A 72,089-nucleotide genomic window follows, 5' to 3' on the forward strand; every position below is an offset into this window, starting at 1 on the left:
GTAGAGATGAGCTGAAATTTGACTCTAGGCTTCCTGTTGGCCATAGCAAAGAAGGAAACATGAGATTCATCCACTCAATAAAGATACCCCCATTGCTCAAGGGAAACACAGCTTTCTCTGATGCTGAGACATGATAGGCACTGGGAGTGAAATAGGCAACCTCAGCAGCATCAACACCCCAGGAGTCTTTCATGACTATTTTTTACAACTTCCTCTGAGTTCTCCTTTCCTCCCTGACCTCATTCTCTTTGCCATGTAACTGGGTAGTTTCTCCCCACTCCTTGAGTTTGGGCTTGGCCATGTGACTTTCTTTGGTCAAAGGGATGAAGACAGACATGATGCAAGCAAGAGCTTAGATGGTCTTGTGAGGCTGGATGTGCCTTCTTGCATCTCTGCCATCATCATAAGAAGGACATGCCCTAGCCAGCCCCCTGGTCCAAAGAGTCAACGTGACTCAGGTTAACCCACAGTCCTGCAACATGCAGCAGAATCACCCAGCTGAGACCAGCCTAGCTCAGCAAATCCCGATGGCCTACAGTTGCATGAGCAAGCCCAGCTGAGTCCAGCAGAGCCTCCCCAGCCATCCCTCCAGATGCAAAAGCTAAGTACATGTTTACTGTTACATGTCATAGCATAGGGAAGGTTTGTTATGTGGCATTATCCTGACACTAGCTAACTAAAACATCTCCCAAATGCAAAGTGAAGGCATAACTCCAAAGCGTGGCAAACATAAATTAGTAAATATAAGCAATCTTTTGCAGGGCTAAGACAGAGCAAATTGTCCCATGTTAAGTTTTCCCCCAAGTAGGTAGTAATTCCTTGATGACAGACCACATGTCCCCCTAAGTGACCACTACAGAGCTGGGCACTTAAGGACACTTGATGCAAATGTGTCAGTCGGTATTTGATTGGGAACATAAGCAACTGGGAGCATTTCAGCCAAATGCTGGAATGAACCAAAGTCAAAATGCATACAAAACTAGACAATAATTGATTAAATTGGACAGTCTATAGATTCAGATGATCCAAATGCCCTCCAGCATATCAGATCTGCCAGAGGACCTAAAACAGAAAATGCATGGCAGGTTTCCTAGTCTTAGCTCCCATGTGGCATCCACCCTTCCATAGGTTGAGTTCTTTCCAACCACCTCAGACCCCTCAGCAATGGGTCCAAGAGCTCTCTCTTTTTCTTTTTTTTTTTTTTTTTTTTTGTCTTTTTGCGGTATGTGGGCCTCTCACTGTTGTGGCCTCTCCCGTTGCGGAGCACAGGCTCCGGATGCGCAGGCCCAGCGGCCATGGCTCACGGGCCCAGCCGCTCCGCGGCATATGGGATCCTCCCAGACCGGGGCACGAACCCGTATCCCCTGCATCGGCAGGCGGACTCTTAACCACTTGCGCCACCAGGGAGGCCCCCAAGAGCTCTCTTGATCTCTCATTCTTGCACAAGGCTCCACTTTCAACTCAGAGAGACAATTCCTGTCCCCCTCTCCATTGGGTAACAGGCCTGAGATCTCTGGTCTGACTGCTCAGAAATTAAATGGTCTGGCTGCCACCTCTACTTATGTTCTCTTAATTCCTCATGCAACAGAATGGTTAAAGGTATGGACTGTGGAGTCAGGCAGTCCCAGGTTTCTACTGCAGCTCTGTCACTTATGTGCTGTGTGACCTTGGGGAGGCACTTAACCTCTCTGGGCCTCAGTTGTCTTAACTGTACAATAGACATCATAATACTTAGCTACCTTAGAGTTGTTGTTAGGATGGAAAAAGATAAGGCATATAAGGTACTTAGCACAGCCCCTGGCACATAGTGTTTAATGAATGTGAGCTATTATCATTTGGCTTTGAATTCAGAGTGGACTGGTCAGATGGATCTTCCATGGGGTGGAATGGGGAGCAGAGGCAAGAGGACCTACAATGAGTACCTACCTACTGTGTGCTGGCAACTGTGCTAAGCTCTCTCACTTAATCCTCACCACCACCACCTACTTTGTTACCATGGCATGGCGGTGGGAATTCCCACATCCAGTGGGGATTTTCCTATTGTTTTGGAATTGACAACTATGGCAGACAGCTGGCTCCTAGCTCAGGGTAGGAGATCTCAAAGAGAAACTGCTCCCAGGGAGGACAATCACACAACCCAGGTTTGCCTGGGATGGTCCCAACTTATACCTGATGTCTTAGCACAACTATTTATAACTCCCCACTCCCTTTCATTCTCAGAAGTGTCCAAGTTTGAACAATAAATTATATGGTCACCTACCCTGGAGCCAGGGATGAGGTGACTTATAAGAAGGGGAGCTAATGTCCCCATCCTTGAGGTGCAGAACCACAAGACCCCTCCAGTGCTCTCATCAGACCAAAGTCAAGTGAGGATTCTTGGGAAAGTTTACTCTAAGCAAAGTAAGCACCTCTCATTCCCTGCACCCTCAGAACCCTTCAGGGATGCCCGTGATTCTCTGTACAGAAGAAGCCAGAGGGAGCTGAGAGGCCTCCAGCCTCTGAGTTTGGGGACTTGAGGCCACGGGTGATTGAAAGGAAACAAAGGGAGGCAGGGCTGGCCCTCTATTAGGGGGCTCAGTGACAGACAGGACACAGGTGAAGTTGGGACCAAGCCCACCACCAATGACAGGGCCACCGCATTTGCACAAGTTTTGAGCCACAGACAGACCTGGTGTCACTCTGGCTGATGCCAGGTCAGAAGTGCCGCCCCACAGCTACAGCCTTGCCAAGTTAAGTAACGCCCTTTCCCTCTCCCTCACCCCACCTCTTTAGGTCCCTGCCATTGGGAAGGGAGAGAAATTTCCACTGGATCTGAAATTGGAGGTTTAACCTGGACCTGACTGAGATTTTTAATAGCTGAAAGTAATCAGAAAGTTAAGGGAGCTGCCAAGCAGTGGGGTAGAGATTTAACACACAGTTGATAATACGATTGAAAAAATGGTTACATGTTTCTATCCCATGGAGTTGAAACTTCTTCCCAGACTAATTACCTGTCATTTACTGTGTACAATGTGCTAAATGCTTTACATATTTTAGCTCACTTAAACCTCACAACCCTTACCCCATCTAACAGATGGGAAAACTGAGGCTCAAAGAGGTAAAGGACCTTGCCCAAAGGACTCCAGCTAAACAATGAACAAAGATTCGAACTCAGGTCTATCCACCTGCACGGCACTTTCCCCTGCATCAAGCTGTTTCCTCCATCCCATCTTCACCCACTTCCATTCACAGATGTCCCCTGGGTCTCGTCAATTCCACGTTGCAGGCTATAGCCCCAGCCTGTTAAATGGCAATGTGGCCACTGTGGGAGAAGGTTCTAATTGCGTCTGACCACAAGGTCTGCAGGGAGTTAATAAATTATTCCAAGAGAATATTTGCACTGAAGGCATTATTGACTAGAGTCCATTTCCTGAGCTGGCATAATTTTTTTGCTGGCAACTGTTACAAAGCAAGTGCAAGTGCAAATCTTGATGCCTCATCTATGGGATCCCTTGCTTATCACCAAGGCTACATCTTCAAAGCCTGCCTCCACAGTCAAGGCCATTACAGAGGGACAACCCCTTAGGAAAGAGGAAAGATAAGTTTTAGGGGTCCCCAGGTTTCCACAGAAGAGGCACTTCAGTTCTATTCTTTATGGGTTTTCAAATGAATATCATTTTCTCCATCCCAGTCTCACTGCTTTCCCTCCTTGCAGTATTGTAATACCCAATAAACAGAAACAACCCAAATGTCCATCATTAGGGAAATGGTTGACTAAATCATGGTACATCCACACAATAGAGTGCCATGAAATCATACTAAAAGAATGAGGAAGATCTCTATGTCCAATATGGAGTGGTCTATAATTTATAACTTTTAAATGAAATCAGCAAGGTTCAGAAAAGGATAGTATATAGTTTTGTATAGGAAAGATATGAGCATATATTTTTGTTTATATTAGCAAAATAAAACATGGAAGAATAGATCATCAGAAAGTGGTTCCCGTCAGTGGGGAGATAAGGATAGAGGTAATCAGAATGGAAGTGGGACTGCACTGAGGCTGAGAGTGGGAGGAGGTACCAAGAAAGGAGGAGTGTGGGAGTGGTCTGCCCCACCAGATGCAGTCAATCAGATGCACTATCTGCAGAGAATTTAAAAAACAATAATAAACCTAATTATGTGCTAAAAGCAATGTGGTGTCCTGGACTGGATCCTGGGTCCAAAATAAAGGACATTGGTGGAAAAATTGGTGAAACCTGAATAAAGTCTGTCATTTAGTTAACAGTATTATATTGATGTTAATTTCTTAGTTTTGACAAATGTATCATGGTTGTATAAGATGCTACAATTAGGGGAAACTGGATGAAGGATAAATATGGGAATTCTCTGTGCTATCTTTACAACTTTTCTGTACATCTAAAATTATTCCAAAATACAAGGTTTATTTTTTAAAGTATATGAGACATGTTGAAGGGCATATGAATGAAAAAGCAATATGAAATGAGGAGAGGGAAGCAACTAAAAGTCATCTGCTTTTTATTATCACTGTGTACTGGCACCACTGAACAATATCAGTGATAGAACACCTACCTTGTCCCCCCAGGGCAACCACTCAGCAGCAATCCCTCTTTGTACCCCCAATGTTCTGAGGATACCTTTTTAATACCATTCTTAGCTTAGAATGATGTAAATGTTTTATGTATACAAAAAATAAAACAAAATTTGGAAACAAAAAAGCAAGAGTCATAATACTGGGCATAAATAATCCAAATCTGAGAACCATCACCACAGACCCCTGTCTAGTTCATGTTTTGGCAACTCCTCACCAAAATCCCACAGCCATAAAAATCATGGTGGAATTCAAATCCAAGTCCAAATGAGCCCAGATGGACCTTCTTGGTTGGGGGGTGACGAAACACAAAAAAATATCAGAATGGGAGCTTGCAGTTCTTCTTCTGTCCCCTTAGAAGTGTCAACAGGGACGTGAAGATGTCATCGTTATCAGGACTGCACTTTGTCCTCATGACAGCACTCTGCTCTTCCAGGGAAATCACACTGGCAGAGCCTCGAGTGCTAAATCTAATGCCGAGAGGCCATGGGCAGAGCAGAAGGAAAGCTGAGGACAGGCCCTGTCCATTCAGCCAACAAACAGTCCCTTTAAACAATGTATCTCAGAGTTCTTCCCTAAAAGGAAGCCCCCTCCCTCATGGAAACCCCACAAAGAGCTTATCACAGCCTCAGCTGCATGACTTTCATATATAACAAGAGCTTCTACTGAAGCATGTCTTATGGTTACAGTCACAATTTCCAAGCCCTACAGCTCTCTGCCCACCTTGGAGCCTTTGAATCGGCTCTTTCCTCTGCCCTGCTTGCCCCCAGATATCTGCATGACTCATTATTCAGGTCTTTGCTCAAAGCTACCTCCTCAGAGAGGGCTTCCCTCACCGTCCCCATCACTCTCCATCCCTTTACCCCACTTTATTTACCCTCAGAATGCTCACTCACTGTCTCCTGACATTTATCCATGTGTTGACTTGTCTGCTGTCTTCCATCTCTGAAAGCTCCATAAGAGCAAGGTCTATCCATGATGCATCCCCAGAGTCTGACACTTTTCAGAGTAAACTGTAGGTGCAAAGGCCAGGAGATGCAAATGGCCACAGTGTGCTAAAAGAGCAGGAAGAAGGTTAGCATGGCAAGAGGGAGAGCGCTGGGGAATGAGCTAAGAGAGACAGGCAAGGGGTGGATCACAAAGGCCACTGTAGACCAGGGTGAGTGGTTTGGGTTTTGTTCTGGGTACAGTGGGTAGCCTCTGGGGAGTTGTAAGCTGAGGAGTGACATCATCTGATTATGTTTAGTCTAAAGATCACTCTCACTGCTATATGGAGAACAGACAGAACAGGGCAAGAGGTACAGCAGGAGGACCAGTTATAAAGGCTACTGGAACAGGCCAAGGGAGATGGGATGGTGGCTTGGCTTAGGGGTAGCATTGAAGATGGACAGAAGTAGATAGAAGGCTTGTGGATGTATCTCGGCCATTTGCTATGAACTGGATGTGGAATGTAGGAGAAAGAAAAAGGCAAAGATGGCTACAGGCTTAAGGAGCTGAGCAAATGAATGGATGGTGGTGGTATATTTACTGAGATGAGAGTCTATACCTTCGGCGGGGGTAGGGGTAGAGAATGAAAAATTGTCACGTTTTGTGAACTTCATGAACATCAAGGAGCAAGGAGCCAGAGAAGCTTAATATGAGCATTTGGGAACCACTAACCACTCCTTTCTTCAGAGCACAAGCCCTTTCCCTTCTGGCAAAGACGTCTTCCTTGCTTAGCCAAGCCCAGATTCCTTGCAAAGAGAAGAAAGGAAAGGCGTTGTTTTCATTCACAAAAGGACCACAACAAAGATGGGTCTACATTAGACTTTGCACCAGAGTCCGGTGGGTTACTAATTTCCACAGATGGCCCCCAACATGCACACCATTCTTCACACGAAGGAGGGTGCTATTTCCCCTCTCCTTTAGGCTGGGCTGGCTGGACCAGCTATGAGCAATGGAATGTGATGGAAGTGACATGCCAAGTCTTCTGAGCCTTAAGAGGACTGGTAACTTTTACTTCCTGCCCATTAAAACCAGCTGCCATGCTGAGAGAAGCCCAATCCACCCAAAGAGGACACACAGAGGATAAGTGAGGCTCCCTGGTCGAGCTCCCAGCCAACAGCTGTGTGAGTGAGCCACGTGGGCGCTCCAGCTGAGTCGCAGTCCCACGTGACTGCAGTTCTAGCTAACGTCACGTGGACCAGAAGTTTTGCCGGTTGAGCCAAGCCAACCTCTGGAATCATAGCAATAGTATGTTAATAAGTTTATTAACCCACTAAGTAGTTAATATGCAACAATTGGTAATTGAAGTACTCAATCTAATAACTACCTTGATTCTAGGATTCCTTTGATGAAGTAATAATCCTACATTCAACGCACATATCAAATGAAAAGTGCATCATGATTTTAGAATCCTTAAAAATCTGCTCAGTGTATGTCTTAGGATCAAGAATATGGCCACTAGATGACATACACAGGTACTTCAATCTCCGTATCCTCCAGATTCCCACATTTACTTCAATTACATGCAGGTAACAGAACGAATCTTTAGACAACTCAGATTGCATCTGGCTTATCACCTGGTTTGTCCCTAAATTTACTGCTTCTTCAGAGTGAGCAGACATGTTCCTCTCTCTCCCCCTCTCAGGGCATATTTCAATAACACTCCTTTTTGAAGAAGTAATACAAGACACAGACGCAGTCTTAAAACTCAATTTATGGAAGTCAGTGGAAACCAGAGTTTGGATTGAAACTCCCAATCTTGCCTAATTAATGACACACATTATTGCCCCTGTTCCCCTAACTGAAAGCAGCCTCCAAACCTTGACGTGTTTTCCCAACGATAAAATGCAGTAAATGAATTAGTGTCCTGAGGGACCGCGGCACGAATAAAGGGAAAGCCACAAAAGATAGATGATGTCTCAACTAATCTTATGATTTATCGATCTCCACTTTGCTCATTTTGCAATGTGGGAGAGCTCATTTTTCTGCCAGGCCCACAGTGGTGTCACCCTTACTAATAGATATGATTACCATCCCCAAAACCATGTTTGTGAAAATAAGTGTAGCTACTCTCTGCTGCTGACCTCAGCAGTTTTCTTTTATTATGTGTGCTGGACCTGCCAAGAACCGAAATTGATGCCCTTATCCGGGGACTCTGTTGGATGGTCACAAGCCTTTTTCTCATTTTTCTTCCAAACAAGTTCATCTTTAAGCAAGTACAGATCCACGGTTTAAATTATTGAGTTGACACATCATCTGTTTTCAGGGTGTGTAACCTCACAAGGAGGATCTTTCGTGCGGTGGGAGAGCAGGAAAGGAGAGAGAAGCGTCACCACTAACCATTTTTGGCCCATGTGCCAACTTGAGTTTAAAGATATATTTGTTGGGACACAACACAAACTAATTTGGATGGTTCGATGATTCCATTTGGCAAACACTGATGGGTACAGGTATTACGCTAAGCATCCTGGGGTCGCCAGTTATTCAGTAAGTATTTATTTGGCATCTACTGTATGCTAAGTGCTGGTGTTGCAGAGTGAGCAAAATGGACATTGTCTCTTTTCCCATGGAAACTGTGCCCCAATGAGAAAAGACAGAATTTCAAAAGCAATAGAATAGCATGCATTGATGTACTACACCACAGCTGTGCCGTGTAGCACACACCAGTGGTTTCCAATGTCAAGCATTAAATCTTGCTCTTGCATCTATGGTTCAGCCTGGGTCTGGCTGATACAGGCAAGGCTTGGCTCCAGGCCATCGGTTCAGTTCAGGTCCGTTCCAGGCATTTCTCATTCTTCCGGGACCAACAGGTTACCCAGGGCATTTTACTCTCATGGCCATGGCAGAAGTGAAGAGTGCAAGCCCAACAACTCTGTGATATTCCAACCTCTGCTCATGTCATGCCCACTAATATCTGGTTGGCCAAAATGAGTCATACGGCCAAGTCCAAAATCATGGGATAAGAAAATAAACTCCACCCACAATTGGAGAAGGAAGGAAGTAAACATTTGCTGGGCAATAATCCAAACTATCACACAGAATGATGTGATTTTTAAAAAGTGATTTGGGAGGGATGAGAGAGAACAGAACCCAGTACGTAAGGGGGGAACAGAGAATAGAATGGTGGTTGCCAGTGGCTGGGGCTTGGGGGGAAATGGGGAGATGTTGGTCAAAGGGTACAAATTTCCAGCTGTAAGATGAGTGAGTTCTGGGGATCTAATATTCAGCATGGCGACTATAGTTGACAGTACTGTCTTACAAGTTGCTAAGATGGTCTCACCACCACCAAAACAACAATAAAAAAGGTAGCTATGCAAGGTGATGGAGGTGTTTACTAAACTTATAGCTGTAATCACTTCACAATATATACATGTATCAAATCATCACATTGTACACCTCAAACTTACACAATGTTATATGTCAATTGTAATAAAGTTCCAGGGGGCAGAGGCAGGAGGAGATCTGTGACTGAGTACACCCAAAGTAACTCTCCTGATTTGCCACCATTCTGAAAAAAGAAGACCAGATGTTTGGGGGAGGTGGTCTGGTAAAGATAAAGCCTCAGAATTGAAAGACCTGGATGCACAGACCCACCTCTACCCTCAACTAGCTCAGTGATTTCTTTGCTCTTCAGTTTCCTCATATGTAAAATGATGGGCATTAAGTAACATGAGCAGATATGTGCACCACAATATATGGTGTATCACAGACTCTTGAATATGTGTTGAACAAATAAATGAATATTTAATGCAGCATTATTCATAATTATAAAAATGTAGGAATTACCCGAAGGTCCTCAATAGGGCAGTAACAAAATAAATAATGCTAAGTCCATACCTTGGAATATTATGTAGCTATGCAAAATGTTCTCATCATAAAAATTCATTATTGAAAATGTGGAAAATACAGAAAGATGCTAAGAAGAAAATAAAACTCCTCCCCCAAAGACAGCCTCTATTAACATTTTGAAGGATGTCCTTCCATTCTGTATGGTATTTTTTTATGTATGGGCCTTCATGCGAGAGTGTGTATCTAACACAATTAAAGCATATCAAATGTATGAATTTGGATACTGCTTTTCCCCCCTTAATATTATTTTGAGGTGTTTTCCCATATCTATACATTTTTACAAAGAGATTTAATGAAAGCATATCAAACTTATGAATTTGGATGCTGCTTTTCCCCCTTAACCTTATTTCAAGGTATTTTCCTATATCTATACATGTTTACAAAGAGGTTTAATGATGTTGAGAAATTGGTACTAATTTTATGAGGGTAGAAAACTGGAATGCAACATTATATATTCAAAGAGATTTCAATTACATAAACACTTCATAAAGACAGACGTGTGTGTTGTGTATGTCTGTATGAATGACTGTGAAGAAATACACCCAATGTTAGTAATGGTTGTCTTTGGGTAGTGAGATTATGGTTGCCTGTCTCCAGCAATTGGCTTCATTTCCCCAATCTTCACTTTCACACACACACACACACACACACACACACGCATGCACACACACACATACACCCTATTGTCCACACCGGCCAGGCCTTTGCTTATGCTGTTCCCTATGCCTGGAATGCCTTTCCCTTGTTTCTACTTATTTAATTCTTCACATCTCCAAAATCCTCTTCCAAGAAACCTTTTGAAAAACTTGAGTTAATAAGGCAAGAGCTTTGTTCAGACAGGTTCTGTCTCAATCCAGGCCCCTCTCCTTACTGGTTGTGCAAACTTGGGCAAGTCAAATCATCCTTCTCATCCCAATTTTCTCATCAGTAACACTGGATTATAATAATAATAGCTGCCTCAAAGGGTTGCTATAAGGATTAAAGGAGAGAATGTCTTTCAAATACCTGTCAAAAAATAGTCAAGTTTATTTTAGTGAATGTCAACAAATGTCAGGTCCATATCCTCTTTCCTACCACAGTTCTCCATCCCATGTTCTGGTTAGTATTTTGCCTATATATTCACCATCTTCTGTCAAAGTTTACTTTTAAGTCTCCTGCAGTCAAAATTAGTGCAACTGCTAAGAACATCAGCCCCCAATTTAGAGAGAGTTGGGTGGTGTCTCAGCTCTGACATCTACTAGCCGTGGGATCTTGAACAAATCATTTTATCTCTCAGAGCCTCTGTTTTCCCAAGTGAGAAATGGTTTTAAGGCTTCCTGTTGGGGTGTTTAAGTGGATTAAGATACATAAAGCTCTTAGAACAGTGCCTGGCACACAGGAAGTGCTAGAAGGGTCTGTTATTACTGCCTCAAGGGGTTATGGTGAAGATGGAACAGCATTGCTCCTGCAAAATTCATATGCAGAGTCCTGGCTGGCACTCAGCGAGCACTCCATAAACATGAGTAGTATAATCTGGTGTTTGGTAAACAAGTTCAATGCTCCCCTCTGTGCCCCCTGAGCAATGGTACAGATGTCAATCAATCCCTGTTCAGACCAAAAAGGCCTGTTTTCTCCAGTTCGCTAAAGTGCCCCTGGACTAATTTAGCCATTCCCCTGTCCCTCCCATCCTAAACAGGAGGATTTCTGGAGCCAAGTGGGATTACCCTCCTGCACCATTAGGGCCCAGGGTCCAGGTATCATACCGTCTGGCTAACTGGGGACCAAGCAGAAACTGGTGCTGGAGGACATCCACCAGGTTTATTGCATTTCCTTCCCCCATAAAGGAACCCTACAGTCCTGCCCAGTCAGCTCCTCTCATCGACCAGCTAATCGGGTTACAAGGTTCCACTCCCCAGGAAGCTGACTTCAATAATGGGATGCCAAGGAAAGAATGGTGCTAGCAGGGAAATGGAGAGAGGGCAGGTGAGGGTATGAATCTGTAGCTGAGTGACACATCCTATATGAAGTTGATTCATGTCAGAGCAAATCTGGGCAGGGACCAGCTGATTCTGGCAGTGAAGTTATTGTTCTGCCAGTTTAATATTTCGCCATCTGCTAACTGAAGGCTCCACTGCCTGCTGGGTCCTATAAAGACTTTATTATATTACACATGGCAACATCTGCCACCGGATGAGGCTGTACTCGGTGCCCTAATTAAACAAACACATGATCCTGCGGCGGCAGAGGGCCCCGGGTCTCACTGTCAATGAGCAGAAGTGTTGCAGATACTAGTCAAAACTTGGAGTGTCCCAGGGGCTTCCCTGGTGGCGCAGTGGTTGGGAATCCGCCTGCCAATGCAGGGGATGAGGGTTCGTGCCCCGGTCTGGGAGGATCCCACATGCCGCGAAGCGGCTGGGCCCATGAGCCATGGCCGCCGAGTCTGCACGTCCGGAGCCTGTGCTCCGCGGCGGGAGAGGCCGCGATGGTGAGAGGCCCGTGCAAAAAAGAAAAACAAAACAAAACAAAACAAAAAACTTGGAGTGTCCCAGACTGAGTTTTCCTGAGAAAAGGCAGCACGTGGGACATTCAGATCCCCTCCTGATGGTCACTAAAGATTTACAGCTGATTAAAAGTAGGCTGGAAAAGTGCTTTAAATATAGTCTGGGTTTAATCTCCTCCATCCTGTCTCACCCTTAAAACAGAACTGGAATATCAGGACTTGATTTGGCCAGCAGTCAGACTTCCGGGTCTGCTTTTCCTGCCACTCTGTCACATGGTCCCCCTCCACAGTCACCTTCAATCTCCTTGTTCACTTTCAGAAATGCTAACTATCCTTCCTGAAAGAAGAAGCCCTACAGATGAGGAAAATGCATTTTTTGTTCATGCATTCATTCAACAAATATTGAATCTACTGTGTGATCTGGTGAATGAGATCGACTACATTTCTATCTTCATAAAACACACGTTTGACTGGAGTCTTCCAATGGACAACTAAACAAGATGATTACAGATTGTGATGAGTGCTAGGCCGGAAATAAAATGGGTGATGTGTTAGAGGGCTACGGCTGGGCTAGGATATGGCAGTTTTAGTTTTCTATACTGCTGTAACAAGTTACCATAAATTTAGGGGCTTAAAACAATACAAATTTATTATCTTATAGTTCTGTATTTCAGAAGTCTAACATGGGCCACACAGGGTTAAAACTAAGGTGTTGGCAGGACTGTGCTCCTTCTGGAGACTCTAGGAGAGAATTCATTTCCCTGCCTTTTTCAGCTGCTGGAGGCCCCCGTCATTCCTTGGCTCATGGCCCCTTCCTCTGTCTTCAAAGGCAGCAACAACATATCTCTGCTTCCACTGTCATGCTTTTTTCTCTCTCTTCCTCTGTCTTCCTCTTCTGCTCTTAAGGTCTCTTGTGACCACATTCAGCCCACCCAGACATCACAAAACAATCTCCCTAGTTTAGGGAGATTAATAACCTTGATTCTATCTGCAACATTAATTCCCCTTTGCCATGTAGCCTAACATAGTCCCTGCAGGGACTCGGATGGGGCATCTTTGCAGGGGTGTGTTGTCATCCTGCCTGCCACAATGGGCAATGGGCTATTGTAGATACAATGGCCTTAAGAGGAGGATTCTCTGATATGTGACAGTGAGAAGAGGTCGCAAGTGGAAGGAAAAAGGAAGTACAAAGACTCAGGGGCAGGAAAGAACTGGAGTCATCACAGTACTGAAGGGAAGGTAGTCATGGGCTTGGGAGAGTCATACAGAGTCGTGGGTAAGGGAAAAGTGGCCCAAGATGAAGCTCAAGAGGTAAAAATGGGTCATTTCATGAAGAGTCTTACAGATGCAGCCTGGTGCAATGATTAAAAGGACAGAAGGGAACTTACTTTCATTTAGCACCTAATTTTTAACAGACCTTGTGCCAAGATCTTTAAACATATTATCTTGTTTAATTCCTACAAGTATGTAATATATGCTCTCCAAGTCCCATCTTACATATTATGAAGTAGTGACTTGTACAAGTGGTAGAGACAGGATGTGAACCCTGAAATCTCTGGCTACAAAGCACATACTCTCCCCACCACACAAGGCTGCTCTCCAAATGGCTTTGCCTTCTGTGCATTTGGAATTATGATGCCAGGACACTCGATCTCCCTCTTCCTCCTTTCATTTGATAGACAGGCTTCAGAGCCCAAAATAACATGCAGTCAAGTGTCCCACTTGTGTTTTGCTTATTGCTGCTTTACCAAGAGAGGTATGTGAAATTCCTCTTGTTTGCCCTAAAGAGGTTGACTCATTGGAGAGTTAGAGATGATATGTTCTCCAATCCCACCGACTAGGGAAGATGTATATTAGTTGGGACACTGGCTGAGGTGATGGAACAACAGACCCCCAAACAAAGTGCCTCGAATAGAGTAGGGATCTCTTTCTCTTTCACATATGGAGCCAGAGGTAAATAGTCTGGGCTGTCACGGTTCTTCTGCCCTTTGCAATTATCCACAGACCCAGGTTTCTTAAATCTGATTGTTCTTCTTTCTTCTGGAGAATTGTTCTCAACCACATGGTTGAATGAAGCAGGCTTACCAGAAACCCATCAAATTCTAGCCTGTAGAAAGACAGGCGAGAGGATGGACTGCAACCATTTTCCTTTCAAATGATGTAACTGGAAGTTGTACACATCACTTCTGCTCACATTCCACTGGCCATAACTTAGTCACATGCCTACATGTAATTTCAAGAAAAGTTGGGAAACGTAGCCTCCACCTGGATGGTCATGTACTCAGCTACGGCTTGGGAGGTTCTATCACTGACAGGAATAAGGAGAAAGTAAAATGCCAGGGTGTAATTAGTACTCACTGCCACAAAGCATGACCGCCCTTCTTGTTGATCTAAGGTCTTGTCTTTCCTTTCCCATTGCATGTTGTTAAAACCTTTTAGAGGCAGTAAATCTCTATTGTCCAGGAAAGGGAACCAAATTAAGTTCTTTTTCTCTTTCAAAGACTTAAATAAAAATGGTCTGGCCCTGAGTTGATTTTTCCTAACCTCCTGTCCCTGTGAAAGGCACAGGAGTTATGGGACCCATGGTGAATGTATATACAAACCTGCTCTGGAACAGGACCTCTTGAGGGGAGAGTCCTTGGAAATGAAGGCTCAGTGTATGAAAGAAATAATTTTGTTCCAAGGGCTGTAGCTGGGGGAGCCCAGTGAGTCAAATGAAGACCTAAGGAGAGGGGTTGCTCTAAGAGTTATCAGGCTGCAGGGCAATGCAGCCCAGTGGTGCCAGATCAGTGTTCAACAGTGCCGTCTGTGGCAGTGAGGAACAATAACAGGCTGACAAATTCCAGAGCTGCTCCCTACTTGGGAGTACAAGTTGTGAGGACCTCTTTTCTTAACTATAGAAAACCCTGACCTTAGAGGAAAGGCTTTCAGTTTTTCACCATTGAGTAAGATGTTAGGGTTGTAAAAAACCCTGTGATTCTTACATGATCCATGGTAAAGGAAAGCCCCAATAATGTAATATAGGACTTCCGGCCAACTCAGATGGTGGCAACTCAAGCAATTTTTATTTCATTTGGAAAACAATAAATAAGTAAATAGGTGACAGTACTTGTTCTTGAGGTATTGTGGGAAACCTTATTTCTATAAACATGTAAAAGAGGTAAAAATAAACAAATTCCCTGGAGACCTCTTTAAACATGATGCAGAAAGAACATAGGTCAATAAAATACCAAAGATGTGGCTTATAAAGGTGCAAAGAAACTCATGAAGAGCCATGGTGGCCCACTAAAAACACTCCAAGTGCAATCTCTGAACAAAATCTCACTTAAAAGATTGTTTACCTGAGGTAACTGGAGGACAGGGCAACCCAATGAGGAAGAGACTTTCAGTCGGTCTTTGGGGCACATATTGACAATAGGAATTCCCTGACACTCACATAAGCTTCTGGCTTGTTCTCCACAAATACCCATAAATGACCTCAAATGTTTCATCTGTAAAATGGGTTGAGTGCCCTAACAGCAGGTCCAAATTGTTATGAGAACACATGGGAGTAAGAAGCTAAGCTCAGCTCTGTGTCTAAAGGATGTATCCCTGAGGAGGTAGCACTTGAGGTACATGTGGAAGGAGGGGAGGGATTTTGATGAGCAGAGATGACAAGCAAGTGCAGAACAAAGGGAGTATTCCCAAACTTGCTGAGCCTCCATCTCCTCCATCAGTAACATGGGTGACAGCCTTACTGGGAAGGTTAGAAATAATGTTTGTAGAACACCCAGGACAGTGTGTGGCTTTAAAAAATAAGAAATGATTATTATTAAAATGACAACCAATCAGTGACTGTGGCAAGGCATACGAATCTGAGAATGACACATTAGGCCAGTTTCTTAAAGGGAGACAAGGTACTCTCCAGGCTCCAGCAGAGGCAAATACAAATCTTCTCCACTGGAAAGACTTTCTTACTTAGGCCCTTGGTATTTCAATAAAGATCAAACCTCTATGAGTTCACAATCAAAAGCTACCAAACTCACTAGGAAATAAGCCACCATGAGTGAGGATCAGCAGAAAGAAAACACAACGTACTTTTATCACCACTGACTTTGGATACAGATACAGGAAACAGAGAAACAACCAGATATGCAATATACAATAATCATGTATAAAAGAAATAAAATATAGAATTAGAAAAAATGAGAAAGTAATCAAAGACTATCAAAAGTGACAAGGTATAGTTGAAAAGGAACCAAACAAAAACTTTATAAATAGATAATTGTTGAAAGCAAAGAGAATTAAAACTTGAAGATGTACCTGAAGAAATTATCCAGAGTGCAACACAAATAAACAAGGAGATAAAAACTCTTAAAGAGAGTAAGAGGAGGAGGGCCTTCAAGATGGCGGAGGAGTAGGATGTGGAGATCACCTTCCTCCCCACAAATACATCAAAAATACATCTCCATGTGGAACAACTCCTACAGAACACCTACTGAACGCTGGCAGAAGACCTCAGAATTCCCAAAAGGCAAGAAACTCCCCACGTACCTGGGTAGGGCAAAAGGAAAAGGAAAAAATACAGACAAAAAAATAGGGAAGGGACCTGCACCAGTGGGAGGGAGCTGTGAAGGAGGAAAAGTTTCCACACACTAGGAAGGCCCTTCACTGGCAGCAACGGCGAGGCGGGGTGGGGAGCAGGGGTGAAGCTTCGGAGCCACGGAGGAGAGCACAGCAACAGGGGTGCAGAGGGCAAAGCAGAGAGATTCCCGCACAGAGGATCAGTGCCGACCAGCACTCACTAGCCCCCAGAGGCTTGCCTGCTCACCCGCCAGGGTGGGTTGGGGCTGGGAGCTGAGGCTCGGGCTTCGGAGATCAGATCCCACGGAGAGGTCTGGGGTTGGCTGCGTGAACACAGCCTGAAGGGGCTAGTGCACCACAGCTAGCTGGGAGGGAGTCCAGGAAAAAGTCTGGAACTGCCTAAGAGGCACAAGAAGATTGCTTCAGGGTGCATGAGGAGAGGGGATTCAGAGCACCACCGAAACAAGCACCAGAGATGGGCACGAGCTGTGGCTATCAGTGCAGACACCAGACACAGGCATGAAATGCTAATGCTGCTGCTGCAGCCACCAAGAATCCTGTATGCAAGCAAAGGTCACTAACCACATATCCCTTTCCGGAAGCCTGTGCAACCCACCACTGCCACGGTCCCGTGATCCAGGGACAACTTCCCCAGGAGAACACACGGTGCACCTCAGGCTACTGCAAAGTCATGCTGGCCTCTGCCACCACAGGCTCACCCCTGTACCCCACCTCCACCTGGCCTGAGTGAGCCAGAGCCCCCAAATTAGCCACTCCTTTAACCCCCTCCTGTCTGGGCAAAGAACAGATATCCTCAGGCGACCTACACGCAGAGGTGGGGCCAAATACAAAGCTGAATGCCAGGAGCTGTGCGAACAAAGAAGAGAAAGGGAAACCTCTCCATGCAGCCTAAGGAGCAGCTGATTAAATTTCCACAATCAACATGATGTACCCTGCATCTGTGGAATACCTGAATAGAAAACGAATCATCCCAAAATTCAGGTGGTGGACTTTGGGAGCAACTGTAGACTTGGGGTTTGCTGTATGCGACTGATATGTTTCCGATTTATATGTTTATCTTAGTTTAGTTTTTAGCGCTTTTTATCATTGATTGCTGGATTTGTTTATCAGTTTGGTTGCTCTCTTTTTTATTTATTTTATTATTTTAATTTCATTATTTTAATAATATTTGTTTAATTTTTCATTTTAATAACTTTATTTTCTTTTCTTTCTTTCTTTCTTTTTTTCCTCCCTTTTCTTCTGAGCAATGTGGCTGAAAGGGTCTTGGTGCTCCAGCTGGGTGTCAGGCCTGAGCCTCTGTGGTAAGAGAGCCAAATTCAGGTCATTGGACCACCAGAGACCTCCCGGCCCCACGTAACATCAATCAGCAAGAGCTCACCCAGAGATCTCTGTCTGAATGCTAAGGCCCAGCTCCACTCTACGATCAGCAAGCTACAGTGCTGGACACCCCATGCCAAACAACTAGCAAGACAGGAACACAACTCCACCCATTAGCAGAGAGGCTGCCTAAAACCATACTAAATTTACAGACACCACAAAACACAGCACCGGAAGTGGCCTTGCCCACCAGAAAGACAAGATCCAGCCTCAACCAACAGAACACAGTCACCAGTCCCCTCCACCAGGAAGCCTACAACACCTACTGACCAACCTTACCCACTGGGGGCAGACACCGAAAACAACTGGAACTATGAACCTGCAGCCTGGAAAAAGGAGACCCCAAACACAGTAAGTTAAGCAAAATGGGAAGACAGAGAAATACACAGCAGATGTAGGAGCAAAGTAAAAACCCACCAGACCAAACAAATGAAGAGAAAATACGCAGTCTACCTGAAAAAGAATTCAGGGTAATGACAGTAAAAATTATCCAAAATCTTGGAAGTAGATTGGAGAAAATACAAGAAACATTTAACAAGGATCTAGAAGAACTAAAGAACAAAGAAACAATCATGAACAACACAATAAATGAAATAAAAAATTCTCCAGAAGGAATCAATAGCAGAATAACTGAGGCAGAAGCACGGATAAGTGACCTGGAAGAGAAAAAACTGAAAATAACTACCATAGAACAGAATAAAGAAAAAAGAATGAAAAGAATTGAGGACAGTCTCAGAGACCTCTGGGACAACATTAAATACACCAACATTCGAATTATAGGGGTCTCAGAAAAAGAAGAGAAAAAGAAATTGTCTGAGAAAATATTTGAAGAGATTAAAGATGAAAACTTCCCTAATATAGGAAAGGAAATAGTCAATCAAATCCAGAAAGTGCAGAGAGTCCGATACAGGATACATCCAAGGAGAAACACGCCAAGACACATATTAATCAAACTATCAAAAATTAAATACAGAGAAAAAATATTAAAAGCAGCAACTGAAAAACAACAAATAATACACAAGGGAATCCCCATAAGGGTAACAGCTGATCTTTCAACAGAAACTCTGCAAGCCAGAAGGGAGTGGCAGAACATATTTAAAGGGATGAAAGGGAAAAACCTACAGCCTAGATTACTCTACCCAGCAAAGATCTCATTCAGATTTGATGGAGAAATTAAAACCTTTGCAGACAAGCAAAAGTGAAGAGAATTCAGCACCACCAAACCAGCTTTACAACAAATGTTAAAGGAACTTCCCTAGGCAGGAAACACAAGAGAAGGAAAAGACGTACAACAATGAAACAAATAAGAAAATGCTAATAGGAACATACATATTGATAATTACCTTAAATGTAAATGGATTAAATGCTACAAACAAAAGACAAAGACTGGCTGAATGGATACAAAAACAAGACCGGCATATATGCTGTCTATAAGAGACCCACTTCAGACCTAGGGACACAAACAGACTGAAAGTGAGGGGATGGAAAAAGATAGTCCATGCAAATGGAAATCAAAAGAAAGCTGGAGGGCCTCCCTGGTGGCGCAGTGGTTGAGAGTCCGCCTGCCGATGCAGGGGATACGGGTTCGTGCCCCGGTCTGGGAGGATCCCATATGCCGCGGAGCGGCTGGGCCCGTGAGCCATGGCCGCTGAGCCTGCGCATCCGGAGCCTGTGCTCTGCAACGGGAGAGGCCACAACAGTGAGAGGCCCGCGTACAGTAAAAAAAAAAAAAAAAAAAAAAAGAAAGCTGGAGTAGGAATTCTCATATCAAACAAAATAGACTTTAAAATAAACTCTATTACAAGAGACAAAGAAGGACACTACATAATGATCAAGGGATCAATCCAAGAAGAAGTTATAACAATTGTAAATATTTATGCACTCAACATAGGAGCACCTCAATGCATAAGGCAAATGCTAACAGCCATAAAAGGGGAAATCAACAGTAACACAATCATAGTAGGGAACTTTAACACCGCATTTTCACCAATGGACAGGTCATCCAAAATGAAAATAAATAAGGAGACACAAGCTTTAAATGATACATTAAACAAGATGGACTTCATTGATATTTATAGGATATTCCATCCAAAAACAACAGAACACACTTTCTTCTCAAGTGCTCATGGAACATTCTCCAGGATAGATCATATCTTGGGTCACAAATCAAGCCTTGGTAAATTTAAGACAATTGAAATCGTATCAAGTATCTTTTCCAACCACAACGCTATGAGACTAGATATCAATTAGAGGAAAAAATCTGGAAAAAATACAAACACATGGAGGCTAAACAATACACTACTAAATAACCAAGAGATCACTGAAGAAATCAAAGAGGAAATCAAAAAATACTTAGAAACAGGGACAATGAAAACACGATGGCCCAAAACCTATGGGATGCAGCAAAAGCAGTTCTAAGAGGGAAGTTTATAGCAATACAATCCTACCTCAAGAAACAAGAAACACCTCAAGTAAACAACCTAACCTTACACCTAAAGCAATTAGAGAAAGAAGAACGAAAATACCCCAAAGTTAGCAGAAGGAAAGAAATCATAAAGGTCAGATCAGAAATAAATGAAAAAGAAATGATGGAAACAACAGCAAAGACCAACAAAACTAAAAGCTGAATCCTTCAGAAGATTAATAATTGATAAACCATTAGCCAGACTCATCAAGGAAAAAAGGGAAAAGACACAAATCAACAGATTTAGAAATGAAAAAGGAGAAGTGACAACTGACACTGCAAAAATACAAAGGATAATGAGAGATTACTACAAGCAACTATATGTCAATAAAATGGACAACTTGGAAGTAATGGACAAATTCTTAGAAAAGCACAACCTCCCAAGACTGAACCAGGAAGAAATAGAAAATATAAACAGACCAATCACAAGCACTGAAATTGAAACTGTGATTAATAATCTTCCAGCAAACAAAAGCCCAGGACCAGACGGATTCACAGGCGAATTCTATCAAACAATTAGAGAAGAGCTACCACCTATCCTTCTCAAATTCTTCCAAAATATAGCAGAGGGAGGAACATTCCCAAACTCATTCTATGGGGCCACCATCACGCTGATACTGAAACCAGACAGAGACTCATAAAAGAAGAAAACTATAAGCCAATATCACTGATGAACACAGATGCAAAAATCCTCAACAAAATACTAGCAAACAGAATCCAACAGCACATTAAAAGGATCATACACCATTATCAAGTGAGGTTTACCCCAGGAATGCAAGGATTCCTCAGTATATGCAAATCAATCAATGTGATACACCATATTAACAAACTGAAAGATAAAAACTATATGATACTCTCAATAGATGCAGAAAAAGATTCCAGCACAGTTCAACACCCATTTACGATAAAAACTCTCCAGAAAGTAGGCATAGAGGGAACTTCCCTCAACATAATAAAGGTCATGTATGACAAATCCACAGCCAACATCGTTCTCAATGGTGAAAAACTGAAACCATTTCCTCTAAGATCAGGAACAAGACAAGGTTGTCCACTCTCACCACTACTATTCAACATAGTTTTGGAAGTTTTAGCCACAGCAATCAGAGAAGAAAAAGAAATAAAACGAATCCAAATTGGAAAAGAATAAGTAAAGCTGTCACTGTTTGCAGATGACATGATACTATACATAGAGAATCCTAAAGATGCTACCAGAAAACTACTAGAGCTAATCAATGAATTTGGTAAAGTTGCAGGATACAAAATTAATGCACAGAAATCTCTTGCATTCCTATACACTAATGATGAAAAATCTGAAAGTGAAATTAAGAAAACACTCCCATTTACCATTGCAACAAAAGAATAAAATACCTAGGAACAAACCTACCTAAGGAAACAAAAGACCTGTGTGCAGAAAACTATAAGACACTGAAGAAAGAAATTAAAGATGATACAAACAGATGGAGAGATATGCCATGTTCTTGGATTGGAAGAATCAACATTGTGGAAATGACTGTACTACCCAAAGCAATCTACAGATTCAATGCAATCCCTATCAAACTACCACTGGCATTTTTCACAGAACCAGAACAAAAAATTTCACAATTTGTATGGAAACACAAAAGACCCCAAATAGCCAAAGCAATCTTGAGAAAGAAAAACGGAGCTGGAGCAATCAGGCTCCAGGACTTCTGACTATACTACAAAGCTATAGTACTCAAGACACTATGGTACTGGCACAAAAACAGAAATATAGATCAATGGAACAGGATAGAAAGCCCAGAGATAAACCCACACACATAAGGTCACCTTATTTTTGATAAAGGAGGCAAGAATGTACAATGGAGAAAAGACAGCCTATTCAGTAAGTGCTGCTGGGAAAACTGGACAGCTACATGTAAAAGAATGAAATTAGAATGCTCCCTAACACCATACACAAAAATAAACTCAAAATGGATTAAAGACCTAAATGTAAGGCCAGACACTATAAAACGCTTAGAGGAAAACATAGGCAGAACATTCTATGACATAAATCACAGCAAGATTCTGTGTGACCCACCTTCTAGACAAATTGAAATAAAAACAAAAATAAACAAATGAGACCTAATGAAACTTAAAAGCTTTTGCACAGCAGAGGTAACGATAAACAGATGAAAAGACAACCCTCAGAATCGTAGAAAATATTTGCAAATGAACCAACTGACAAAGGATTAATCTCTAAAATTTACAAGCAGCTCATGCAGTTCAATATCAAAAAAACAAACAACCCAATCCAAAAATGGGCAGAAGACCTAAACAGACATTTCTCCAAAGAAGATATACAGATTGCCAACAAACACATGAAAGGATGCTCAACATCACTAATCATTAGAGAAATGCAAATCAAAACTACAATGAGGTATCACCTCACACCAGTCAGAATGGTCATCATCAAAAAATCTACAAACAATAAATGCTGGAGAGGGTGTGGAGAAAAGGGAACCCTCTTGCACTGTTGGTGGGAATGTAAATTGATACATCCACTATGGAGAATGGTATGGAAGTTCCTTAAAAAACTAAAAATAGAACTACCATACGACCCAGCAATCCCACTTCTGGGCGTATACCCTGAGAAAACCATCATTCAAAAAGAGTCATGTACCACAATGTTCATTGTACCTCTATTTACAATAGCCAGGACATGGAAGCAACCTAAGTGTCCATCAACAGACGAATGGATAAAGAAGTTGTGGCACATATATACAACAGACTATTACTCAGCCATAAAAATAAACAAAATTGAGTTATTTGTAGTGAGGTGGATGGATCTAGAGACTGTCATACAGAGTGATGTAAGTCAGAAAGAGAAAAACAAATACCGTATACTAACACATATATATGGAATCCAAAAAAAAAAAAAAAGGTTCTGAAGAACCTAGGGGCAGGACAGGAGCAAAGATGCAGACGTAGAGAATGGACTTGAAGACACAGGGAGGGGGAAGGGTAAGCTGGGATGAAGTGAGAGAGTGGCATGGACATATATACACTACCAAATGTAAAATAGATAGCTAGTGGGAAGCAGCCACGTAGCACAGGGAGATCAGCTTGGTGCTTTGTGTCCACCTACAGGGGTGGGATAGGGAGGGTGGGAGGGGGACGCAAGAGGGAGGAGATATGGGGATATATGTGTAGATACAGCTGATTCACTTTGTTATACAGCAGCAACTAACACAACATTGTAAAGCAATTATACTCCAATAAAGATGTTAAAAAAAAAAAAAAGAATGAGTGTGACATAAATCGTAGCAGTACTTTCTTAGATCTGCCTCCCGAGGCAAAAGAAATGAAACCAAAAATAAACAAATGGGACCTAATCAAACTTTTGTACAGCAAAGGAAACCATATACAAAACGAAAAGACAACGTACAGCATGTGAGAAAATATTTGCAAATGATGTGACCAAAAGGGCTTAATTTCCAAAATACACAAACAGCTCACACAGCCCAATATCAGAAACAAACAAAAAAAAACCCAACCAAAAAATGGACAGAAGCAGTACCTGATATACAATATACATACATATTGCAATATACATAGGTACTGTTATTACTGTTATTATTATCATCGTTTTTGTTTCATTACTAGTAATAGTGTCCATGGTTCTAGTACTAGGTCTCAATTCCCTCTTCTAGTAAAAAGGGGGAAAAAATGGGCAGAAGACCTAAATAGACATTTTTCCAAAGGAGACATACAGATGGCCAACAGGCACATGAAAAGATGCTCAACATTGTTAATTATTAGAGAAATGCAGATCAAAACCACAATGAGGTACTACGTCACACCAGTCAGAATGGCCATCATCAAAAAGTCTACAAATAACAAATGCTGGAGAGGGTGTGCAAAAAGAGAACTCTCCTATACTGTTGGTGGGAATGTAAATTGGTGCAGCTACTATGAAGACCAGTATGGAGATTCCTTTAAAAACTAAAATTAGAATTACCATATGATCCAGCAATCCCATTCCTGGGCATATACTCTAATTCAAAAAGAGAAAAGACAAAACTCTAATTCAAAAAGGTACATGCACCCCAATGTTCATAGCAGCACTACTCATGATAGCCAAGACATGGAAGCAACATAAGTGTCCATCAACAGAAGAATGGATAAAGAAGATGTGGTATACATATGCAATGGAATACTACTCAGCCATAAAAAAGAATAAAATAATGCCATTTGCAGCAACATGGATGGACCTAGAGATTATTACACTAAGTGAAATAAGTCAGACAGAGAGAGATAAATAACACATGATATCACTTATATCTGGAATCTTAAAAAATGATACAAATGAACTTATTTACAAAACAAAAAAAGACTCACAGATATAGAAAACAAACTTACGGTTACCAAAGGGGAAAGTGGGAGAGGGATAAATTAGGAATTTGGGATTAAGAGATACACACTACTATATACAAAATAGATAAACAAGGACCTACTATATAGCACAGGGAACTATATTCAATATCCTTTGATAAACCATAATAGAAAAGAATCTGAAAAAGAATATATATATTCTTTACATATATATGTATATATATACAACTGAATCACTTTACTGTACACATGAAACTAACACAACACTGTAAATCAACTTCAATTTTAAAAATTTTAATAAATAAATAAAAATAAATATTAGGATTTCAGAGCCTCCCCACCCCCCCAAAAAAGAAAGAAAGAATGATTATGAGATGATGACATTTCCATATAAACAAAAAGCTGAAAGATTTTACTGCCACTAGATCTTCACTTAAAGAATTCCAAATGAAATGGAAAAAGGAAAATGGCCCAAAAGAAAGGTCTCAGGTTTCAAGAAGAAATGAATAGTTAGCAAATAAACTCTTAAACTGGTAAGCAAATCTGTATTTATCTACATCAGTATGAAATATTAATATCTCAATTTGTGAGGTTTTAAAAGCAGACGAAATTGAAACAATTGATAATATTGACACTTAGGTCAGGAGGAAGACAATGGCATTAAAGTATTGTAGAGTCCTTCTATTATTTGGAAGGAGAAGTTAAGACATTTATTGATCTTCAATTTTGTTTGGCCTACACAGTAAAATTTCAAGGGAAAAGTAAGAGAAAAGGGACTTAAATTTTTTGGAATTTTAGAATTTGGGGAATTCTAATTTTGGAATTTTTAAGTTTTAAATTTTGGAATTTTTTAATTCTGAACCAGTAGAAGGGGAAAACATAATAAGAAAACCAAACAAAAACGGGGTAAATCTTAGAAACCACATTGAGTGAAAAAAGGGAAATCTCAAGTATTACTTATAGTATGATACTATTTTTTTTTTTTTTTTTTTTTTTGCAGTATGCGGGCCTCTCACTGTTGTGGCCTCTCCCGTTGCGGAGCACAGGCTCCGGACGCGCAGGCTCAGCGGCCATGGCTCACGGGCCCAGCCGCTCCGCGGCATGTGGGATCCTCCCGGACCGGGGCACGAACCCGTGTCCCCTGCATCAGCAGGCGGACTCTCAACCACTGCGCCACCAGGGAAGCCCTGATACTATTTTTATAAAGTTCAAAAGCAAGCAGGGGGCTTCCCTGGTGGCGCAGTGGTTGAGAGTCCGCCTGCTGATGCAGGGGACACGGGTTCGTGCCCCGGTCCGGGAGGATCCCACATGCCGCGGAGCGGCTGGGCCCGTGAGCCATGGCCGCTGAGCCTGCGCGTCCGGAGCCTGTGCTCCGCAACGGGAGAGGCCCGTGTACCGCATAAAAAAAATAAAAAAAAAAAGAAGCAAGCAAAATCAAATAAATATAGTAAATAACACATTTGTGATAAATGTGTTATCACAAAGGAAGGGAATGATAAACACAAAAGTAGGATAGTGGACTTCTGTATATGACTGGAATGGGGGTGAGAGGAAATTAATATCCAAAAGACCCAGGAGTATTGATAATTTTACTTAGTAAGTTAGGCAGTGATTTCATGGGTTCTCATTTTATTAATATGCTTTATAGTTTTCATACCTTATGTTTTGTTTGTTTCAAATATTGCATTAAAAATATCTAAAAATAAAATGAGTGAAACAATAGGAGGATAAGTTTCCTGAGGACAAGAACAAAGCTTTTCTGTATCCTGTTTGTTGTGCACCCAGCAGGCCCTCAACAAATACCTGCTTACATTACATCCAGAGAATATTTTCTCCTTAGTGAATTATGAAAGAATGAGGAAAGCCAAGACTTCTTAGAAGCAAATGGCAGTGGAGCAGAAGGGAGTCTAAATTGTGTGATACATATTATATATATTATAGTATATAATATAGTATAATAGGCACGATACAGGAAATATTAACAGAAAAATACATCAGTTTTTCAGCCCTGAATTACACTGTGGCTTTGGGCAGGAAGCATGCCTGTAGCTACCTTGGGCTTCAGGTTGTTCAATCATGGTGGATGATCCCATAAGGAACTAAACAAGATCAGTGGAATTCATTCATTCCCCTGGAGCCCTGGGAACTCTTTCATTTCCCCCAGCCCTGACTGCTTCCTCCCATTACAAGAGGCAGCAGTGGATCCATACTACACAAACTAACAATGAGGTGGAAGAGAGACCCAAGACCACAAAGTTAGCATCCCAGGTCTAGACGCAATAGTTAGAAGGCAAGCATCTCTCACGCAGTCCAAAAAGAACAGCAGGGTGGCTGGGGGGCCTGGGGGTGGGGAGCACACTTAAGAATGAAATCCTGCATCTGCAGCAGCATGTGTCTGGGGACAAGTTAATTTCCCTGTGCATCTCATTAGAAAAATGGGAATGGTCATGTGTAATTCAAGGATTATTGAAAAAATATCTGCTTGTACCACGTCTAACACCTTGTAGGTGGCCCCTAAAAACCAGTTTACTTTCCTTAGTAAGTTCCCTACACATCTTCATCTCTGACTCCAACTTTAAATAAAGAAGAGAGCTCAATCATGAGTGACAGAGAAAAAAATGCCATTTAAAACTACTACTGACTGCACTGCTTCTGCCCCTAAGGGAGAGACACTATTTCTCTCCAGATGAAATATATTTTCTTTAGCAAAATACTTGGTAGGCAGCTTTGGTTATGAAATGTGAGGCTCCCCCAACAGGGCACAGTTTAGAAGAAGACAGTGAAAACAAGGAGGTAGCTAAATAGCTCTGCATGACAAAAATGAACAGAAAAGCTGGGGTTGGGCAGCATGCTGAGAAGTGGGGTGACAGGAGAAAGCACATTGCAACAGCAACCCCCATCTCTACCTGACAATCCATCCCATCCTCTTCCCCTGCTTTGTTTCTTTCATTAGAAATTATCAGCATCTTCTAAGTATAGAAGTATATTCTACTTTTTATGTGTTTATTGTCTGCCTTCCCCCACTAGAATAGAAACTCCCTGAGGGTAGAATTTTTGTCCTTTTTATTCACTGCTGTTTCCCCAGAGCCCAGAAGAGAGCCTGGGAAATAAGATTTTTCTTCAATAAATAATTAAGAGGGGACTTTTGAGGAATTTTGAAGCAGAACTGCCACAGCTGATCTGCAGATCAATGGAAATAAATGCTATTGCTTTACATTTGAGTTTTGGGGTTGTTTGTTGTGCAGCATTGTAGTAGCAAGAGTTGACTGATACAAATAACAATACCGGTTAGGTTCAAATATGATAAAAATAATATCAAAGTTGTGTGGTTGACTGAGGATTTGGATTCAGACTAACCTGGGGTTAATTCTGTCCCAGCATCTCTGAGCCTTCATTTCCTCCTCTGTAAGGAGTAGATCCTCTATAAGAAGGAATTAAATGATACCTTACTCACAGGTAACTCTTAGGATCAAATTGCCACTTTTTCTCATAATAAGCACTCAATAAATGGTAGCCATCATTAATATCTGCTCAAATAATTGTGATGCTTGATGGATTCATTTAGTCTCCATGTAAGATCAGTCCCACTAATAAATGAACATAAGATTTTGATCTTGTACATATTTGAAATTAAAGATGTGGAATCCATGATAATATTTTTGCCCAATAATGTAGCAAAATAAAATTAATTATAATTCTCAAAGCTTATTAAGCCAAATGGTTATTCTCATTCACCAAAAATTGGTGTGGCTTCCCTTTTTTTTTTAAATTATAAGACCACATTTCATTAAGAACCATGAAAATCTGTAGATATTTTAATCCAGTATCCACCTTCTAGAATCTATGCTAAGAAAATTATCATAAATATTTTAAAACAATTTATGAATACATATCTTTAATGAAGTATAATTGGTTGGCATTTTATTTCCAATTCATAAATAGAAAGTCACCATAGAATGCCAGTCTCACCCAAATAACAAAAAGCCAGATAAGCTATAAAATCAGTTTTTAAAACCTCTTCAGTGAGCTAAGAACACAGATAAACCCAAATGAACTGAATTCCAGAAAGTGAGTATTATTTTAGAAGAGAGATTTACCACTGATCTTATCCCTGGCAGAACTACAGGAGGAAGAATGGCAATAGAATAAGTAAGGAGAAAACAGCCAAACTCCTACCAAACTAGTAATAGCCATTTGTAGGCTGGCATGACATTAGAATCCCAAGAAGCCCCAGTCACAGAGCAAGTCTCCACCCACCTTTTGAACACTTTCTCACAGGTCTTTGCCAATACTCAGGGATAGTAGACAAAACTAGGGGTGAGAAAAGAAGTGACAGAGTGTCCCCTGAAACATGTGGAACCTCCACATTAAGTGCAAGACAGCTGTTCCCTGAAATGGGAGGAGAGATTTAGGCAAGGCAGAAGAACAAAGATGAATCCACCAGAAGCATTCTGGACAGGCAGGGCAGCAGAGATGCTCCAACAAGGCCTGAAGGAAGGGCAAGAGAACTAAGACAAGCCTCCTTCAAAGCATTCTGGACTTCACAAGGGGTGGAAATGTTCCCTTCAGAACACTCAGGGGCACAGCATCAAGGCTAAAATAGATTTTACAAAGTTCAGAAAGCAGGGACAGTGGGATTGGAGAACAAAGAGAGCTCTCTAATGGCCCAAAACGCAGGGATCCAAGCTTTACAACATGAGAAGTTTCTCTAGTCCCTAAAACTGGTGATTCAGCTTGAGTTCACAGGCAGTTTCCTGGCATCTCATCAGTGCCCAGATCTCAGGACCTGCTAGAGAAAAAGTTCTGATCTCACCATCAAAATATTGAAACCAGTGGTAAGCTGAATAAAACTAAAGCTGCAACAAAGTCCAGACTGAGCTCTACTACAGACCAGATGGACTCAGCTCCCACTCTAATGGTCTGACATAAGAAAACACATGCTCTGGGACAAACACATGCTCTGGGACTTCCCTGGCAGTCCAGTGTTTAAGGCTCCATGCTTCCACTGCAGAGGGCATGGGTTTGATACCTGGTCAAGGAACTAAGAACCCATATGCCATGTGCCATGGCCAAAAAAAATTAAAAATATAAATAAATTAATTAATTTAAAATATGTTTAAAAAAGAAAAGGATTGCTCTTTTCTAGAAGAAAGTATTTTTTACTTGAGTTTCTACTGCTCTTTTATACAAAATACCCAGCATACAATCAAACATTAAAAGGTACATTAATAATTGAAAAAAAGGGCCTCCCTGGTGGCGCAGTGGTTGAGAGTCCGCCTGCCGATGCAGGGGATACGGGTTCGTGCCCCGGTCTGGGAGGATCCCATATGCCGCGGAGCGGCTGGGCCCGTGAGCCATGGCCGCTGGGCCTGCGCATCTGGAGCCTGTGCTCCGCAACGGGGGAGGCCACAACAGTGAGAGGCCCGCATACCGCAAAAAGAAAAAATAATAATAATAATAATAATTGAAAAAAATATCTGAAATAATCAATAGAAACAGACCCAGAAATAATCCAGATATTGAAGTTATTAGCAGAGACTTTATAAAACTATGATAAAAATGCTTTTAAAAAGCTAATGGAGGGCTTCCCTGGTGGCACAGTGGTTGAGAGTCCACCTGCCAATGCAAGGGACACGGGTTCGTGCCCCAGTCTGGGAAGATCCCACATGCCGCGGAGCAGCTGGGCGTGTGAGCCATGGCCACTGAGCCTGTGCGTCTGGAGCCTGTGCTCCGCAACGGGAGAGGCCACAGCAGTGAGAGGCCTGCGTACCGCAAAAAAAAAAAAAAAAAAAGCTAATGGAAATGATGGAAATGGTAGACAATATGCAGAAAGAGATGGGAAATTCCAGCAGAGATACGTTCCTCAGAAAATGTTAGAAATGTTAGGTGGAAACTAAATGGAATAATTAGAAATTTAAAAATATAGCATTAGAAATGCATAATTTGTTAAATGTTATTCATTGTTAAACTATTTTTTTCTAGCAAACAAACAAACAAAAACAGAGGAAAATATCAGTGAACTAAAGAAAAGATCAATAGATTACCCAAACTGAATCACAAAGAGAAAAGATAATGAAAAAATCAGAACAGAATATTCAACATCTATGGGAAAATATCAATGAGTATAACTTGGTATTAAGTGATGTGAAGAAGTCCCAGATAGAGAAGAGAAAAATAATGGAACAGATGATATATTTGAAGTGATAATAAATAGCTGAAAGCATTTCAAAATGGATGAAAGACATAAATCCACAGATCCAACAAACTCAGTAAATATCAAGCAAGATAAATATAAAGAAAATTACACCAAACGCATTATAGTTAAAATTATGAAAACCAATGATAAAGAGCAAAATGAAACATTACATAAAGGAGGAGAAAATAAATGATGGCTGACTTCTTATCATAAGCTAGAATACAGAAGCCAGAAAACAATTAAATGATGTCTTTAAAATACTAAAAGAAAAAAATGGAAGTAGAGAATTCTATATCTAACAAAAATATCCTTCAAAACAGATGAAATAAATATATCCTCAGAGAGCTAAAACCTGAGAAACTTGATGAAAGAGGTTCTTCAGGCTGAAGGGAAATTACACCAAATGGAATCCCAGATCTCAAGAAAGAATAAAGAGCATCAGAAAGGGTAAATATTTGTGTAAATGGAAAAGACCTTTTCTGAACATTTATTTTTATATCTATATTTTCTCAAATTTTTAAAATGACTACTGACTGTATAGATCAAAAACAACTAAAATGTATTATGGGATTTATAGCTATTTATAGCTATAAAATAGGAGATAACAAGAGCCCAAAGAGCAGAACTGGACATAGTATAATCATACAATAGTATGATTTTAGTATGGCTTCACTGTTTATGAAGTAGTTAAATATTATTTGATTGCGTACTGTGAAGATGTACATTGTAATCTCTACAGCAACTTAAAAGGTTACAAGAAGAGGTATAACCTAACCATCCACACAGGAAATAAAATGTAATATTAAAAAATATAAAATTTGGGCTTCCCTGGTGGCACAGTGGTTGGGAGTCCGCCTGCCGATGCAGGGGACGCGGGTTCGTGCCCCGGTCTGGGAAGATGCCACATGCCGCGGAGTGGCTGGGCCCGTGAGCCATGGCCGGTGAGCCTGTGCGTCCGGAGCCTGTGCTCCGCAACGGGAGAGGCCACAGCAGTGGAAGGCCCAAGTAATGCCAAAAAAATAAATAAATAAAATTTTCCCAAAAGAAGACAAGTATGAACAAAGGAGTCAAGAACAAATAAAATAAATATAAAACAAATACCAAGAAGGGAGACGCAAACTAACCATTTCACTAATGGCATTAAATGTACATGGACTAAACACTGTAATCAAAAGGCAGAGATTGTCAAATGGGATATAAAAAGCAAGATGCAATATACTGCTTTCAAGAAACAAAATTTTATTTTACAGATGCAGACAGGTAGAAAGTATTGATAAAAGGATGAAAAAATATACCATGAAAACACTAAAATTAAGAAATATCATATGACTATGTTAATATCAGACAAAGTAGCCCTTAAGACAAAGGGTATTACTGGAGATTCAGAAGGACATCTCAAAATGATAAAAGGATCGATTCATCAAGAAGACAAAACAAAGACAAATATATATATGCACCTAACAACAGAGTTCTAAAACTCATGAAGAAAAAAAATGACAGAATTGAAAGGCAAAATAAGCAAATCCACAATCATAGTTGAAGAATGTACACCTTCTGTCAGTAATTGATAGAACAAGCAGAAAAAATACTCAGTAAAGATAATGAAAATTTGAACAACTCTATCAACCAAACTGACACAGTATTATAGGATATTGCAGAGAACACATTCTTCTCAGGTGCACATGTAACATTCAGCAAAATGATCATATTCTGAGTCATATAAAAAGTTTTAATTAGTATCAAAGAATGAAATCATACAGAGGACACAATAGAATGAAAGTAGAAATCATTAACAGTGAGATATCTAGAAATCTCCAAAGTACTGGGAAATAAAACAACGCTTTCCTAAATAACCCCTTCAGAACACTTAAAGAAGAAATGAATTAAAGAAGAAATCACAAAGGAAATTAGAAAATATTTTGAATTGAATAATAATGAAAACATATCAAAATTTCTGGGGCAAAGCTAAATCAGTGCTTAAAGGGAAATTTATGGCTTTAAATACTTATTTAAAGAAATATGGGGCTTCCCTGGTGGCGCAGTGGTTGAGAGTCCGCCTGCCAATGCAGGGGACACAGGTTCATGCCCCGGTCCGGGAGGATCCCACATGCCGTGGAGCGGCTGGGCCCGTGAGCCATGGCCACTGAGCCTGTGCGTCCAGAGCCTGTGCTCCGCAACGGGAGAGGCCACAACAGTGAGAGGCCTGCGTACCGCAAAAAAAAAAAAAAAAAGAAAGAAAGAAATATGGACTGGTGGTTGCCAAGCGGCAGAGGGCTGGGAGAGGGATGAAGTTGGAGGTTGGGGTGAGCAGATGTAAAGTTTTATATATAGAATGGATAAACAACAAGGTGCACAGAGAACTATATTCAATATCCCATGATAAACCATAATGGAAAAGAACATTTAAAAAAACAATGTGTAGGGCTTCCCTGGTGGCGCAGTGGTTGAGAATCTGCCTGCCAATGCAGGGGACACGGGTTCGAGCCCTGGTCTGGGAATATCCCACATGCCGCGGAGCAACTGGGCCCGTGAGCCACAACTACTGAGCCTGCACGTCTGGGGCCTGTGCTCCGCAACAAGAGAGGCCGCAATAGTGAGAGGCCCACGCACCACAATGAAGAGTGGCCCCCGCTTGCCGCAACTAGAGAAAGCCCTCGCACAGAAACAAAGACCCAACACAGCTAAAAATAAATAAATAAAAATAAATTTATAAAAAAAACCAAAACAATGTGTGTGTGTGTATATATATATATGTATATATATATATATATATATATATACATATATATATATACATAACTGAATCACTTTGCTGTACAGCAATAATTAACACAACATTGTAAATCAACTACACTTCAATTTTAAAAAGTTAAATAAAGAAGTGTGAAAGAAAAGTATGAAATTGATTATCTACTCTTCCATCTTCAGTAAGTAGAAGAACCTAAAGTAAATAGAAGAAAATACTAAAAGTAAAGTGTAAATACAAAGTCTCAACAATAATCAAGGAAAAAAGAGAGAAAACAAATTATCAACATCAAGAATGAAAACAGAACATCACTACAGGTCCTACAGATATTTAAAAACATAAATATTAAAAGAATATTATGACAATAATACAAAAATTAATATCAATTAAATGAAACTACAAATTACCAACCCTGAAGACAAAGAAAATAACCCTCTATCTATTGAAGAAACTGAATTTGTAACAAAAACCTTTCCACAAAAACAAAAACAAACTTCAAGTACATATGGTTCACTAGTGAACTCTACAAAGTATTTAAGGGAGAAATAACATCAATTCTGCACAGACTCGGAAAATGAAGGAGGAAGTACCACCTCTCAACTTAATCTACAAGGCCAGCATAACCCTGATACCAAAGTCTGACAAAGATATTACAAGAAAAAAATAAATAAATAACAGGCCAATATCTCTCATGGACATAGACAAAAAATTTTAAACAAAATATTAACAACATACAGAAAGGATAATACCTCATGACCAAGCAGGTTTTATTCCAAGAAAGCAAGGGTAGTTTAACATGAAAATCAAAGTAATTCCTCACACTAACAGAATAAAAGAGAAATTATTTGATTATCTCAAAATATGCAGAAAAAGCATTTGACAAAAATCATGAAAACTTTTATGACGAAAACACTTAGTAACTAGGAATAGACAGCAATGTCTTCAATATGATAAATTACACCTATTAGTGTAACTAAAAAAGTACAGTTTATATAATAATTAATGGAAAACATTAAAACTTTTTCTCCTAAAATCAGAAACAAGGCAAGGATGACCACTCTCGACACTGTTTGATGTTCACTAAATATTTCAGTATTTATGTTAAATATTTACTAAAGTTCCTAGCCAGGACATAAGGCAAGTAAAATAAATAAGTAAATAAATAAATAAAAGGCATGAAGTTTGAAAAGAAGTAAACTATTGTTGTTTACATAAATATTTCCTTAAAACATGGAAGCAAAACTAATGCCCCCAAATAGTGGATCCTTTGAATAAATTTTGGTGAATATAGTCAATAGACTATTTTATAGTCATTTGGAATGATATTCTATAAAGACTGCTAATAAAATGAGAAAATGTTTGTTATAACCAGCTGTGAAAGACATTCTAGGGGAATTCTGGGGAAATATGGACTCATAATTAGATGCTTTTAAGGAATTATGTTTAACTTTGTTAGAAGTGATGGTGATATGTGGTTATGTGGAAATTTACATTTTAGAAAATGCATTCTGGGCTTCCCTGGTGGCACAGTGGTTAAGAGTCCACCTGCCAATGCAGGGGACACAGGTTCAAGCCCTGGTCTGGGAAGATCCCACATGCCATGCAGCAACTAAGCCCATGTGCCACAACTACTGAGCCTGCACTCTAGAGCCCACAAGCCACAACTACTGATCCTGCATGCCACAACTACTGAAGCCCACGCGCCTAGAGCCCATGCTCTGCAAAAAGAGAAGCCACCGCGATGAGAAGCCTGCACACCGCAATGAAGAATAGCCCCTGCTCGCCACAACTGGAGAAAGCCCACGCACAGGAACAAAGACCCAACGCAGCCAAAAATAAATAAATAAAATAAATTTATAAAAAAGAAAATGCATTCTCAGTAATTTAGGGCAAAGTTCTTCAACCTCAGCACTAACTGCGGAAAAGACGGTTCTCTGTTGGGGCGCGGGTGGGGGGACTGTCCTGTGCATTGTAGGATGTTCAGGGGTAACCCTGGGCTCTACCCATTACATGAGCATTCCCCTTGTGACAACCAAAAATATCTCCAGACGTTGCCAAATATCCCCTGAGGGGGTCAAAACTGCTCTCAGTTGAGAACCACTAATTTAAGGTTCAATAGCATGAAGTGTGTTATTTAATTTAAAACATTTTAGAAAAAACACACACAAATAAACAAAAGAAATATAGCAAATGTTTAGTGCTAATTCGAAATGATGAATATGTGGTGGTTTATTATACTATTCTATTCTTCTTTTCTATGTGTTTGAAAGTTTCATAATAGAAGTCAAAATAACTGTAACATGCCATAGGTGGAAAACACAATACTCACTACATATGTGCACTAAGATTATAAATATGTAAAACTATGTATAGAAAAATACTCAAAGAAATGTATCAAAGAGTTTGTGGATGAGTTAGAGTGTGGCTCATGTTTGATTTCCTTCCCAGTTTTTAAAATAATCTGTAATTATATGCTTTTAGACTGAAAAAAACTGACAAATCTAAGAGTGTTGAAATGCAATATTATTAATCATTCACGGTCTAATATTAGAAGAGAATTAGCAGTAAGCACAACAGGGACAGAAAACTTTCAGACTTGGAATCTCTCCTCCCTCACTGCAAAAAAAGGCATCTTAAAGGCAGAATGGCTCTGAATGGGCTTACATCTGCATAATGACTTTTCTTTGTTCTTTCCTTCCCGGCTAATTGAGTAACTTGTTAAACAAACATGCCTTCAGACGCACACCAGATTAGAGCCCTTTGTAAATAAAATTATAGCTGGGAATATGCTTCCCCTAACTGGTAAATAAATTTAGGAATTTAGAGATTTGGCATTGCATGCCAAGATGTCTAAGTAAATCTCAAATTCGTCCACGCTTATGAATAAATGCCAAGGATCGTCAAATGCCAAGAGCTCTCAAGGCAAAACGAGCCCACCTCACTCTCTGAATCAGAGACCCCCTCCAATCAAAATGCCCCACCTGAAAAGCAGTCCCTTTCTCTCCTACCACATTATGTATAAATGGGTGGTCATTGATGTCATGCTTGGTGGGATAGCTGCATGGTTTCTATGGCAACAAGAATAAAATCTCTTAGGATTCTGTGGCAAAGAGTCTTTTTCTTGAGTCCATGCATTTATCCATGCCTCCATTTAGCATGAGTGCTTCCTATGGTGCCAGGCATTTTTTAATCACTGGCGTTACAATAGAGAACAAAACAAAAATCCCTGTCCTCAGAGAGCTTCCTCTTTAGTGTCTTCTTATTTCAATTTTCCCAAGATCCTAGGAAAACACACAACTTTCAGGGGATGAATCTTGGGGGTATCTTTCATCAAGAGTGAAGTTGTTTGGGCAGTGTATTCATTCTTCACATAAGGATAAAAATCTTTATCTGATTTGGTATTCATCACACAGCATAAGTCTTGGACCGTTTTAGGAGAAGCTGACAGGGAAGTGTTCTTGAATCTTTCAGATCAGAATGATGTCTGCCTAGGAGATGAGGAAGGTGAACATGGTCACACTGAGATGGGAAAGGGACTGACAGCTCTGAGGGATAAATGTTCCCCCCATGATGTCCTCTTCTCTCTGGACAGCCAGTTCCTTCCCCACAAAGTAAGGTCAAGAGAACAGGAAAGGGGATCAAAGGAGCCTTCACAGACAGGCTGCCTCAGTTCAAATAAAAGCTCTAGCACTTACTAGCTGTGTTTCACTGAACAAGGTACTCAGCTTTCTTACCTCCATTTCCTCATCCATGAAGTGAGGATAACAAGAGTACTTCACAGAATTGTCCTAAGGTGTAAGTGGGATGTTTCATGAGAAGCAGTAAAGCACAGTGCCTGTCACATAGTAAACACTCAATAAATGTTAGCTATTCCCCACTAATATAGTATAGTTTATATAATATATAACATAATGCTGGTCAATTATGAGTCATGATCTTAGGCCCAGTTACATACTGAGCACCCACTATGTGTCAGGCATCATGCTAACTACTTTCTATATGCTCTCCTTTAATCCTTCCAGCAGCCTGTGATGGAAGTATTATCATTGCCATTTTACAGGTGAGGATACTGGGCTCAGAGAGGTGAAGCAACCTACCTGAGGCCACAAAGCCATGAGTAGCATAGTCAAGATTCAAGCCCAGGCCCATCTTACTTGACATTCTATGCTCTCTTTGCAACATAATCCAGCTTCCCCATCTTCTGTCTTTCCAGTGACATCATTATCTCCGAGCCTTCATCTTGCCACATGTTCTTTAAACAACATGTCATTCAGATATAGGTATAGACAAATAATGTGTACACACATACACACACACACACATACTGGCAATCAGGTGTCTTACTCCATTCAGGCTGCTAAAATAAAATACCACAGGTTGGGTGGCTTATAAGCAACAGAAATTTATTGCTCACAGTTCTGGACACTGGAAAGTCCAAGATCAAGGCACTGGCCGATTTGGTGTCTGGTGAGAGCTTGCTTCCCGGCTCACAGATGGCCATCTTCTCTCTGTATCCTCACAAGGTGGAAGAGGGAGGGGAGTTCTTTGAGGCCCCCATTTCACAAGGGCACTAATCCCATTCATGAGGACTCCACCTTCATGACTTAATCATCTCCCAAAGGCACCACCTTCAAATACCACCACATTGGAGATTAGGTTTCAACATATGAATGGACGTGGGGGATACAAGAACATGGAAACATTCAGTCAATAGCACCTGGGAGATGGGCTTCCTCACAGGTGGAAGCTCATGCTAATTGCTAAATCACCACCCCAAGCACCTCTGGACCTTTGAACACTATAAAAGGTACAAATGTACTCACCCTTTGATTTAGCAGTTCTACTTTTGGAAATTTATCCTACAGGTATACACACACCTGTGCAAGATGACATATACACAATGTTTTTCACTGCATTGTGGTTTATAATAGCAAAAGATTGGAGCTAGCCTAACTGTCCATCAAGAGGGCAATAATTAAATAAATCATGATACATCCATATAATAGAAAAATATAAAATTATGAATAAGAATGAAAGAACTATTACTAACCTGATACAGAAAGATAAGCAAGATACATTGTAAGTTAAAAAGGCAGGATACAGAACTGTCTGTGTAATTTTTTAAAAAGGAATGTATATATATTTATATTTACTTGTATATGCCTGAAATTCTACAAATAAAAGAAGAAACTGCTAACAATGGCTGCCTATGAAAAGGTGGTGTCAGAAGTAGGAGGAATACTTTTTGCTGGATACACTGACATACGCTTATTTTTAAATTTTTGAATCATGTGAATAAATTGTCTATTTGAAAATGAAATAATAAAAAACTATGTTTTAAGAGCATTATATTGGGAATCAGGAATCTGAGTAACAGGGTGAACTTGGACAACTTAGCTTACCCTTATCAGCCTCAGTTTCCTCAACAGCAAAATCTCCTAGTCCTAAAATACTGTTACCTAATAACAGCAACATCATCTCCATCATTGCTACCACTTATTAAAAGCTTACAATGTGCCTCATGAAAAGGTGCTCAACATCGCTAATTATCAGAGAAATGCAAATCAAAACTACAATGAGTAGAAACAATAAATGCTGGAGAGGGTGTGGAGAAAAGGGAACACTCTTGCACTGCTGGTGGGAATGTGAGTTGGTACAGCCACTATGGAGAACAGTATGGAGGTTCCTTAAAAAACTACAAATAGAACTACCATATGACCCACCAATCCCACTACTGGGCATATACCCTGAGAAAACCATAATTCAAAAAGAGTCATGTACCAAAATGTTCATTGCAGCTCTATTTACAATAGCCCGGAGATGGAAACAACCTAAGTGTCCATCATCGGATGAATGGATAAAGAAGATGTGGCACATATATACAATGGAATATTACTCAGCCATAAAAAGAAACGAAATTGAGCTATTTGTAATGAGGTGGATGGACCTAGAGTCTGTCATACAGAGTGAAGTAAGTCAGAAAGAGAAAGACAAATACCGTATGCTAACACATATATATGGAATTTAAGAAAAAAAAAAGTGTCATGAAGAACCTAAGGGTAAGACAGGAATAAAGACACAGACCTACTAGAGAATGGACTTGAGGATATGGGGAGGGGGAAAGGTAAGCTGTGACAAAGTGAGAGAGTGGCGTGGACATATATACACTACGAAATGTAAGGTAGATAGCTAGTGGGAAGCAGCCGCATAGCACAGGGAGATCAGCTCGGTACTTTGTGACCACCTAGAGGGGTGGGATAGGGAGGGTGGGAGGGAGGGAGATGCAAGAGGGAACAGATATGGGAACATATGTATATTTATAACTGATTCACTTTGTTATAAAGCAGAAACTAACACACCATTGTAAAGCAAAACTACAATGAGGTATCACCTCACACCAGTCAGAATGGCCATCATCGATAAATCTACAAATAATAAATGCCAAATAATAAACGCTGGAGAGGGTGTGGAGAAAGGGAACCCTCTTATACTGCTGGTGGGAATGTGAATTGGTGCAGCCACTATGGAAAACAGTATGGAGGTTCCTTAAAAAACTAAAAGTAGAGCTACCATATGATTCTGCAATCCCACTCCTAGGCGTATACCCAGAAAAGACAAAAACTCTAATTCAAAAAGATACACATACCCCAGTGTTCATAGCAGCACTATGTACAATAGCCAAGTCATGGAAGCAACCTAAATGTCCATCAACAGATGAATGGATAAAGAAGATGTGATATATATATATATATATATATATATATATATATATATATACACACACACACACACACACACACAACGGAGTATTACTCAGCTACAAGAAAGAATGAATTAATGCCATTTGCAGCAACATGGATAGACCTAGAGACTATCATAATAAGTGAAGTAAGTCAGACAAAGACAAGTATCATATAATATTACCTATAGTGACATCTAAAATATGATACAAATGAATTTATTTACAAAATTGAAACAGAATCACAGACAGAAAACAAACTTATGGTTACCAAAGGAGAAGGAGGAAGGGAATAAATTAGGAGTTTGGAATTAGCAGATACACACTACTATATATAAAATAGATAAACAACAAGGACCTACTGTACAGCACAGGGAACCATATTCAATATATTGTAATAAACTATAATGGAAAAGAATACGAAAAAGAATATATATATAAAACTGAGTCACTTTGCTGTACACCTGAAACTAACACAACATTGTAAATCAACTACACTTCAATTTTTTTAAAAAAAGCTTACTATGTGCCAGGACCTAAACTAAACCCTGTAAACAACTACCTCATTGAATCATCACAAGCAATTCTATGAGGTACGGACTATTATTATCCCCATTTCACAGATAAGGAAAATGAAGCCCAGAGAAAGGATGTAACATACTAGTATGTGGCAGACCCAGAATTTGAACCTAGGTGTCTCTGGATCTAAGGCCTGTATTTTGACTCTATGGTTTGCCGCCTCCATCCAAATTAGCGATTTTCCTCCTGCGCTCCCTGCCCCTTCCACAAATCCCATCCAGAAGTCCCCTTCTGAGCACTGTCAACTTCCACCAGGCCTGGCCCTCACTCATTTCCAATCACTCTTTCTCCACCATAGCTTTAGAAATGAACTGTTACTAATGGCTAGTCATATGTCAGCCTAATGAATGGGATGCAGACTTCCATTAAAATAATGAAATTAGTGAGTTTCGAATTTGGTTACATCGCATGGCACACAGCCTCAAGTAATTACCACCCCATGTTCTTTCCCTCGAATTCAGTTTATTTATTTAGGGTCTTTGGCTGGGCTATCTCTATTAAGCTCACATCATCTATTTGGGGATGGATTTTTTTTTTTTTTTTGGCTTGTTTGTTTAAATGATGTTCAGGCTGTTCCCATGATTAATAAAGTTGTAAATACAGCCAGAAACAGCTTCTGAACCATGTGCAAAAGCAAAGAATGTAAGTCAAAGAATAATTCTTTGGGGGCTTGGGTTTTGTTTGTTTGGTATTCTTTTTTTCTCCAAAGGATGGAAACAGTGAGAAAGAAGCCCTTTGAGCTCCAGGAACTCCAATTATGCTGACATTTCTGCTGCAGAAATATACCAAGATCTGTTTTGCAGGAACCCAGTGAACTAGCTAATCAGATTTCCTTGGATAATTTGCTCCAAAGGTCAGCTGCCTTAAAAAGCACCCAGTGCCTCATTATTTGGTGGAGCAGGCTGCACACAGGCTAGGATTTGGACACTCAGCCTCCAACGGCAAGGAAATAAATCTTAAATTTTTTAGCACATCTGCTACCCTGGCCTTGGCCAAAGTCTCATCCAACTTTGTGATGAGCCTACAGACAAAATCCCCTCCAGAGAAAACACCTGAATTTGAGAGATTTCTGTCTCCCAGATGGATCTCTCCTGTGTTGCAGGGGCACCACAGATGGCAGGCTCATCTGAAATGTTCATGCCATTGGTAAATTTCAGGAGAGGCTTTTATTGATGTGATGAGCAGGGGGGGGCCGAACCTTGGTTAAAATCACCAAGTCCAATTCTACAAAATACCTGTCTAGCACTCCTCAAAACTATCAAGATCCTGAAAAACAAGGTAAGACTGAGAAACCATCAAAGACCAGAAGAGATTAAGGAGGCATGGGACTAAATGCAACGCGGGACTCTGGACTGAATCCTGGACAGAAAAAAAGACATTAGTAGAAGAACTGGTGAAATCCAAATAAAATCTGGAATTTAGTTAATAGTTAAGTTGCAATGTTGGTGTCTTAGATGTGACAAATGGACCACAGAAACATAAGATGATAACATTACGGGAACTCTCTGTACTATCACTGCAACTTCTCTACAAATCTAAAATTATTTCAAAATTAGAAAAATATTTTTTAAACTTTATATGCCCTAAAAACTCCACTGTGAGAACAAACTAGTGCTTACCAGTGGGGAGATGGAAGAGGAGAGGGGCAACATAGGGGTAGGAGAGTAAGAGGTACAAACTATTAGGTATAAGATAAACTACAAGGACATATTGTATGACAAGAGGAATATAGCCAATATTTTATATCAACTATAAATGGAGTATAGCCTTTACAAATTGTGAATCACTGTATTGTATACCTGTAACTTATGTAATACTGTACAGCAACTATACTTCAATAAAAAAATTTTAATATTCTAAATATTTTTAAATTCCATTGTGTTTTATGCATAGTTTGATAAAAATAATTAAGTTTAAGTTTATTCTATAATAAATCTGACATAGTGATCTGAAAACAAAATAAAACACCAAGTCCAGAGAGGAGGTCAGAGCCTGTCCTATGACTACGTTTCTAAAAAATCTTGTTTAAAATCCCAGCAAAGACATAAAGAAACAATAAAAGTAAACTAAAATTAAATTAAAATGCAATGGATGTTCACCCTCTACCAACTGGGACAGGAACAACCTTGCCAAAGAAGCTGGGCTCCTCAGTGTTTGCTTACCATTCCCCACAAGCCTCATCGCCCTGAGGGATTCCTATGTGACAAGAAGAGCCACAGTAGTGAATATTGCTGGTTGAACGCCCACCCTCACAGATTTATAAGAAACCCAACTCCAACTCTCACCCTGTGACCCCTCATCTCCCCTGAGAGCTACTTCATGGAAAGAAATGTATGGAGGTGGCTGTTGCACCCCATCAAGTTACCTGAGACCAGATGCTGGTCTTGTGTCATGGAAACCTTGTAGGAGGGGTGTCTGAGTTGAGCCTTGAAGGAAGAAGGGGAGGGAGTTGGATGAAGAAAGGGAAGAGGGTTCCAGGGAGAGCACAGTGCATGCCAAGGTACCAAACTGCAAGACTTAGATGCACACAAACAAGTGGACAAAATTGAGGTGGGAGGAGTTAGAAAGGGTCCCCTCTCAAAAGTGTCTCAGTCAGTTTGAGCTGTATAACAAATATACCATACACTGGGTGACTTAAACAGCAAATATTTATTGCTCAGGTTCTGAAGGTTGGAAAGTCCAAGATCATGATGCCAACAGATTTGGTGTCTGGTGGGGATCCCCTTCCTGATTCACAGAGAGTCATCTTCTCGTTGTGTCCCCACATGGAGAAAGGGGAAAGGGAGCTCTCTGAGCCCTCTTTTATAAGGGCACTAATCCCATTCATGAGGGCTCCTCCCTCATGACTTAAACACCTCATCACACTGGGGATTAGGCTTAAACACATGAATTTTAGGGGGATACAAATATTCAGTCCATACCAAAGGTTTTGTGTGCTAAGGAATTTAACTTTGTCCTGAAGGTGATGGGGACTTTTAACCAGAGGAGTGAAATGGCAACATTAGCATTTTAGAAACAGTCAACAGAAGCAACTGGGAAGGTGGATGGAAGGTGAGGCAGCCAGCAGTGAGGCCATGATCTGGCCAGAAATGTGAATAAAACTGCCCAGAGACAGGGGCATAGGAAGATTTCTCCCAGGTTGGTACAGGGATGATGCAGGGAATGAGTGCCCTTGCCATAATGAGAACTGAGGTTACTGTTTCTCCAGTAGCTTTGTAGCTCAGCAGCCATCCTTTCTCAAACTGGAAGATATCCTCTGCTATCCCTAAATTCTATACTCCAAGACTCTGCCCTACATCATGAACTTTTTGCAGCCTACCTTCTGCCTCTTGTGTTACACTGTATCTTAAATCATCAACCTAAAGATCTCAGTTTCTCATAAAAAATGAAGGACTCTGAGATAGCTTCAGGATGACGGAGAAGTAAGAAATGGAGATCACTTTCCTCCCCACAAATACATCAAATACATCTACATAAGGAACAGCTCCTACAGAACACCTACTGAACGCTGGCAGAAGATCTCAGACTTCCCAAAAGGCAGGAAACTCCCCACATACCTTGGTACAGAAAAAGAAAAAAGAAAAAACAGAGACAAAAGAATAGGGATTGGACCTGCACATCTGGGAGGGACCTATGAAGGAGGAAAAGTTTCCACACACTAGGAAGCCCCTTCACTGGCGGAGACGGTGGGTGGGCAGGGGGGAAGCTACAGAGCCACGGAGGAGAGCACAGCAACAGGGGTGCAGAGGGTAAAGTGGAGAGATTCCTGCACAGAGGATCGGTGCTGGGCAGCACTCACCAGCCCGAGAGGCTTGTCTGCTCACCCGCAGGGGCAGGTGGGGGTTGGGAGCTGAGGCTCGGGCTTCGGAGATCAGATCCCAAGGAGAGGACTGGGGTTGGCTGCGTGAACACAGCCTGAAGGGGGCTAGTGCACCAGGTTAGTGCACCACAGCTAGATGGGAGGGAGTCTGGGAAAAAGTCTGGAACTACCTAAGAGGCAAGAGACCAATGTTTCAGGGTGCGTGAGGAGAGGAGACTTAGAGCAACACCTAAACGAGCTCCAGAGACAGGCGCGAGCTGTGGCTATCAGCATGGACACCAGAAACGGGCATGAGACGCTAAGGCTGCTGCTGCAGCCACCAAGAAGCCTGTGTGCAAGCAAAGGTCACCATCCACATCTCCCCTCCCGGGAGCCTGTGCAGCCCGCCACTGCCACAGTCCCCTGATCCAGGGACAACTTCCCCAGGAGTACACGGTGCACCTCAGGTTGTTGCAACGTCACACTGGCCTCTGCCACCACAAGCTCGCCCCACATTCCGTACCCCTCCTTCCCCACTGGCCTGAGTGAGCCTAAGACCCCTAATCAGCTGCTACTTTAACCCCATCATGTCTGGGTGGCAACAGATGCCCTCAGGAGACCTACATGCAGAGGCGGGGCCAAATCCAAAGCTGAACCCCAGGAGCTGTGCAAACTAAGAAGAGAAAGGGAAATCTCTCCATGCAGCCTGAGGAGCAGTGGATTAAATATCCACAATCAAACTGATGTACCTGCATCTGTGGAATACCTGAATAGACAATGAATCATCCCCAAATTGAGGCAGTGGACTTTGGGAGCAACTGTAAACGTGAGGTTTCCTTTCTGCATCTAATTTGTTTCTGGTTTTATGTTTACCTTAGTTTAGTATTTAGAGCTTATTGTCATTGGTAGATTTGTTTATTGATTTGGTTGCTCTCTTCCTTTTTTTTTTTTTGCAGTTACACGGGCCTCTCACTGTTGTGGCCTCTCCCATTGTGGAGCACAGGCTCTGGACACGCAGACTCAGCGGCCATGGCTCACGGGCCTCGCGGCTCCGCGGCATGTGAGATCTTCCCGGACCGGGGCACGAACCCGCGTCCCCTGCATCGGCAGGCGGCCGGACTCTCAACCACTGCACCACAAGGGAAGCCCCTTTTTTATATATATATATATTTTTTTTTTTTTCCTTTTTCTCCCTTTGTGAGTGTGTATATGAATGCTTCTTTGTGTGATTTTGTCTGTATACCTTTGCTTTTACCATTTGTCCTAGGGTTCTGTCTGTCCGTTTTTTTGTTAGTTTGTTTTAGTATAGCTTTTAGCGCTTATTATCATTGGTGGATATATTTTTTGGTTTGGTTGCTCTCTTCTTTCTTTCTTTCTTTTTTTTATTACCTTTTTATTTTTTTACTTTTAATAATATGTTTTTTATTTCTTATTTTAATAACTTTATTTTATTTTATTTTTCTTTCTTTCATTCTTTCTCTTTCTCCCTTTTCTTCTGAGCCATGTTGCTGACAGGGTCTTGGTGCTCTGGCCAGGTGTCAGGCCTGAGCCACTGAGGTGGGAGAGCCAAGTTCAGGACATTGGTCCACCAGAGACCTCCCGGCCCCACGTAACACCAAACAGTGAAAACTCTCTCAGAGATCTCCACCTCAGTCAGTGTGAAGACCCAGCTCCACTCAACGACCAGCAAGCTAGAGCGCTGGATATCCTATGCCAAACAACTAGCAAGACAGGAACACAACCCCACCCATTAGTAGAGAGGCTGCTTAAAATCATAATAAGTTCACAGATACCCAAAAACACACCACCGGACACAGTCTTGCCTACCAGAAAGACAAGATCCAGCCTCATCCACCAGAACACAGGCACCAGTCCCCTCCACCAGGAAGCCTACACCACCCACTGAACCAAACTTACCCACTGGGAGCAGACACCAAAAACAACAGGAACTACGAATATGCAGCCTGCAAAAAGCAGACCCCAAACACAGTAAGTTAAGCAAAATGAGAAGACAGAGAAATACATAGCAGATGAAGGAGCAAGGTAAAAACCCATCAGCCCAAACAAACAATGATGAACAACACAATAAATGAAATTTAAAATTCTCTAGAAGGGGGCTTCCCTGGTGGTGCAGTAGTTCAGAGTCCGCCTGCCGATGCAGGGGACACGGGTTCGTGCCCCGGTCCGGGAAGATCCCATATGCCGCAGAGTGGCTGGGCCTGTGAGCCATGGCCGCTGAGCCTGCGCATCCAGAGCCTGTGCTCCGCAACAGGAGAGGCCACAACAGTGAGAGCCCGCGTAGCGAGAAAAAAGAAAAATTCTCTAGAAGGAATCAATAGCAGAATAACTAAGGCAGAAGAACAGATAAGTGACCTGGAAGATAAAATAGTGGAAATAACTACCACAGAGCAGAATAAAGAAAAAAGAATGAAAAGAACTGAGGACAGTCTAAGAGACCTCTGGGACAACATTAAATGCACCAACATTCAAATTATAGGGGTCTCAGAAGAAGAAGAGAAAAAAAAAGGGACTGAGAAAATATTTGAAGAGATTATAGTTGAGAACTTCCCTAATATGGGAAAGGAAATAGTCAATCAAGTCCAGGAAACACAGAGAGTCCCATACAGGATAAATCCAAGGAGAAACACATATTAATCAAACTATCATATTAATGATAGACACATATTAATCAAACTATCAAAAATTAAACACAAAGGAAAATATTAAAAGCAGCAAGGGAAAAGCAACAAATAACATTCAAGGGAATACCCATAAGGTTAACAGCTGATCTTTCAGCAGAAACTCTGCAAGCCAGAAGGGAGTGGCAGGACATATTTAAAGTGGTGAAAGAGAAAAACCTACAACCAAGATTACTCTACCCAGCAAGGATCTCATTTAGATTCGATGGAGAAATTAAAAACTTTACAGACAAGCAAAAGCTAAGAGAATTCAACACCACCAAACTAGCTTTACAACAAATGCTAAAGGAACTTCTCTAGGTAGGAAACACAAGAGAAGAAAAAGACCTACAATAACAAATCCAAAACAATTAAGAAAATGGTAATAGGAACACACATTTCGATAAATACCTTAAAAGTAAATGGATTATATGCTTCAACCAAAAGACATAGATTGGCTGAATGGATACAAAAACAAGACCCGTATATTTTCTGTCTACAACAAACCCACTTCAGACCTAGGGACACATACAGACTGAAAGTGAGGGAATGAAAAAAGATGTTCCATTCTTTTGAGCTGGAGTGGCAATTCTCATATCAGACAAAATATACTTTAAAATAAAGACTATTACAAGAGACAAAGAAGGACACTACATAATAATCAAGGGATCAATCCAAGAAGAAGTTATAACAATTGTAAATATTTATGCACCCAAAATAAGAGCACCTCAATACAAAGGCAAATGCTAACAGCCATAAAAGGGGAAATAGACAGTAACACAATCATAGTAGGGGACTTTAACACCTCACTTTCACCAATGGACAGATCATCCAAAATGAAAATAAATACGGAAACACAAGCTTTAAATGATACATTAAACAAGATGGACTTCATGAATATTTATAGGATATTCCATCCAAAAACAACAGAACACACTTTCTTCTCAAGTGCTCATGGAATATTCTCTAGGATAGATCATACCTGGGTCACAAATCAAGCCTTGGTAAATTTAATAAAATTGAAATCGTATCAAGTATCTTTTCCGACCACAACACTATGAGACTAGATATCAATTACAGGAAAAAATCTGTGAAAAATACAAACACATGGAGGCTAAACAATACACTACTAAATAACCAAGAGTTCACTGTAGAAATCAAAGAGGAAATCAAATAATACCTAGAAACAAATGACAATGAAAACATGACGACTCAAAACCTATGGGATGCAGCAAAAGCAGTTTTAGAGGGAAGTTTATAGCAATACAATCCTACCTCAAGAAACAAGAAACATCTCAAATAAACAACCTAACCTTACACCTAAAGCAATTAGAAAAAGAAGAACAAAAGAAACCCCAAAGTTAGCAGAAGAAATCATAAAGATCAGATGAGAAATAAAAGAAAAAGAAATGAAGGAAACAATAGCAAAGATCAATAAAACTAAAAGCTTGTTTTTTGAGAAGATAAACAAAATTGATAAACCACTAGCCAGACTCATCAAGAAAAAAAGGGAAAACACTCAAATCAATAGAATTAGAAATGAAAAAGTAGAAGTAACAACTGACACTGCAGAAATACAAAGGATCATGAGAGATTACTACAAGCAACTATATGCCAATAAGATGGACAACCTGGAAGAAATGGACAAATTCTTAGAAAAGCACAACCTCCCAAGACTGAACCAGGAAGAAATAGAAAATATAAACAGACCAATCACAAGCACTGAAATTGAGACGGTGATTAAAAATCTTCCAACAAACAAAAGCCCAGGACCAGATGGCTTCACAGGCGAATTCTATCAAGCATTTAGAGAAGAGCTAACACCTATCCTTCTGAAACTCTTCCAAAATATAGCAGAGGGAGGAACACTCCCAAACTCATTCTATGAGGCCACAATCACCCTGATATCAAAACCAGACAAAGATGTCACAAAGAAAGGAAACTATAGCACAATATCACTGATGAACATAGATGCAAAAATCCTCAACAAAATACTAGCAAACAGAATCCAACAGCACTTTAAAAGGATCATACACCATGAGCAAGTGGGGTTTATCCCAGGAATGCAAGGAGTCTTCAATATAGGCAAATCAATCAGTGAGATAAACCATATTAACAAATTGAAGGAGAAAAACCATATGATCCTCTCCATAGATGCAGAAAAGACTTCTGACAAAATTCAACACCCATTTTAGATAAAAACCCTCCAGAAAGTAGGCATAGAAGGAACTTACCTCAACATAATAAAGGTCATATATGACAAACCCACACACATATGGTCACCTTATCTTTGATAAAGGAGGCAAGAATATACAATGGAGAAAAGACATCCTCTTCTATAAGTGGTGCTGGGAAAACTGGACAGCTACATGTAAAAGAATGAAATTAGAACACTCCCTAACACCATACACAAAACTAAATATAAGGCCAGATACTATAAAACCCTTAGAGGAAAACATAGGCAGAACACTCTATGACATAAATCACAGCAAGATCCTTTTTGACCCACCTCCTAGAGAAATGGAAATAAAAACAAAAATAAACAAATGGGACCTAATGAAACTTAAAGGCTTTTGCACAGCAAAGGAAACCATAAACAAGACAAAAAGACAACACTCAGAATGGGAGAGAGTATTTGCAAACGAAGCAACTGACAAAGGATTAATCTCCAAAATATACAGGCAGATCATATAGCTCAATATTGAAAAAACAAACAACCCAATCCAAAAATGGGCAGAAGACCTAAATAGACATTTTCCCAAAGAAGATATAAAGATTGCCAACAAACACATGAAAGGATGCTCAACATCACTAATCATTAGAGAAATGCAAATCAAAACTACAGTGAGGTATCACCTCACACGAGTCAGAATGGCCATCATCAAAAAATCTACAAACAATAAATGCTGGAGAGGGTGTGGAGAAAGGGAACCCTCTTGCACTGTTGGTGGGCATGTAAATTGATACAGCCACTATGGAGAACAGTATGGAGGTTCCTTAAAAAACTACAAATAGAACTACCATACGACCCACCAATCCCACTACTAGGCATATACCCTGAGAAAACCATAATTCCAAAAGGGTCATGTACCACAATGTTCATTGCAGCTCTATTCACAATAGCCAGGACATGGAAGCAACCTAAGTGTCCATCGACAGATGAATGGATAAAGAAGTTTTGGCACATATATACAATGGAATATTACTCAGCCATAAAAAGAGATGAAATTGAGTTATTTGTAGTGAGGTGGATGGACCTAGAGTCTGTCTACAGAGTGAAGTAAGTCAGAAAGAGAAAAACAAATACCGTATGCTAACACATATGTATGGAATCTAAAAAATAACAAAATGGTTCTGAAGAGCCTGGGGCAGGACAGGAATAAAGACGCAGATGTAGAGAATGGACTTGAGGACACAGGGAAGGGGAAGCTGGGACGAGTGAGAGAGTGGCATGGACATATATACACTACCAAATGTAAAATGGATAGCTAGTGGGAAGCAGCCACGTAGCAGAGGGAGATCAGCTCGGTGCTTTGCGTCCACCTAGAGGGGTGGGGTAGGGAGGGTGGGAGGGAGACGCAAGAGGGAGGAGATATGGGGATATATGTTTATGTATAGCTGATTCACTCTGTTATACAGCGGAAACTAACACATCATTGTAAAGCAATTATACTCCAATGAAGATGTTAAAAAAAAAGGGACTCACATGTGCTTAATAATGTTGATAGCAGAATCATGATATGAGCACTGACTATATCTAGGAATTATGCTAGCCTTCAACCTGCAAAGGAGGGTATAGTAATCCCCACTTCACAGATAGCAAAACTGAGACTCCAAGATGTTAAATAACCTAATCCTTCAGCTCTTAATGAGGGCTGAATCCAAGAATGCCCGATTCCAATCATCCTCTCCACGGCACCTCACTCTCTCACTTTTAATTTCTCTTTATTCATTTATTTCAAGTGTCCCTCTCTCTCAGAATCAAACACAAAACCATATGGCTGGACCAGAATAAAATCTGAATAGCTGAATGTAGCTGTTTTAAAATGCCCAGTCTTCCCTGGCAGATCTCTGACTTTCCAACACTACAGCCTTCGTGTGGCAGGTTAAACAGCAAGGACAGTGGCTCCAAATCTCTTTTCCACTGGATCAGTGGAACAGATAGTCTTCCATCTAAAATCAAATAATAGCTAACTTTTCCTCATTCCTGAAAAAAATGTATATAGATGGATCAACAGATGGATGGATGGTTGGATGGATGGATAGATGGATGACGGTCAAACAGATGCATGGATATGCATTTCCAAGTGAAGACTATTTCTAAAAGGTAACATAGGAAACTATCAACAGTGGTAGTCATTCCTGGGAGGGAACGGTGTCTGAGACAACGGTGAAAGTGCGAACTACTTTTTACTCTACAGTCTCTTATATCTTTCAAATTTTGAGCTGTGTGTAATACTTACATTAAAATAATTAGCAATATAAAAGTAATTTTAAAACACCTTGTTAAGTAGATATATGCATGAATGAGAGGCTGGAAGAATGAATAAATCCTAAAAATAAAAATGTTTTAAATAGATGAATAAATTTTAACAGTTAAAAAAATTTATGTTTCCCATTGATTTTTCTTTAAATCTTGGCACCAATTTCTACTTGTCTGTATTAGAATCTAGCATAATGTGGTCTCCAACTTGGCACACAATCGATTTCAAAATTTGGTTATTTTAAGTCAAACAGGTCAATAACAGTGCGGTGTTTTGCACAGAGCATCTTGACTTTAAGGTTTGCCCACACAAATCTGCTCAAGGACCACTGTGCAGTTACAGTGAACGACAACAGGGCTGAGGCCTGGACACATGATCCCACCCAATTTTCCTATTTAAGCTCTAATTCTCCTCTCATGCATCAAATCCCACCTGCATGCTGGGCCTCTGAATACGTATTGCCCCTGCATTGCTGGGGGCTCTGAGTAATCGGACCCTGCCAAGGGAAAAATAAGAAGACAAATGACTTCCCCAGCCACCATCAATAGCATTTCCAGGAAGAAATGAAGAGAGCTGACTCTTGGCCATAAATGATTTGCTGCTTTCCTCTCCATCAGTATGGAAATGGAGCAGGGTTGCTTCAAAGCTGGGTTTTTTAGCTTTCCAGGCAGCTGTATGGATTCCATACACTAGGGAGGTTGACAACATTCAACAGGACTTTATGGAACTTTTGCTGGGTTAGCATGGACCCCACGCCCTGCCCTCAAGGGATTTACACTCTAATCCAAGACATAAAATATAATCCAAAAAAGAGGAGGCAGTGTTTGGATGTCAACTGTCCACAGCAAGTGCCAAATTATTTGATGGATGGAGGATGGTGAAAAGTCTGTGATGCCTGGCAATGTGACAGGACTACCAGAGGTACGTGAAATCACCTCTGTTTAACTATGGGACACCAGTCACAGTTCTATTCCTTCTGGGACAGTTTGGAAATCATAAAATTCTCTTCAAGGAAAAAAATGAAAACAAAGAAAAACCACGTTGGCATTACGGTGCCCCAATGGACAGAGGTGGCTCAATAGGGCCATCTTGTGGTGATCCCTGCCGCCATTCCATGAGCGGGATACTGCCCTTCCCCCGCCCTTGCCCAAACGTTTTGGTCTCCCTGTGTCTATGAGTCCCAGCAAGCAGTGCAGCAGGGAGCCCGACAAGACAGAGCATCCTATAGATTGGAACAGTAACAAAAGGCAACTTGAGGAGAAATTTTAGCTCGGTCCTAAAGGTTAGATATCCAGCTGTCAAGGAACAGGAAAGACACTTCTGATGAGGGATATGGCCTGCAAAGATTGGTGGCTGGAAAATGTCAGGTCCTATGGTGCTGGAAAGTCAGTGTGGGCTGCTGAGCCCTCGCTCTTCAGTCGCTGTGGGTAGGAGGCCTCCCTAGGATCTTCTGGGATAAGTAAGGTATCTGCTGCTCCTCCAGCATCACTGTGTGTATGAGGATAGGGAGGACATTTGTTTCCCTGCAGCAGCTCCACCCTCTCTGTGGCGCCCTTTGGGATCTCCCATTCCATCTCTATCATTGTCCCTATGGCCTGGCACTCGGCTAAGCCACGTACATGCATTAGCTCCTTTAACCCTTCACCACTCTTGAGGAGGGATCTACTGCATCCATTTTACAGATCAAGAACGAGAGGCTCAGAGATGTTAAGTCACTCACCCAAAGTGATTCAGCTAATAAAATAGCAGAGCCAGGACTTGAACCAACTTCTCTGCCTAACTCCAAAGTATGCTCTTGTTCTTCTTAAGGATGGGTCTTTCCTATTGCTTGAGACAAAGACAATCGTCACATGTGAAATTGCTCAATCCAAAGCACTTCTGCTTTCAACGTAAGTGGTTGCCAAACAGTCTTCCATGTAAAACTGAAGTTTCTCTACAGCCCTACAGGCTTGTGCCCTGGACCCTCTTGACACCTGGCCAACAGAGATGACAAAATGGGAAGAGTTGGGAAGACTGGGGTCCAAATCCCAGTTCTGCTCCCTGAGTAGTTCAAGCATCACATGTTCAAAACTGAGCTCCTGCTCTTTTCCCCAAATCTGCTCCTCCCGTGCCGACCTCACCATCAACTCTCCTCCTCACTCACATCCCTCCAGCCACAAAGTCCTCCTTGTTCTTCCTTAAACGCGAGGCTCCCAACTTAGGACCTTTGCAGTGGCCATTCCCTCTGCCTGGAAATGCTTTTCCCTCAGATACACATATGGTTCATTCCCTCACCCTCTTTCAATTCTTCACACAAATGTCGCCATCTCGATGTGGCCAAGGCTGGCCACCCCCATCCCCACCTGCATGCCCCAAATCCCTTTACTTGCTCCATAGTTTCCACAGCAGTTACCACTTTCTACAATGTTATGTAATTTATTTATTTTGTTTATTGTTTATTGTCTGTCTTCCTCCACTAAAATAAAAGTGCCCCAAGAAATGGTAGAATCTAGGTAGTAAGTATATGCTTGTTCCTTGGGAAACTGGTTCAACTTTGCTATATGTTTGAAGTTGTTCATAATAAAATGTTAGAGTAATGGACCTAAAAGGTATGAATTTTTCTGCTTTGTTCATTGATGTATCCCAAGTGTCTGGAACATAGTAGGTACACAATAAACATATAGTAGGTACCCAGTAAACATTACTGAATGAAGGAATTAATGAATAAATAGTGTTACTTTGGGCAAGTTATTTCATCTCTCTAAAGCTCAGTGTGTCACCTGTAATGTGAGCAAAATAGCAGCTACTTTCATTTATTCAACAAGTATTCATTGTGAATCACTACATATCAAGAACTATGTTAGGTACCAGGGTACCAAGTTAGGTAATTGTGATCAAAGTAGACCAGGTCTCCCTTCTCATGGAGCTTCCAATTCAGTAAGGAAGACAGATAGATAAGCATAATCACAATCTCATGTAACTTCAATGCTCTCCATGAGATCACCCAATACCTATACATTCTACAGTCAGTCTTGGGGGTTCAGGAAAGACTTCTCAGCTGAATATGAGCACTAATGGGTATATAGGAACTGCCTCCTGATTTCTATTTCATCCTTCTTCCTTATTAATAAAATACTTTTGTTTTGTTTTGGTTTTCTTCCTTTGTTTTTCTTCTTGGGGGGTAACAACGTATCCAACAGAAAAACCTTCTTTCACTAGCATCTCTTGCAGCTGGGGCTGGCCACCTAACGTAGTTCTGACCAGTGAAAGCAAGGCACAATGTACCCTGAGCCTTTTGGATCTTTGTCCTTCATTGGCTTCCATGCCTGCTACATGATGGTGAAGCAGCCATTTTGCAACCATGAGGATGGAAGCTGCATGGCAGAGCAGGAAGACAAGGAAGCTAGAGTCCCTACTAGCATCTCTGACTCACTCTACCAGCCATAGCCTGTCTACCACTGAGCTTACTATTTTGAAGGCCAAATAAAAGCTTGCATTCAAGCAATTTTAGTAGAGTTTTCCAATATTTACAGGCACGGGCAATGCCGTGGTCCCATGCAAGATATTGGTGAGGGTGAGTGAATGAAAGTGAAATGTTCTAAGCCCAGAGCAAAGCATGTGCAAAGGCCCAAAGGTGCAGAGAGCAAAGTCGATTCAAGCAACAGAAAGAAGTTCAGTGTGGCTGGAATTAATTGGATAAAAAGAAGGTGGTGAGTGATAAGGCTGCAAAAGTAAACAGGGATCCCATCAAGCAGGGTTCTAGAAATCAGACTAAAGAAGCATTGAGGAGCCATCGCAAGCTGCTAAGAAAAATCAGAGTTAATTTATGTAATGTGTCAAATATACAAAAGTTGCCCCAAAAATGAGAAGCACTGTGAGTATTGTTTTCTGTTAAACCATTTTACTGAGGTATAATTGAAATGTAAAAACGTATACATATTTAATGTACAACTTGATGACTTTGGGGATAGGTATATACTTGTGAAACCTTCACCACCATCAAGGCCCAAAACATATCCATCTCCCCCCAAAATTTCCTCCCATCCCCTTTATTATAACCATTGTTATTTTGTGTGGTAAGAACACTTAAAATAAGATCTATCCTTTTAGCAAATGTTAAGTATACAATACAGTTGTTAGCTACAGACAATATGCGGTATAGTAGATCTCCAGCTTATTCATCCTGCATAACTGAAACTTTGTACCCTTTGACCAACACATCCTCTTCTTCACAGCAAAGAGAACCATCAACAAAATGACAAGACAATCTGGAGAATGAGAGGACATATTTGCAAACCATCTATCTGATAAGGAGTTGCTATCCAAAATATATAAGGAACCCATACAGCTCAGTAGCAAAAATGCAAATAACCTGATTTTAAAATGGGCAAAGGACCTGAGCAGACATTTCTCCAAGGAAGACATACAAATGGCCAAAAAACATATGAAAGTGTGCTCAACATCATTAATCATCAGGGAAATGTAAATCAAAACCACAGTGAGATATCACCTCACACTTATGTTAGAATTGCTACTATTTAAGAAAATAAATTAAAAAAAAATTTTAAAGATAACAAGTGTTGGTGAGAATATAGAGAAAAGGGAACCCTTATGTACTGTGGGTGGGGTTGTAAATTGGTACAGCCAGTATGAGAAACAACATGGAGTTTCCTCAAAAAATTAAAAATCACACTGCCCTATGACCTACTTCTACGTATTTATCCAAACGAAATCAGGATCTCAAAGAGATATCTGCATTATTCATAATAGCCAAGACATGGAAGCAACCTAAAAGTCCATCAATGGGTGTATGGATAACGAAAATGAAATATAGATAGACAGATACATAGAAACCTGTAGAACATTATGCTAAGTGAAATAAGCCACACAAAGAAAGACAAATACAGTATGACCTCACTTATATGTGAGTATTGTTCTACCTCCGAGTACACACAAACTCCTCAATGAAATGGAGATGCATCGCTTGTATCTGCAAGCCCACCAGAGATCACAGACACAAGCCAAGGGAATCCAGTGTGGGAAACAAAAAAGAAAAACAATTCAGCCAGGACAGTTCAACCACTGCTTTACTCGTCTTTGCCACTGTCAGGTTTATTCCCACAGTGACTCACCCACAGCACCACCTCCAGGCCGCTCTCTAAGTGACTGTGCTGACCAGTGACGTGCAAGATCATCTCAGAAAACAGTGGAAACTCCAAGGCAAGGAGGCCACCTGAAGGAGCCCTTTCCCTTCCCTCCTCGTCTCTGGGCTGTTTCCAGCAAATGCAGTGAGTGCCTAAATGAGGGTTTGATCAATGGAGGCCAGGTTGATATTGATAAAGAGGCTGCAGTTTCTGCAAATCACCCGGTGCTCATAGGTACTGAAGATTAATCTTTACAAATACGGGGCAAAGGGGGAGAAAAGAACCAAGTCAATTTAGCTTCCGCTTATTACTTTCTCCAGAAAGCACTGAAGAGTCAAAAGTTTAACTGATGTACATTAGACAGGGAGACAAATCCAGAAATATCACCCAATTACCTGGCAGCTTCTAGAAGGTATTTTTCATGACAGCAGGTGGATTTGCCTTTTCTAAATCAGGAAGGAGACAAGACACCACTAAAAGGATGTTGACTTGGCCCAGTGCACAAGTGCTAACCTCACCGGACAAACTGAAGGCTGAATATTTGTCCTGAGTCTACAGAGTGTCCTTGAAAACACATCTCCACTGATTTCCTAGTTATTTTTATGTTATAGTGTACGTATCTTTAGAAATTATACTGACTGCTCCTTCCTGAAACAAGAAGGATTTATTTTTTCCTACAAAGAAATAATAAATAACAGTGCTTAGCCTCCTTGGGCCTCTGATTTCGTATCTCAAGAGTGTGTACGAGCCCAGTATGTAACGTATAGCACAGGTTCTCAACCTTGGCACTACTGACATATGGGGCCAGGTAATTCTCTATTGGAGCACTGTCCTGTGCACTGTAGGAGTTTAGTGGTACCCCCGGGCTCTACCCACTAGATGCCAGTAGCAGCCATCCCCCCACCCCCAGTTATGACAACAAAAATTGTCTCCAGATATTGCCAAATGTCCCCTGTGAGGCAAAACTACTTGTGTATAGTAATGTGCAAATACACAACATAAGTAAGAGTTGGGGAAATGCCCTTCAAAAAATCTCCCATGTTGTAGTCACACAAAGCAACAAAACCAAATTCTACACTTAATGCCAGCTATAACCTCTTTATTCACATCCGTGTCATAGCCAGACAACCTGAGGCAGAGGTTTTCAAAACCGGGATCACAGAGCAATTTCCTGAGATCAGGGCCAGCTCATTCGCAGGGCCAGCAATTACACACAGCCCCTGCTCAGAGGGCCTCACACTGCTGCTGGTGTCTGGAAATTCCTAATAATTTTTAACGAGGACCCCCCCACATGTTTTCATTTTGCTCAAGGCCCTGCAAGTTTTGTAGCCAGTGCCATCTGAGGTGCTTATTTTATTTTTTATTTTTTTTATTTGGGTGCACTGGGTCTTAGTTGTGGCACGTGGTATCTTTAGTTGCAGCATGCAGGATCTTTAGTTGCAGTATGCAGGATCTTGGTTTTTTTTCAGTAGCGGCATGTGGGATCTAGTTCCCTGACCAGGAATCGAACCAGGGCGCCCTGCATTGGGAGCGCAGATGCTTAACTGCAGGGAAGTCCCTGAGGTGCTTATTTTATTCATTTATTTTTTATTTTTTTGTTTATTTTTGGCTGCTTTGGGTCTTTGTTGCTGCGCGAGGGCTTTCTCTAGTTGCGGCGAGCGGGGGCTACTCTTCGTTGCGATGTGCGGGCTTCTCATTGCAGTGGCTTCTCTTGTTGTGGATTGCAGGCTCTAGGCGCGCAGCCTTCAGTAGTTGTGGCACATGGGCTTCGTTGCTCCGCGGCATGTGGGATCTTCCCAGGCCAGGGCTCGAACCCGTGTCCCCTGCACTGGCAGGCAGATTCTTGACCGCTACGCCACCAGGGAAGTCCCAGTGTTTATTTTAAATTCAGGCTCTTGAATGAAATGAAAATAAGACCATGTTCACTGCAACATTATTTACAAAGCCAAGATATGGAAACAACTTAAGTGTCCATCTAGGAATGAATGGATAAAGAATATATCTATATGTGATGAAATACTATTCCGCCATTAAAAAGAAGGAAATCCTGCCAACTGCACCAACATGGATGGACCTTGAAGACATTATGCTAAATGAAATAAGTCAGACAGAGAAGAACAAATACTGTATGATGTCACTTACACGTGGAATATAAAAAATTCAAACTCATGAAACAGACAGTAGACTGGTGGTTACCAGGGGCTGGGGGATGGAGAAATGGGGAGATGTTGATCAAAGGGTACAAATTTCCAGTTACGAGATGAATAACTTCTGGGGAGCTAATGTACAGCATGGTGATTAGAGTTAACAGTACTGTACTGTATAGTTGAAAGCTGCTAAGAGAATAGATTGTAAATGTTCATACCACACACACACATACACACACACAAATGGTAACTATGTGAGGTGATGGATATGTTAACTAACCTTATTGTGATAACCATTTCACAAGATATCAGTATATCAAATCATCACATTGTATACCTTAAACTTATACAATGTTATTTGTCAGTGATATCTCAATAAAGCTAGAAAAAATAACAAATAAAATAAAATAAACTCAGGCTCCTGAACCCCACTGTTTTTCAGTAATTCAGCTTGATGTCAAAGCCTGCAAGAGACATTCTTTGATTCTGTGACTTAAAAATAAAAGAAAGATTTCTCTCTAAAACGTAGGAAATTCCAATTAAAAGTAATCTTTCATTTTAAATGCACAGCAGAAACACGAGATAAGTTAGAAGACAAAACTCTGACACCAGTCTGGGAGGGTTAAGAGACTTCATGGAAATGAATACAAAAATATTTTAAATATTTAAATTGTCTAACCTTTCCATTTTTACTTCTAAATGAGCCAAGAAAAAAAGTCAGATCATTTGAGAGGAATGAAAAAGAACAATTTTTATAAAGTCAAAATCACATTCCTGAACTTTCCATTTGCATATAGAGGATGAAACTGCACGGAATTTTCCTTGTGGTAAAAGGAGAACCAAGTGTCCCTTGTGGATACTGTGCTGGTGGGATTTTTCCAAGCACAATTCACACTGCAGAATTTTCTGAACCTGATTCACTTTTCTCAGTATTAATCACTTTTCACTTATATTCCAACTACTATCCCCCCCGAAAAAAATTAAAGCAAAGACCTAAACTCTTGGGAACTTTCATATGAAAGAACTTTCTAGACTGCCTTTAGATGCCCTACTTAATTAGCTATCATGAAAGCAAGACAGAGAGTTCTTCCAAGGAGCTGACCCAGTGTATTGACATGATGCTCTACAGATCTAACATCAAACGGAGTCTCTATTTTAGAAAACAAAACAGAAGCAGAGCATACCAAATATGTGTTCCAGCCACTTGACGGTGTGAGTGGTTAGAGATGAAATTTAGAGGATTTGGAATCACAGGGCGCAGGAAAATTCTTCCAAAGGGGGCCCTCACCTGATGCTACCAATAAGATGCATGTTTTGGTCTGAAGGAAAAACATAAAGAATAGTTTCATTTGTTTCTTTGGGTGCTTTGTTGCTGTTGTTGTTGCTGTTAGCTTGATCAAAGATCAAGCTACTCCACTTCTCAGGCCTTGCTCTGCAGAGGCCCTGCAAGCATTTAGGAAAGGAAATTTGGAGGTGGAAACTGGAGAGAGATGACCTGCATAATAAAAGGGGGAAGGTTTTGGAGCCCTTTGGGAAAGAGGGGAGGGGCAGAGTTGGAGAGAGAAAAGAAGGATCTAGAAGCCTGTGTGTGCCAGAAAATCATCCTGTCCTGAGGCCCCAGTCTTTAATAGAGTCCCATGAACTCACAACATGAGTAGGTTTCCAGTAGGCATTGTGGAAGAGGCCAAGTTCTGCGTTTGGGCTCATGGGGGATGAAACAGAGAGAGTGCAGGGAGCACCAGAGCCAGAGGCAGGTGGGACCCTGAGAAGACCCCCATCCCTGAGTAAGCAGGAATTAGCAAGAGTAAATTTTACCTAGCTCTTTTGACATCCAGGTTACACTCCTTTGTTATAAAATGTTTGGCAGTTTCCAACCTCGCCTTGGGACCATGAGGTGCTGGGTCAGGAATATTTCTCAGCCACCTCTGGATGCACGTGCACTGGTAGAGCAGTCCCTGTCAGTGCACAGTCCATCCTGGATCTTACCATTAGGGTCCACACCTGCCCAATTGCCAACAGCAAGTATCTACATCTCTTTGCTTGAAGCAGAACCCACTGATGGTGGCCAGGGCCCACTCTGCCTGTGCATGTGGCAGGTCAGAAGTACTGGGTAATTAATACACCCCTGGGCGGGGAGGACTCAACCAGCGACTGATTGGAGGGGTGTGTAAATACCCCAGCTCCTCCACTTCTCAGGTGAGGTAAATCCAGAGTGCATGTTCTACCCTGGGGTCAGCACACTTCTCATGCAAAGGGCCAGATGGTAAATATTTCAGGCTTTGTGGGCCATACAGTCTCTCACAGCTACTCAACTCTGCTGTTGTAGTGCACAAGGAGCCATGGACAATACATAAATGAATTGGTGTGAATGTATTCCAACAAAACTTTATTTACAAAAACAGGTGGCAAGCCAGATTTGCCATGGACTGTAACCTACAAATCCCTGTTCTTTGCTATTTTCCAGAGTTAACCAGAGAGATTAAACTCTGTGACCCCCACAGTGGTAACTAACTTGATAATGAACCCTTTATCATCTCCCTTCCCTTCCTGGCCTGTCTCCTTCCCCCCCTACCTTGCCTAGCCTAATAGACTACTTCCACCCAAATCCTTGCCTCAGAGGCTGCTTCAGTGAGAACTCAAACTAAAACAGTTAGTTGTTTAGGGTACTTTGGCTGCATGTAACAGAGAATTGAACTAAAAATGATTTAAATGACACTGACATAGGTTTATTTTATCTTCCACAAAGAGCCCAGGCATAGGTGGTCCAGGAAGGTTAATTCAATGATGTCAGAGCATTGGGGGTTTTCTGATGCTTACAGCTCACTGCCAAGAACAGAGCACATGACAAAGCTAAGCCAGTCACTGCTAAAAAGAAAGAGATGAGTATGCCTAGCTTAGGCCAATTGAGGCCCATGCCCTGAGGCCAGGGGAAAGAAGGACCCTGTCTTCTCTGGGTGTACGGCCAACTGACGCATAAAAAAATGAGGGTACTCTCAGCAATGAAGAAGGGGGAATGGCTGTTGGGTAGACAACCAACACATCCCCAATAGTACATGCTCAATAAATGAGCGCATGGGTCCCTGGATTTAAATAATGGATGGCAACTTTCTGAAAGAAAGATAAAGTAGAAAAGGTCATCCTTTTCTAAGGATGCACGAGAGTCATGCAAAATAGGCCCAGAGTGACTTGGATATTCAGGGGAGATCTTAGAGCCTTTAGATAGTTTGATAGCTTGATTACACAATTCAGAGCCATCAGAGAAAGTGAATGGGGGATGTGGGGAGCCCTTATTAAAGTCAAATACAAATATGTTCTTCCCCTGGTTAATAATGAGCAAAGCATTTTACAGTTCATAAAGCTCATGTCCATCCATTAATCTTTCCATTTAATCAAAAAACAAACTAATGTAATAGCCAGGTCAGGTACTGTGAAGTTTAAATACTTTTGAGAGAAATTAAAGAAGACTGAAATTAATGGCTACAAGTAACAGAGAAGTCATTAACTGGAAAACTCAATATTGTTTAGACAGAAATTCTTCCCAGTTATCTATAGAATCAGTGCCATCCCACTCAAAATCCCAGCAGGTTGTTTTTTCTTTGTTTTTTTTTTTTTGAGAAGTTAACAAAATGACTCTAAAAATTATATGAAGATGTATTATAACAGCCAAAAATAGCCAAGGCCATCTTGAAGGAAAACAAAGCTACAGACATACCACCAAATATCAATATTTATTATAAAGCTAAAATAATTAAGACAGTAAAATGGCACAAGGGTAGACAAATGGAACAGAAGAGGAGGTCCAGAAAATGTGTGACAAAAACACCACTGTGATTCAGTGAGAAAAGATGGTCTTTTCAATAAGTGGTGCTGGGTCAGTTGGATATCTATATCAAGTGTCAGCAATGATGTAGGGCACCATGGCTGGTGAGTGTAGATTGGTATAAGCACCTTGGAAAACTGGCTACAACTACGAAAGCTGAATATCTTCCCTGTAACCCAGCAATTTCACTTCTGGGTATATACATAACAAAATTAGTGCATACATGCATCATAAGGTTTAACATAAGAATGTTTGTAGCAGCTTTATTTGTAATTACCATAAAGTGAAAACAGTCCAAATGTCCATCAACTGTGGTTTGTTTATACAGTGGAATGATACACAACTGAAAATGAAGTATGGCCATGTGCAGCAATCTCAGAAATATGTTGCAACAAAAGATGTCAAACACACATCCAAAAAGTGCGTAAAGTATGATTCCATCTATATGCAGTTCAGAAACAGGCAAATTCATTAAGTGAAAGAAGTTAAAATAGCAGTTCTCTTTGAGAGATATTGACTGGAGAGGGGCTCAAGTGAGCTTTCTGGGGTGCTTAAGATGTTCTAGATCAGGATGGTGGTTACACAGTTTTATACATGTGCAAAAACTTATCAAGCTATCCACTTATGATTTTTACCCTAATTATTACTGTACATATGTCACACTTCATTACAAGAGATAAAAAGTCAAGGGAATATTGTTAGGAGGATTTCCTGAAGGTGTGGTGCCTAGATTCCTGAGGATTTGACTCACTGCAGAGATAAAGCCTAGGCTACTAGGAAAATAGATGAGGAGCATTTCCTAAGCCTTGGGCCCTAGGGTGACAATTGTTTGGTTCTCCTTGACAGTGGCAGAGCACCTTGGCAATGAACTGGCAGTGTAATACCCGGAAAGGGAAATAACCCGAAAACATAGCCAGCAGCAGACATAAATCATGGCTAAAATAGGAGCCAAGTTCTACCCCAAAAGAACAATATCTTTTACCAAATCCCAAAGGAAATAATGACAATAATTAATAACTAGCATTTTTTAACTGCTAGCTATGTGCCAAGAATTTACATGTTTCAATTTAGTCATTGAAACCTCGCCATAAACTAAAAACACATCTAATGTGTGGCAGAGTTGAGATGCCAACAGAAAAGTGTGGCTCCAGCCCTCATCACCCCGTCCTGTGCCACACATATTTCCTAGGGATTCAGAGTCAGGTCTTAACTGTTTCCTGCCCACTTCTCTCCCCACTGGACTGGGTGTTAGGTCTCTCCCTTGGTGTTTCTCTCTTTTATAACCCTCGTCACACTCTCTTGTCACTGTCTGGTTTTGTATTAGTTTCCTGAGGCTGCTATAACAAATTACCTCAAACTCAGTGTCTTAAAACAACAGAAATTTATTCTCTCCCAGTTCTGGAGGTCAGAAGGCTGAAATCAGTTTCACTGAGCCAAAACTGAGGCATCAGCTGGGCTATGCTCCCACCACAGGCCCTAGGGGAGAACCTGATTCTTGCCTCTTCCAGTTTCTGGCGGCTGTGAGCATTCCTTGGCTTGTGGCTACATCACTCCGGTCTCTGTCTCTGTCTTCATAGTGCCTTCTCCTCTTCTCTGTGTGTAATCTCTCTCTGCCTTCCTCTTATAAGGACACTTGTGATTGGATTTAGGGCCCACTTAGATAATCTGAAATAATCTCCCCCCCCATTACAATATCCTTAACTTAATCACATCTGCAAAGACTCTTCTGTTCTTCGAAGAAGGTAACATTTACAGGTTCTAGGGATTACAACCTGATATCATTGGGTGGCCATTGTTCAGCCTACTGTCTCTATATTAACTCTATCACTGCATTCATTATCTCTGTATTAACTCTGCACTCCTTAACAGTACAGACCATCTATGGTCATTTTCAAGTGGCTACACATTTTGACATTCCTCTTATTAAAAGATGGGATCTACCTCTTCTCCCTTGATCATATGAATTCTGTGATTGCTTTGACCTATAGAATAGAGTGGGAATCACCCTGTTCCAGTTTCTGATCCAGGTTTTAAAAGATGGTCAGTTGCTACTTCCTATCTCTTGGAACACTCACTCTTGGAACCCAGCCACTTTGCTCTGAGAAACCCAAACTGCATGGAGAGGCCACATGAAGGTGCCCCAGGCAACAACACCAACTGAGAGCTCCTAGCCAACAGCCAACATCAACTGCCAGGCATGTGTTTGCGCCATCTCATATGGCCCACACAGTCAAGACTTAGATGACCCTAGCCCCAGACACTATCTGACTGCAACTACATGAGATATGTGAAATGAGAACCATCTACTTCTCAGTCAGTACAGTCATGAGTGATAAGATCAAATATTTGTTTCCAGCTACCATGTGAGCGGGTCATTTTTTTAATGCTGCAGTAGATGACCTAAACATTATCTTATTCAGAGTTGTACACCAAATGCCTGGAACTATGCTTGGAGATCTTGAAGTCCAGTGAAGGTGGAATAAATGAAAAACAACCAAACTCTAGAAGTTATGGCCAAGAAGGTGGGCTGGAGATCAAGAATTGTTGATATTAGATCCCAAAGAAAATGACAAGGTGATAGGTTACCAGAGGAAGGCCATGATGAAATAAAATTTCTGGAGCCCTGTATTAAGTCAGGTTAGAACCAATATTATACATATATTACAATTATACAATCCCTCATAATAAATCTCCCAAGAGAGGGAGATTGAGATTTATTATGAAGAATTGGCTCACATGATTATGGAGGCTAAGAAGTCCCACAATCTGCTGTCTGCGAGCTGGACAGCCAGAGAAGTGGGTGGTGTAATTCAGTCCAAGTCCAAAGGCCTGAGACCCAGGGGAGTTGATAGCATAGATCCTAGTCAAGGATAGGAGATAAGATGAGATGTCCCAGCTCAAGCAGTGAAGCAGGAAGGGTCGGATCCCTCCTTCCTCTGCCTTTTGTTCTATTCAGGTTCTCAGTGGATTGGATGCTGTCCACCCACATCGGGAAGGTGATTTACTTTATTTGAGTCCACCGATTCAAATGTAATCTCATCAGAAACACCTTCACAGACACACTAGAGTAATGTTTAATCTGGGCACCCCGTGGCCCAGTCAAGTCAACACATAAAATTAAACATCACAAGCCTTTTGAGAGGTAATAGGTGGGCAGGTACACTGCTGAGCAGGACCAAGTTCAACAAACCTTCAGTCAATGCTTGCTGACTTAGAGATGCACAGATTCTACATATCATTTGCTTTCTTTTTAACCATTCCTTTAATTTAATAAGCAACGTACTGAGTACTTACTGTGAGGGGGAAGAGACATCACGAGGAAGCAGGACTGTAGTGCTTGGGGTGGAAGCTGCTGATGAGAAACCTGCCTCTTAAAAGCATCTCCCAGAATGAGACCTACAGGTGCAACATCAAGGTGGCCCTGAAGAACCACTGGCAGTGCCTTCCAGAGCCCAGGACTGCTCTCCACGCTGGCCCGATACAACCCTCAGAGGGGCTGGTACTGAAGCCCCCTTGGTCTAACCGCATTCAGTAGTCTGTGCCCTGGGCTCAGAGGGCTTCCTGCCACTACAATCCAGAGTGAGTGTGTCCCCAACTTGACTTCCTCGCCTGATTTCCACGTCCGTTTTTTAAGGAGTTATTTGGGAAAAGTTGAAGCACTTGCTTTAAAAAATAAAAAGCAAAAGAACTAGTATATTCTTTTAATCAGCTTGAGACACAATAAACAACCCGGCCAAAAGCAGAGAGGGAAATGCTGAAAATGCTCATGTCCCTTCAATCACTCCAACCAAGACTTAAGAGGAGGCTCCGAGGGGGAAACACACCCAGGGCTCTGGCATCCAGAGTCATGGAACACCCTAAGCTTATCTTTCCGGGGGGCAACTTCACATTCCACTTCCTCTGGACCCTTCCCCTACCACCCCAGGACTCCACTCCCATTTAGCAACAAAAATACAGCCTTTGGAAGGAGAAGGAGAATAACTATTTAAATAAAAATAACACATCCCAAGTATTCAATCACCCTCTTCATCCTCACCTCGTCCCCCGCCCCCCAAAAATCTCATTTATCATGTTGATTTTCTCATCTCTTCTGCACACAACACAATTGGGTAAATAAGCTCTGTGTTCAATCTTTTAACGGGGGTTATTCAATTTACTCAAGCCAATGTGAATATTTCCCCTGGTTTCCATGACAACCTCTCCGCACATTCAGTCATCGAATAAATGAGTTATTGCTTTTATGTTCTCATACCCTAAGACAATGGGGAAATTAACATACTGTGGTCATACCAAAAAAAACCAATCAAAATCCTCATATCCTCCCCTGAAATTCATAGACAGCGTTCTGTGAAAAAGAACCAAAGACGAATGAGGCTTTTGCATCTGACAACACTGTTAACATTAGAGATTTTATTTCAGATGCATTTAAATGAAGCCAGACCATAGTGAGATTCACAAAAGTATACAGACAAAGAACTAAAATGAAGCGGAAAAAGATGTAATGGCAGGGACCCAACTTCAACTTTTGGACATAGATCATCCCCACGTGGCTGCCATACTGCGCCTCCCTCTCTGCACTCTGGCCATGCTAGCATTCCTGCCCCAGGACCTTCACACATGCTGTTCCCTAGGCCTGGAACATTCTTCTCCCACTATTCTCCCTATGCCTGCTAATTTGCTTAGCTAATTCCCGCTCATCCTTCAGGTCTCACCTTAGAAAAGACATTGCTCAGGGAAGTCTCGCTTCACCGCTCATCAACACTAGGTAGGATTCCACTGTGTTATATATATAAATATATCCTCATGGCTCCTGGTATTCTCCATTGCCTTAGGTGGGTTTCCCCAGAAGCAGATCCTAAGAGAAGGGTTGAAGGCACGCGGTTTATCTGGAAGCAATTCCAGAAAACACTGGTAAGATCGTGGAGAAGTGAGACAAGGGAGGGGAAGAGGCCAATCCTTGTGCACTTGAGCAGGTTAATATAGACAAGTGGAGCTCAGTCCCACGGGGGACTTCTGGGAGCCAGCACAGAGCAGCCCTCATCTTAAAGGTGAGGAAGGCGGGACAACTCCTCTGAGTGTGCATTTCTCTGCACTTCCCCGCCCAAGGAAGCCCCAGGCATTGTTGCAGGTGCTTGCAGTAGGAATAGTGAGTACCGGTGGATGTGGGCATGGTACCAACAGCATCTGCCACATCCTCCAATGCAAATAATGTAATTATTACTGGAGACTGGAGATCAATGGAATAGGAGACAAGAATTCAAAACCAACAGGCGAAAAGTAACAGAAGCCCAAATGAAGACCAAGGCACGGGAACAGAGGGGAAAATATAGACTCAAGAGATATTTAAGACCTTGACCCTAGGTCTGGGTGACTGATTAGCTATTGGGCTACAGGTGTAGTCAAAGAGCTGGAGACTGTAGAAGGGGGTGTGTAAGGTCCTTCCTGCCATCTTAAAATCCCCCATCATCTCTTTTGCTGGCCAGGGGCACACCAGGTAGGACCATCCAATCCACGGCAATTCCAGTTCACAGGACAAAGGAGATCAATCTTTGGTTCCAAGTATAGGAGTGGCTGCTTCCCAATGGACTTCACAATGAACTCTCAACTTCTGTTTGTTGAACTTTGAAGCTTAAGCCTCTGAGCTTCTAGATGGTTCCAACTGGAGAAAGTAATTTGATTAACCACCAATAGGGAAATGCATCATTAAACAGTGATAAAACCATTCAATCAAATATTATGCAACTGCTAAAAATGATGGCTGTTTGGGGTAGGTATCATAAAGATTCGAATGTAACAATAATATTAGCAAACATGAATTATGCTTATTGTTTCCTGATTGTCTTCCCACACTAATACGAAAGTTCAGCAAAGGCAGGGATCTTTGTTTTGTTCAATGCTGCATCCTCAGCATCCAGGCACAGAATTAGTCAGCAGCCAACACAAGGTGAAATTCACAAAGTCTGGCATCCAATCAAAAATTACTCAGTCAACCCAGAGTGGGGGCAAGAGCTGGCCTCGATCACGCCCACCAGTTCCCAGAGGTTCTGGACTCCCCAGTAGCTGCTAGGAGGGGCTGGGGGACAAAACAGGGTGAGGCAAACTTTCACTAATAAAAGACAGGAGGCAGGAGGGAGCTGGCAGATAAAGGACTCGCCCTTCCTACCTCACTACAGACAGTCCTGAGATGCAGTGATTCTATAGAACCTCTCCAGAGGTGGCCCATGGGACAGGTTGTGTAGGGGCAGGAAGCCCTCTGAGCCCAGGGCACAGACTACTGAATGTGTAAAGCCATGGCCAGTCCATGATACGCACCACCTGGCATTTGCTTCCTCTCCTTTCCTGCCTCACTTCCATTTTTCCTCGTTCCTCCTTCCTTAGCCCACTGATTACTTGGCCCAATAAATCAATAGTGTATACACTTTCCATTGGGCTCTGTTGATAGGTGGAGAGAACACCTCCCAAAATCTGTGACTCACGGACTATCTCTGGAAGGATGCTGCTCTGCTTAATCTCAAAACTTACTGGCTTAAAACAACAACCATGGTTGTTACAGTGCACAATTTTGAGGGTCAGGAATTCAAGCAGCTTGGCAATTATGCTCCACGTGGTATCCACTGGGGTCCCTCAGTGGTATTCAGCTGACTTCTGGGCTGCTCTGAAGGCTCCAAACAGCTTCAGTGACATGCCGGGTGTCGTGCTGGGGACAGCTGGAAGCTGGTCTCAGGGGACCCCTCTCCCTCTCCATGTCATCTCAGGGTCTCCCCACGTGTCACTCCAGCAGGGTCATCGATTGGACTCCTTACACAGTGACTGAGGACTTTAAGACCAAGAGTTCCAAGAAACTGGAAGCAGAAACTACCCAACCACTTAAAGGTGAGGACCAAAACCAATATGGCACCATTTCTACGGTGTTCTATTGGTCAAAGCAGTCACAGGCCAGCAGAGGTTCAGAGGGAGGGGAGATAGAGCCCACTTCTCCATGGTAGAATGTTAGAAAGTTTGCAGCCATCTTCTGATCTCCAGACACAAAACACATAAGAAATTGGTAACAGGGGGAGGTAAAGACTGAAGCATTGCAGAAGGAGGGTTCCTTTCACCCTGTTGGCATGATTTGCCATGTGCATTGTATTATATTACTTTTTTCAAGTAAAAAAATGTGGAGGGAGAGATGAGGAGGGTAGGGACAATGTCAGTAAGCTGAATCCTCATCTTCTATGGCACAGAGTCAATAGAAAATGTTTTAAATTGATAAATCAAGAAACAGCTGCATAAGCATCTTATTTGGAGTTATAGAGATAAATACCAGAAGATCTAAAAATGGAAACAACATTTCAAGCAGTTGCCTCTTGGAAACAGGATTCGGGGAGGGGAGAGAGGAGAGAAGGGGCCAGGAACTGCTGCTTTCATTAGAGGCCCTTCTGTTCTTTCACTTTTTACTATGTGCACATATTACTTTGATAAAAAATTTAAAAGGGGAAAAAAGTAGAAAAAGAAAGATGGTTATTTTTAAAGCTATGTAATTAAACTTGGAAAAATCTCATTTTGCTAAGTAAAAAACAAAAGTAACAGGATGGAAAACTATATTCCTAGTATGGTTGTAAGTACGTTTAATTAAAAAAGAAATAAAGAGGGCTTCCCTGGTGGCACAGTGGTTGAGAGTCTGCCTGCTGATGCAGGGGACACGGGTTCGTGTCCCGGTCTAGGAAGATCCCACATGCCGCGGAGCAGCTAGGCCAGTGAGCCACGGCCGCTGAGCCTGCGCGTCCGGAGCCTGTGCTCCGCAACGGGAGAGGTCACAACAGTGAGAGGCCCACGTACCGCAAAAAAAAAAAAAAAAAAAAAAAAAAAAAGAAAGAAAGAAAACATATATATGGGGAAGGGGAAGACTCCCAAGAAATGTACCTACCAAATGGTAATGGGTGGGTTTCTTTTCTGTTTCCCAAATTTGCAGCAATGTGATTCTCTTATATTCATAATGAAAAGAAAATAATTAATTACTTTAAACAAATGAATAGAGCAGCGATTAAATAAAAATGTCAGAAGAGTCTCTGAAGAACTCCTGGCTACTACACCAGAACTTTATTCTAATTTCTGGAACTTCCCAGGAAAGGGGGTTGGTTCTATGGATGGGGGGGGCTCTGTCCATAGACTCTGACAGGTTCTAGCCAAGCAGGCCTGTAGACTTGGTTATAAAACCTTCCCAGAAAGCATTTAGTCCATGCAGGTTGGTTTGTGTGTGTGTGTGTGTGTGTGTGTGTGTGTGTGTTTTGTTTGTTTTGTTTTGTTTTTTTGGCGAGTGGTGCAGCATGTGGGATCTAAGCACAGAGTCTTAACCACTGGACTGCCAGGGAAGTCCCTAGTCCGTGTAGTTTTAATTCAACAGAACAATAACTTCTGTAAGCCTCCAATGTACTCAGTTCTGAGTCTAGCGTGCTCCTTTAATCATTAACTAAGTATTTATCAAGTACTCCTATGTGCCAGACAAAATGCTAGGGTCTGGGGTTATAATGATAAATAAGACAGGTAAAATCTCCACCCCTTTGGACCCACAGTCTAGTGAGAGAGACAGATGAGTGGCCAGGTGATTCCAATATATCCTAATAGATGCTTTGATTGGGGAAAGTACAAGTGGGAGGAGATCACCTGGAGGACTTCCTGGAAGAGGCCAAACCTAAGCTCAGACTCAAAGGATGAACCAGAGGAGATCAGGCAAAAGGGGGGAGAAGTATTTCCAGCACAGAAAATACAATTTGCAAAAGCTAAGAGATGAGAGAGAAGATGGCTAATTCAAGGAATCGGGAGTGACAAAAAACTGATGTCCCATGATCAAAACAGTCAGTCTGAGGCTTCCCTGGTGGCGCAGTGGTTGAGAGTCCGCCTGCCGATGCGGGGGACACGGGTTCGTGCCCCGGTCCGGGAGGATCCCGCATGCCGCAGAGCGGCTGGGCCCGTGAGCCATGGCCGCTGGGCCTGCGCGTCCGGAGCCTGTGCTCCGCAATGGGAGAGGCCACAGCAGTGAGGGGCCCACGTACCGCAAAAAAAAAAAAAAAAAAAAAAAACAGTCAGTCTGCAAGGACAGCTCACTCGGGGGCTCTAGGGCTTA

The sequence above is a fragment of the Mesoplodon densirostris genome, chromosome 16, assembly GCF_025265405.1.
Source record: "Mesoplodon densirostris isolate mMesDen1 chromosome 16, mMesDen1 primary haplotype, whole genome shotgun sequence".
Lineage (NCBI taxonomy): Eukaryota > Metazoa > Chordata > Mammalia > Artiodactyla > Ziphiidae > Mesoplodon > Mesoplodon densirostris.